The sequence below is a fragment of the Rosa rugosa genome, chromosome 2, assembly GCF_958449725.1.
Source record: "Rosa rugosa chromosome 2, drRosRugo1.1, whole genome shotgun sequence".
In the NCBI taxonomy this organism is placed as follows: domain Eukaryota; kingdom Viridiplantae; phylum Streptophyta; class Magnoliopsida; order Rosales; family Rosaceae; genus Rosa; species Rosa rugosa.
Window position 1 is genome coordinate 11,178,045 of NC_084821.1, and position 62,324 is coordinate 11,240,368.

At 44.4% G+C, this 62,324-nt stretch overlaps 3 protein-coding genes and 2 long non-coding RNA genes across 13 annotated transcripts; 3 read left to right on the forward strand and 2 right to left on the reverse strand.

Annotated features, from left to right (window-relative positions):
* Positions 1-29,560: 29,560 nt before the first annotated feature.
* LOC133733807 (PHD finger-like domain-containing protein 5A) lies at positions 29,561-31,483 on the forward strand. Its single transcript, XM_062161444.1, has 2 exons — positions 29,561-29,721; positions 30,904-31,483. The coding sequence occupies exon 2, from the start codon at positions 30,922-30,924 to the stop codon at positions 31,252-31,254; it is 333 nt and encodes a 110-aa protein (XP_062017428.1). The 5' UTR covers positions 29,561-29,721; positions 30,904-30,921; the 3' UTR covers positions 31,255-31,483.
* Positions 31,484-31,625: 142 nt separating this feature from the next.
* Positions 31,626-33,094, forward strand: LOC133733806 (GPI-anchored protein LLG1-like). The gene is made up of 3 exons (XM_062161443.1): positions 31,626-31,985; positions 32,136-32,195; positions 32,585-33,094. Exons 1-3 carry the CDS (start codon positions 31,880-31,882, stop codon positions 32,941-32,943), a joined length of 525 nt encoding a protein of 174 aa, XP_062017427.1. The 5' UTR covers positions 31,626-31,879; the 3' UTR covers positions 32,944-33,094.
* A 9,323-nt stretch (positions 33,095-42,417) lies between these two features.
* On the reverse strand, positions 42,418-47,380 carry LOC133733967 (uncharacterized). Of its 6 annotated transcripts, none has more exons than XR_009857993.1 (12): positions 47,087-47,380; positions 46,866-46,960; positions 46,325-46,457; positions 46,095-46,171; positions 45,611-45,703; positions 45,295-45,405; positions 44,377-44,431; positions 44,047-44,139; positions 43,526-43,584; positions 43,193-43,221; positions 42,780-42,852; positions 42,418-42,593 (listed from the first exon to the last, which is right to left on the reverse strand). It is a non-coding gene; the product is annotated as an uncharacterized LOC133733967 (long non-coding RNA). The 6 variants fall into 6 exon arrangements; XR_009857992.1 differs by having other exon boundaries at positions 43,193-43,225; XR_009857989.1 differs by having other exon boundaries at positions 43,193-43,225; positions 43,437-43,584.
* An 8,117-nt stretch (positions 47,381-55,497) lies between these two features.
* LOC133733934 (uncharacterized) lies at positions 55,498-57,733 on the reverse strand. 4 transcript variants are annotated; one of them, XR_009857979.1, is made up of 5 exons: positions 57,373-57,732; positions 57,178-57,266; positions 56,796-56,937; positions 56,273-56,483; positions 55,498-55,823 (listed from the first exon to the last, which is right to left on the reverse strand). It is a non-coding gene; the product is annotated as an uncharacterized LOC133733934 (long non-coding RNA). The 4 variants fall into 4 exon arrangements; XR_009857980.1 differs by having other exon boundaries at positions 56,273-56,330; positions 56,444-56,937; XR_009857977.1 differs by having other exon boundaries at positions 56,273-56,937; positions 57,373-57,733.
* A 2,388-nt stretch (positions 57,734-60,121) lies between these two features.
* On the forward strand, positions 60,122-60,577 carry LOC133731546 (protein PSY3). The gene is made up of 2 exons (XM_062158912.1): positions 60,122-60,210; positions 60,299-60,577. The coding sequence occupies exons 1-2, from the start codon at positions 60,123-60,125 to the stop codon at positions 60,460-60,462; spliced, it is 252 nt and encodes an 83-aa protein (XP_062014896.1). The 5' UTR covers position 60,122; the 3' UTR covers positions 60,463-60,577.
* The last annotated feature ends 1,747 nt before the right edge of the window (positions 60,578-62,324 follow it).

Here is a 62,324-nt window from a genome sequence, read left to right on the forward strand (position 1 = left end):
GTCCGCTGACGATCGCTGGCGTTGCCAGTTGCCCTCAGTGCTAGACTTGGTAACAATGGTTTGAATAATTCCTCGTTTCATTGATAGCTGATTGATCAGCGTACAAAAGTGGGGTAGTACCCGTCGGGTAGCTTCCCTTAGCTAAATATTAAACAAAAATTTAGGTAAGTCAAGATGCTCCTGGGTAGCGGTCTGACTATTTGTAATAATACCGAAGGTGTTCAGTATTCCAAGGGTGGGCCGATTTGACGCCATCCTTGTCCATTAAGTAGAAGGTGCCTGGGCTCACGACTTCCACAATGTTGTATGGGCCTTCCCAAGTTGGGCGGAGCTTTGTTGGTGGTGGAATGACTTCTTTCATTACTCAGTCCCCCAGTTGGAGGTTCCGGGCTTTGACTCTGGCGTTATAGAAACGCGATACCAGCCTTTTGTTTTGCAAGTTGCGCAAATGGGCCTTGAGTCTTTTTTCTTCTAGGAGGTCCCTGTCCAGGTTGATGCCGTCGCCGTTGGTGTCTGGGCAGTAGCCCTCGAACCTAGCGGTAGGCTGAGTTACTTCAATAGGTAGGACCGCCTCTGTGCCGAACATCATGCAGAAAGGAGTTTCGCCGGTGGCGGTAGTTGGAGTTGTCCGGATGGCCCATAGGACTTCTGGAAGCTTCTCCGCCCATAAACCATTGGCGCTGTCGAGCTTCTTTTTTAGCAGCTTCTTGATTATCTTGTTTGCTGCTTCGACCTGGCCGTTGGTTTGGGGATGGGCGACAGATGCAAAACTTAACTTGGTGCCCAAGTTGGCGGTGAACGATATGAGTTCCTTGTTGTTGAACTGTGTACCGTTGTCTGTAATGATTGTGTGTGGGACACCATAGCGGCAGTAGATGTTCTTCCAGAGGAAGCGAATGACCTTGGCGGTAGTAATTGCCGTTAGTGGCTCCGCCTCTATCCATTTGCTGTTGTAGTCGATGGCTACAATGATGTACTTGAATTGGCCCTTGGCGGTTTGGAATTTTCCCATCAAATCGAGGCCCCACGTGGAGTGAACCCAAGGGCCGATGATGACTGACAGAGGTTCCGCCGGTGCATGTGGGAGATCCGCGAACTGTTGGCATTTGTGGCAAGACCTCGAAATTTTCCGGGCGTCATCACCCAGTGTGGGCCAGAAGTAGCCCTGTCGCAATGTGCGGTTGGCCAATGATCTGGCACCTGAGTGGTTTCCACATTCTCCGCCGTGGATTTCCGCCAGGACGATCTTTCCCTCCTCTGGGGTTAGGCAGCGGAGGTTGGGGTAGGTGAACCCCTGACGGTACAGCTTGCCATTCTGAATGTTGTAGCGGGTTGCTCTCCGCTTGAGCTGTCTTGCCTGGATCTTATCCTCTGGCAATGTGCCGTTGCGCTTATATGCAATGATCTCGTCCATCCAGCTGGAGTTGACTTCAATGTTGAAGATCTCCGCCAGGGTCTTTGTGATGCTTGGCTTGTCAAGGTATTCTACCCTTGTGTCCGCTGGACTCTGATGTGGCTGGGCGGTTGCCAGTCTCGCCAGTGAATCAGCCTTGGCGTTCTTTTCCCTGGGGATTTGTGTGATGTTGTGAAATTTGAACTTTTTTAGCAACGTTTTGACGTACCCCAAATATGCCGCTAACTGCTGGTCCTTGGCTTGGAAGCTGTCGTTGACCTGGTTAACGACTAGCTGGGAGTCGCTGAATATGTTGACGCTGTCAGCCCCTGAGTCAATGGCGAGGAGTAGACCGGCGATGAGTGCCTCGTACTCCGCCATGTTGTTTGAAGCTTTGAAGTTGAATTTTAACGCATATTCCGCGTTCAGTCCCCCAGGTCCTGTTAAGATGATTCCGGCGCCGCTGGCCTTGGCGCTGGCGGAGCCGTCCACATGCAGGTTCCAATCTGACTGTGGGGGGCTACCTCCTCAACGGTCACCATTTCTGTTCCGGGCCTTGTCTCAACACCGGGCTCCGGCTGTCGCTCGGTTAGCTCAGCGATGAAGTCCGCCACTGCCTGGCCTTTCATGGCGGTTCTTGGCCTGTAATCTATGTCGAACTCGCTGAGCTCAATGGCCCACTTGCTGAGGCGCCCCGAGTGCTCAGGGTTCTGCATCACTTGCCGCAGCGGCTGATTGGTTAACACATGGATCGTGTGAGCCTGGAAGTATTGCCGGAGGCGTCTGGCAGCAACGATAAGTGCGAGGGCCAGTTGCTCCAAGGGAGGATATCTTGTTTCTGCTCCGTTCATGCCTCTGCCGGCGTAAAACACTAGAAGCTCATCTTGGCCTTCCCGCCGGACAATGGCGCAACTTACCGCCGATGCCGAAACCGCTAGGTAGATGAATAGTGTTTCTCCTTGCACAGGAACAGAAAGGAGAGGGACTGCCGCCAGGTATTCCTTTAAGCCCTGGAACGCCGCCTGGTACTCTGGGTTCCAGTTGATGACCTTCTTGTGCGTTGTTTTGAGGAGTTTGAAGAATGGGGCGCACTTATCAGTGAGTCGAGAGATGAACCGAGAAAGGGCGGTTAACTTGCCCTGGAGGCACTGGACGTGTACCTTATATTCAGGGTCTGCCAGGTCAAGGATGGCCTGGACCTTGTCTGGGTTAGCCTCGATGCCTCGCTCGGTGACGATGTAGCCCAGGAATTTGCTTGCGGTGACCGCAAAGAAACACTTCTCTGGGTTGAGGCGCATGCCGTAGGCCAAGAGAATGGTTACTATGACCTTGAGGTTTGCCACATGTCCGCTGGCCCTTACGCTCTTGACTAGCATGTCGTCCACGTAGACCTCGATGATTTTTCCCAGATGCTCAGCGAACATGGCGTTCATCAACCGCTGGTAAGTTGCACCGGCGTTCTTCAGACCGAAAGGCATGACATTGTAGCAGTAGAGGCCTTTGTCGGTGGTGAAGGTGGTGCATTCCTGGTCGCTGGGGTGCATCTTGATCTGATTGTATCCGGAGAAAGCGTCCATCATGCTGAGGAGCTCATGTCCGGCAGTTGCATCGACTAGCTGATCGATACGAGGTAGCGGGAAACTATCCTTTGGGCATGCCTTGTTGAGATTTTTGAAGTCGACACACATCCGCCACTTGCCGCTGGCCTTTTTGACCATTACCAGGTTTGAGATCCACTGGGGATAGATGACTTGGCGGATGAACCCAATGTCCTGGAGTTTGGCAACCTCCTCTCTGATTGCCCGGTATTTTTCCTCATCAAAGGCCCTTCGCTTCTGCTTGATGGGATAAAAGGAGGGTTTGATGGTCAGTTTATGAGTGATAATTTCAGGAGAGATACCTGGCATGTCCGCGTATGACCATGCAAAGACGGCGGCATTATCACGTAGGAACTGAGTGAGTTCTGCCTCCACCTCTGGGTTTAGATGGGCGCCTATGCGGACTGTCCGCTCAGGTTGTTCGTCCGAGAGGCAGACAACCTTTAGCGACGTGTCAGGGTCGACCGGCTCCTTCCGTACATACTTCTCCTCCTCATCCCTAGGATCCTCAAAGATGTTTGGTGGCGGTGCCTCACTACCCACTGTCAGAATTTCATGGCGGCGCGTCGACCGCGCTATAGTCGTTGAGTAACATTCTCGTGCCAGCTGTTGGCTTCCCCTGACACAGCCCGTGCCGTTGGGTGTGGGGAACTTCATGAGAAGCATGTACCCGGCAATGATGCACTTGAGCTTGTTAAGCGCTGGTCGACCAATGATGGCGTTGTACGAACTGAAGCAGTCGACAATAATGAATTCTGTATGTACCTCCGCCATGCAGGGGCTAGTGCCAATAACCAGCCGCATGTAATCTGACCCCAGCGGTTGTGTGACGTCACCGGAGAAGCTGAGCAGTGGCTCGTGATCCTGGAGTAGTTTTTTGTTCCGCTTGAGATGGTCGTAGCAACCATTGAAGATGACGTTGACAGCGGACCCGCTATCTACCAAAATTCTCCCCACCGAGAATTTGCCCAGAATGGCATCGACCAAGAATGGGTCGTCATGGGGTAAATGCACTCCGCGCTCTTCCTCCTCCGAAAAGGTAATAGGTTCCCAACCTGATTTTGGGAGCTTGGCGGATCTTTCGTAGCGGATGTTGCAGACTTCCTTTGGGTGATTAGCGCGTGCATAGCGCTTCCTTGCCCTGTGAGACATGCTGGTGATTGGAGCACCGCCATCGATGGTGTTGATGCGGCCCAAGGTCTCAACGTTGGCAATTACTGGTGGTGGTTGACGCACCTTGAACTGCTCCAACTTGCCGTCACGGTACAAGGTCTCGATGGCCGTTTTGAGAGCATTGCAGCTATTGGTATTGTGGCCGCTGTCCTCGTGGTATTTGCACCACTTGCCGGTGTTCCTGGGTTTGCCTGTTTTTGGGTATTTTGGAGGGGGTGGCGGTGGGATCTGATCCTTGCACTGATTGTAGATGTCTTCATATGAGGCAGTCAGGACCGTGAAAACTGCATACCTCTGCGAGGACTCCGCCTGCTTGTTGCCCTTATGGTAATGCTGGTCCTTCTGCCGCTTGCTCTGGTGGTGGCCCTGTTGCCACTCCTTTTTCTTGTCAGTTGATGGTGCTGAGGGGGTCTTGCTAGCGGTTTCCTGATGACTGGAAGATGGCTGTGTTGATTTTGGTGTTAGTGGTGGCGGTGGGGTTTCTCCGTATGTGATGAATTCCGCCTGGGCGTGAATGACCGCCTCACTCATGACGTGGTCATACGTCGCATTGGGATGATTGTAGTTGAGGTGATAGAGGAACGGTCCCTTGAGCAGTCCCTTCCTGAAAGCCGCTGACGCCATCGTTTTGTCTAGGTCACGGCACTGAGATGCTGCCGCCCGCCACCTTGTGACGAAGGCCTTCAGTGACTCGTCCTCCCCCTGCTTGACGCTGAACAGCTGACTTGTGTTGTGATGACCAGCGGATAATAAGATGAACCGGGAGAGGAAAGCATGGGATAGTGCATTGAATGAACTGACAGACCCCGGCGGACACTCAAAGAACCAGTTCATTGCCTCGCCATTCAATGTTTCGCTGAACAAGTGGCACAAGGTGGCGTCGTCGAACCCCTTGTTGTTGGTGACCTTCTTGAAGGTGTCCATGTGGACGAAGGGATCAGACATTCCACCGTAATGCGCCATCTTTGTGGTTTTTGCATATGCCTGTCTGACAGCCTGCAGAATGGCAGCGGTGAAGGGCCCGGGTCTGGAAGCGAAGAGCGGATTCTGAGTTGGCGCTGGGAATCCTGACTCCGCCCGGATCAACCTCTGCTCCAGCTGGTGCATTCTTTCCAATATCTGGGCGGTTGCATCGTTGGTGGAATCAGCCTGAACAACCCGCTGGGACAGCCTGCGCCTTGGCACAGGCGGAATATTCTCGGTCCTTGCCCTAGCCTCCGAGTGGTTGGTGTGCGGGAGTGATTCCGCCTCTTGTTCTAACATGGGTTGGGGTATGGGCGGTGGTCCCATTCCCAATAACTCGGGTGGGTTCAGCGGTACCTGCATCTGTATGACCGGCCCCAGTCCCAACGTTCCGGTGCCGGGTCGGCTATGCCTGGTGCTATGTGACTGCTCGCTCTGTGCTGGGCGGGCGGTGGCCTCCAGCGTCTTTTTTAATTCCTCGAAACGTGTCATGAGCGTAGCCACCTGCCGCTGGGCTTCAGCCTTTTCCTTGCGCTCCGCCTCACGTTCCTTGTTTGCCTTGTGAAGATCCGCCAGTGCTAGCTCGTACATAGTGACAAGATCTTGGCCCGGCGGGCGGCTGCTGCTCGGATTTGCCTCACCGCTGGGGTTGGCCGGGGTTGTGAATAGTGCGCGGTTAACGCCTACTGCTGGGTCGGGAGGTTGGGGGACGGCGGGATGGTCTGCCTGCTCTTCAGCGTTTCCCCCGCTACCGTTAGTCATGGTGATTGTGGTGGGATGGCCTTTTGTTCAAGGGTTCCCACAGACGGCGCCAATGTTAATGTCTAAAAGTTCGGCGGTAGCTGAACCTTTGTTAACGCTGATCCGGTGGGCGGATCGATACTTGTGACGTTCTCAAAGCCTCCGCTACCTGTCAAGTAAAATACAAAGGGCGTCAGAGGGAGACCGCGTTGGGCGGTCTTCAACTCTCCGATGCCTAAGTTAGTCAATGTATTTATGTTGACAAAGTAACAGTAGGTAAGTATTGAATGCGTAATTAATGAGGAGAGAGGAGAGGACCTTTTATAGGTGATGAAGAGGTTGATCTTCTCTTTGTTTTCGATGTGGGACTGATATGCTTCAGTTCCCAGTTTCAGAAGCTTCTGATGCTATCTTGGCGCGGCGCGTGGCGGCGCGTCGGCGGCGATCTGGAGGTGGTCCGACGTTGGGGCTGTAGCCCGCCTGGCGGTGTGTCTGCATGTCATTCCTTTGGTTGGAATTAATACCTTTGGCGGTAGAATGAGCGTAGCCCATTAGAGCTAATTATGCTTGCAAATGTACATGTATGTACACAGCGACTCGTCAACTCTATGTTTGAGGAGGTTATCGGTACTATCATGGAAGTTTACGTGGACGATATGCTGGTAAAAAGTTTAACTCCGGAGGACCACGTAACCAACTTGTCAATCGTCTTCACCATCATATTACGCAATGGTATGCGGCTTAACCCGCAGAAGTGCATCTTCGGGGTCGAGGTAGGAAAGTTTCTCGGGTACATCATTAGCCACAGGGGGATCGAGGCCAACCCGGAGAATGTGCAGGCTATATTAGACATGGTATCCCCAACCTACCGGAACGAGGTCCAATCTCTTACAGGCAAGGTGGCCGCCCTGTCAAGGTTCATCTCCAGGCTGACGGACAAGTGTACTCCTTTCTTCAAACTGCTAAAGACCCATCACGTCGAGGTAATAGCCTGGACAGCTGAGCACGAGACTGCTTTTATTGGCTTGAAGGCGTACTTATCAGCGGTACCTCTACTTTACAAACCTGTTCCAGGAGAAATGCTCTACATATATCTGGCGGCATCTTCAACGGCTGTAAGCTCAGCTCTGATTAGGAAGGACTCCGATTGCGAGTACCCGGTGTACTATGCTGGAAAGGGGTACACTGGTGCAGAATCCAGGTACCCGGACATTGAAAAAATAGCACTGGCCCTCCTGGTATCGGCCCGAAAGCTTAGGCATTACTTCCAAGCACATTCAATCACCGTTTTCACTAATCACCCGCTGAGGCAGGTTTTGCAGAAACCGGAGACATCGGGCAGGTTAATTAAATGGGCCATCGAGCTGGGAGAGTTCGATATCAAGTACCAACCCCGGACAGCTATCAAGGGACAGGCAGCGGCAGATTTTATTTCTGAGGCGATTCCCTCCCATAACCCTCCCCTGGAATCACCTGAACCACTAGCCCCGGATCCGCCTCCACCAAGCACTTGGCGATTATATGTTGATGGCGCATCCAACAAGAAAACAAGTGGAGCCGGTATCCTGCTAATTAGCCCGGACGATCAAGTCTACGAGTACGCTCTCAAATTTGCCTTCAAGGCATCCAACAACACCGCAGAGTACGAGGCACTCATAGCAGGTCTGCAGATCGCCCGGGAACTAGGGGTGCAGCACCTTAGTATTTTCAGTGATTCCCAGTTAGTCGTAAACCAGGTCAGCGGTAACTTCGAGGCAAAGGAGCCCCACATGTCCTCTTACCAGGCTCTGGCTCGGGCATTAGTTCAGAGGTTTACCTCCTACATTTTTACCCAGATACCGAGGGCAGAAAACGACAAGGCAGACGCCCTTGCTAAGCTTGCATCAACTTCTCCAAGTCCTACCTATGGGGCCACTAAGGGCGAAATACTCGAAAGACCTAGCACTTCCAAAGCGGTGTCAGAAATATTCGCGGTGGATCACACAGCTTCATGGATGGACCCAATTTTGAAATACATGGTCGACGGCCTAGCACCGGACGATAAGATCGAGGCCAGAAGACTACAGTTAAGGTCAGCTCGATACACGATCATGAATGGTAAATTATACCGGAGAGGCCACTGCTTCCCGAATCTGAAGTGTGTAACACCGGAGGAAGGTCACAAAATAATGAAGGACATACATGCTGGTGTATGCGGTAACCATGCCGGAGCCCGATCTCTTGCACACAAGACCCTAAGGGCAGGATATTTCTGGCCAACCATGTCGGCCCTAGCCCAAACAATATCCAGTTCTTGCCACAAGTGCCAAATGTATGCAAATATCCCAAGGGCACCGCCCATTGCCCTCTCCATCCTCCTTGCACCGTGGCCGTTCTGTCAGTGGGGTTTGGACTTGATTGGTAAACTTCCCACAGCAGTGGGTCAATTCAAATACGCCATCGTCGCTGTGGACTATCAAACAAAGTGGGTTGAAGCAGAACCTCTTGTCGCCATCACCACGGAAAAGGTAAAAAAATTTCTGTGGAAGAACATCTACTGCAGGTTTGGGGTCCCGGACACCATAATCACGGACAATGGTACCCAGTTTGACAATGATGAGTTGAGGGTTTACACAGAGAACCTGGGCACCAGGATTCTATATGCATCCCCGGCCCACCCCCAGACCAACGGTCAGGTCGAGGCTGTCAACAAGATCATCAAGAAGATACTGAAAAAGAAGCTCGACGATGCCAAGGGTCTTTGGGCTGCTAAACTCCCGGAGGTGTTGTGGGCTATCAGGACCACGGCAACAGAGGCCACCGGAGAGACCCCATTCTGCATGGCTTTCGGGACAGAAGCGGTACTCCCTATTGAAAAACAGGTCCAGAGTCCCCGGATCGAATACTTCGATGCGGGTACCAACTCGGAAGGCCTACAACTCGATGCCGATTTACTAGAGGAACGAAGGGATGTAGCACACATGCATAACTTGGCTAACAAGCGGAGGATAGCTCGCTACTATGATGCCAAGGTGCAATCCCGCACACTGAAGTTGGGGGACTGGGTCATGAAGCAGGTCTACCCAGAGCCCCGGGGACTGGATCCATCCTGGACAGGCCCTTACGAGATCATTGAAGAGGTAGGCCCCGCAACCTTTTTCATCCGGGACATGGACGGACTCGTATCCCGGCATCCATGGAATACCCAGCGCCTACGGTACTATTACAAGTAGCTCCCGGAGCATCTTGTCCTAGCTTTTGCTTTTTGGCCATACAGCTATGGCAAGCTACCCATCGGGTACTCATTCTGTATTAACCACCATGTGGTACTTGAATGGAAAAATGAATTATTCAGACCATTTCTAGCATTTTTTTTTTACCTACACCGGGCATTCCCGGACATAGCTATTGTCAATTACTCTATTCCGGTAATAAGTGATGCAAGTAAACGCTTAAAGCAAGGTATAAAATCCTAGAAATTTTAATCCCTTTCCAATTCCCATTCAAGTTCAAAAAAATTCCATTCACAAAAGGCCTGGACTACCAAGCACAGGAATTACGCCATTGTTCAAGAAAAGGATAATTTCTACAAAAAAATAAGTAATAATGGTAATTTCCACTACTGCTTGCCACCGGTACTCTGGGATCCACCAGCACCGGACTTGGTTGCCACCTCCTTCTCTTTCTTCTTCTCGAGAAGGCCCCGCCTGAATTTGGCTTCATCCAAGTACCCGGCCGCCACCCACTCCTTGAACTTCATGATAACAGCCTTGTCTTGGGCAGTAGCTAGCATCGCAATAAGCTCTTCGGAAGCCTTGTACTCCTCCACGGCCTCGTGCTTCTCCACGGGAAGACGCTCCTCCAAGTAGTCTGCCTTCTCCTTCCATGATGTGGCAGACTCTGCAGCATCCTTCTCAGAGTCCCGAGCATTTTTTACCTCATCCCGCGCCTCAGTGAGTTCACCCTCAAGCTCCGCGATCCGCTGCTTTGCCGCGTCCATCTCGGCAACCATTGGAGTCAAGGACTCAATCTTTTGCCTCAAGGAGTCCCGTTCCTTCTCCAGCTTGGCCTTCTCACCATGCAGATACTTCACCTGCCCGGAGAGATTGCTAACCTCCTCCTTCAGTTGAGTATCTTCCTCGCTGGCATCAACCGCGTACACATTGAAGAGTGCCTGCAAACACACCGGTTAAAATATATATACAATAAACATCGGTCGCAAGAGTAAAGCAAACCTATACCCGCATCATAGATTCCCGGGCGAGACGGCGATTCTCTTTGGGGGTATTGTCCTTGGCCCGCACCCGATCGAGGTCAATATCCTTCAGGTCACTAAGCATGGACCGCACGAATTTTTCATCAGCAACCCCGTACTCACTCAGCAGCTGCTTAATGGGCTTCTTAGGGATTACCGGAATGGCAGGAGACAGTAGGCTAAGTGAAAGCGACGCCTCGGGTACCGGAAGTTCTTTCTTCTGCCTCTTCGCACCGGATCCTTTAACATCCCGACCGGTATAGGTAACCTCCTGCTTATCACCTCGGTGCCGGTGCTTATGTGACCTCTTCTTCTCCCCTGGAAGCAGGGCCTCGTCGCTCCCAGTGGACCGAGAAGAAATGGACACGGCGAGCGGTACCTTCTCCCTTCCGGGATCAGCTATGGTGATAATGTCAGCGGCAGAAGGCTGCTCGACTTGAGTCGCGGGAGCATTGGGATCAGGTTCCCCATATCCCGCGTCAGTGATCTCCAGAAGGGTCTCTTCAATGGACCGACCCGTAGCCTTCGACCCTAGGTCGACCTCAATATGCAGGGCGTCTTCTCCCTGGCTCATCAGCATATCCATCAACTGGTTATCGTCCATTCTGTCCTCCTCTTTGCCTTTCCGGGGTTTCCTCTTCAGCGCTTTCACTGCAATCAGTTCCAAAGTTAGTAAAAAAAAAAAAAAAAACAAACCAAAAGAAAAAATCTCTTTCTTTTAAAGCCTCACCAGGGAGCCATCCTAGCCCTAGCCTATAAAGTATAGAATGCCGGATAAATCTATAAGAGCTCCTCTCTTTCTCATTCCAAACAGAGTATACCCGGGCTATCCTCTTCCTTTCCACCTCAGATAAAGTGTAGGCCTGGTCCCCGATTGCTTGGAAAGTACCGGTCAGATGCCACTTCTTATTTTTAATCTGCCACCGCCCACCAGCTAGAAACACTTTATTCCTCCACCTTTTGCTCATCGACGAGGGCATGTCGGTAACTAATGGTTCGTAATCCCTAGCGGCAAATGTCACCGTACCCGCACAGGACAGGATCCTGTGTACCGCGCGGAATTCATTTACGGAAGGCCACCCTTGTTGGCACAAGTCCCACATGGCCATCATACTATATATTTGGCGAATAGCATTCGGGGTCAACTGCCCCGGTGACAGGTTCAGCATCCGCAATAGATACTGTAGGCACCGGGGCAGCGGTAGCGATAACCTTGGTGGAACTGGTTCTCGTGCAGCGCCACCCACCCCGGGGCAGGATTCGCGGCCATCTCTCCATCCTTGAGAGGCCTAAGCTCTACTGCGTCCGGTATTCCCCACTTCAGTCGCATGGCGATGATCTCCTTCATCGTCATACTTCTCCCGGGTTCGTCGCATACGGTCCCGTCCGTAAGTGTATACCTAGGCTTCGGTATGCCCTCGGGGATTGCCACCGTGACTACGGGGGCCTCCGCAGATCCATCCTCGCTCTCACCCTCGTCGGACTCCTCACTGCTCTCCGAGAACACCCCCGTCGAGGACCCGGTATTCTCTGCTAATTGACCTACTGAAGCTAGGTACCGATCGATATCCACTTCAGCTTGCCTGGCAGACGACTGGTATGACGATCCCGTATCCCCACCCTTGGTTTCTGATTCCATCCTAACTACGATAACGGAAACCTCAAAACTCGCTATATCTGGAATCAGAAGCACAAGGGTTAACCTAACCAGATCTAAGACCACGTTGAAGCGCGGAATCACTCCCCACTTCAAGCAAAACCCAGAAATTCAAGCAAAACCCAGAAATTCAAAGCAAAACCCAGAAATTCAAAGCAAAACCCAGAAACACAAGCAAAATCGAAGAAACCCAAAACCCATGCAAAAAAAAAAAACAAAAAAAAAAACCAAACCACTTTCTCTTACCTCTTTTCCGGCAGTCGCTAATCTGGCCAAGGCTTTCGTCTTCACTCCTCACAGTGACAGCAACAGAAGCACAAGAGGAGAGAGGGCAAAACGCAAGTTCTCAGTTTTCAGAATTTCGGAAAAAGTGAGAAGGGAAACAGTCTGTTTCCCTCTTAAATTCAATCTCCAAAGCATCAGGGCCGTTGAAGCCGAAAAGCCCTCAACCACAGGATCACTACACGTGTCCCACGTCTCGAAAACCGTCAGTTGAGGGGACGGGCATTTATTGCACAACTCAGTCTGCCCCACATGGCTGACATGCACCGCCTACCCCATCGGGTACCAAGAGGTTCCAACTCTCTCTACCCCATCGGGTATCAGAGCCAAGTCCTCTCTCTACCTCATTAGGTACCGGAGGCACACATCTTCCTACCCCATCGGGTATCAGAGCCAAGTCCTCTCTCTACCTCATTAGGTACCGGAGGCACACATCTTCCTACCCCATCGGGTATCAGAGCCAGTTCCTCTCTCTACCCCATCGGGTACCGGAGGCTCACATTTTCCTACCCCATCGGGTATCAGTGCCAGTCCTCTCTCTACCTCATTAGGTACCGGAGGCACACATCTTCCTACCCCATCGGGTATCAGAGCCAAGTCCTCTCCCTACCCCATCGGGTATCAGAGCCAAGTCCTCTCCCTACCCCATCGGGTATCAGAGCCAAGTCCTCTCTCTACCTCATTAGGTACTGGAGGCACACATCTTCCTACCCCATCGGGTATCAGAGCCAGTTCCTCTCTCTACCCCATCGGGTACCGGAGGCACACATCTTCCTACCCCATCGGGTATCAGTGCCAGTCCTCTCTCTACCTCATTAGGTACCGGAGGCACACATCTTCCTACCCCATCGGGTATCAGAGCCAGTTCCTCTCTCTACCCCATCGGGTACCGGAGGCTCACATTTTCCTACCCCATCGGGTATCAGAGTCAAGCCCTCTCTACCCCATCAGGTATCGGAGCCAGTTCCTCTCTCTACCCCATCGGGTACCGGAGGCACACATCTTCCTACCCCATCGGGTATCAGAGCCAAGTCCTCTCTCTACCCCATCGGGTACCGGAGGCACACATCCTCTACCCCATCGGGTACCGGAAACTCAACCCTCATCCTATCACAGTGCGCAGATTAACTACCTACAGCGTAACCCGCTCAAGATGCCCCTTGAACGGGAACTTGGGGGACTCCCTATAGGCACACTAGTGCCAAACCTTGAAGACAAAATAATAATAAGTCCCCACCCAAGAAACATCTTGAACGGGAACTTGGGGGACTTGTACACACTAGGGAAGTCTCAACTAAGTTTGGCACTATCGGCTGGGCCCCATCGGTACCCCCAGGTACTATGCCATGGGCCGGGTTCACAACCCACCATGACGGGACTCATATGGGATACCAGCCCGGGCACCCAGGGCCCGGGACAGGCCAGCACAGCCCAACGATTTGCACAGCAGGGGGGCTGATATGGCATCAGAGGAGCAACCTGTGTCCCACATCGAAGATTGGGGAGACTCCTTTCCCATGCTCGAGTATAAAGGCATTAGCACAACCACCTTTTACGGGTAATAACTCATTTGTCCACTATTTACTTACTATACATCTATACTAGCTTCTCACTCAGGCATCGGAGAGGTGTAAACCGTCCGGTACGGTTTACCCCTCTAAGCGTGTGTTCTTGGTACAGGATTTAGGAGGTGCATCGGTACCCCAGAAGGTATAGCATTCTGTGTGAGGTACCCGGAGAAAGCCACCAGAAACAGTGGGTTATGGTGGTTAGCAGAGAGTTGGCGTTTAGGGATTTGCTAGATGGTTGAATCTGGGTTGAGTGTGTTTGTTCTTGTTTTGGCATTTTCTGGGTAAATTGTTCTTGATGTTCTTGGCTATAACTGATATAGGCATAGGCTAGATCTTGTTTGAGCTAACTGATTTGGGTTTTAGGGTTTGGGATGGCTAACGTCGTAGAGATTTCGAGCAGTGAGGATTCCGGGTCTGACGTGTCGTTCAACGTGGCGGATAGAATATTTATTGATTCGTTGCGTCCGTCTGCCCATGCAGGAACCTCACTGCCAGAACCCGCTAGAGGTTGAGCCGCTACAGACCATACCCTGGGAAGTAGCTATGGGTCGTGCCTCGCGTCCAGAGAGTTCTAGGGTAGGGGAAGCCGCCGCTGCCAAAAATAGGCTTGACGAGCGGTTGGCAAGTAACAGCGCTGCCAATGGCTCCGCTGGAGGGGGAGAGATGGCGGGGGAGGATGCTGAGTCAACGTGCGTCCTCAAGGACGGCACCCCTGTTGACGAGGCAGGAGGGCGGATGAATGTTGCTGCCGTCAATCGGGTGAAGCGGATGTTCCGGTTGCCAAGTTCGGAGAAGCTGCGTCCGCTGACGGTGGACGAGAAGGCATCGACTCTCCCAGAGGGGTTTGCCGCCGTGCACGAGGCGATATTACCCCAAGGAGTGACACTCCCGCTGGTGCCCAACCTTCAAATTTTGGTGTGCGAGTTTGGCCTTGCTTTTGGGCAAATTTGTCCCAATATGTGGCGGTTACTGCTGGCGCTGAACTCACTATGGCGGTTGTCCGGTTGTGAGGGACCAACTGTGGCGGAAGTGCTGCACTTCTCCGAGCTGGTGTATGTGAAGCGCCAAGGTTGCAGAGGGCAGGTGAATTTGAGCCGCCGCCAGGGAGTGCCCAAGCTGATCGAGAACCTAAGGGATTCCATGTCCTACTGGCGGGGTACCTTCTGTGTTGCCATGGCGGGGTGGGAATATTAGGCTGGGTCCAACGAGGAAGAGCCGACATTTAGGATTAAGTCGGAGTTTCAACGTATCCGAGGTTGTTTACCGGTCTCCGCTGAACATAGCTGGCGGTTTCTCTTATGCATAGCCTTGTACTTCTACTAACGATTACTGTTTGTTGTGCAGCGGGCATGCGCTATAACCTGACCCGTGAAGAAGAGTGTCGCGTGGCACGCATCAGAGGCTGTTGGCGGAATCGCAACTTGCTGGACTTTCGCCTGCTTACCGGTTGGGAGTTGTTGGTCGATCAACGACTGACTCGTGCCGTTGGTAAGAAATCTCCGCCAGATTGTACTTATGATCAGTGCCCCTCAGGCTGACCGGTTTGTTGTTTTTTTTTTTTTTTAGAAACTCCGCCAGGTAATAAAGCGAGTCGCGACGCTTTTGATAAGGCTATAGATCGTGCCGAGATCGACAACTTCTTGGAGACCATGTACGCCTCCGGGCTTGCTGGTCAGCAGACGGTTGTGAACCCGGAAACGCTGGCACTGAGCCCGTCCGAGGTTCCGGTGGTGCTACCTATGCCGCACCACTCCCACCTTGGTGGTGACGGTCTGCCAGTCGTCCAGGCGGGGGCTAATGTGGATGGCGGGAAAAAGGGGTCTGCTACCGCCGCTCCGCAGAAAGAGAGGGTGCCTGCCAATCGGCGGGGCCCACATAAGGAGAAAACGGTGCCGCCGGCGGAGACCGTCAGCGTTGCAAGGGGGGAGCCGCCGCTGAGGGGCTCGAGGCCCGCTGCTGGGAATACAAGGGTGCTCCAGCGAAGGCGCCGGGAGAATCACTCCCCTGGTGAGGAAGAGGGGGACGATGTGGAGACCATCGGGGTCCGCCAGCAGAAGAGGGCTCAACAAGCTCCGGCTAAGGCCCCCGTGGTCGAGGAGAGAGAGGCTCCTGCGAGCGACCTGGACTCGTTCGCCTCGTACGCAGAGTTCATGACCGACGGTGAGCGGGAATTTTTTTATCACCTCTGCGAACTACTGGGGTTTGGCGGCCTAGCAGGGATTTCGCGCCCAACGGCAATTGACCAGTCGCCCTTTAGCTCGGCCTTTGGTCACCTGTCAGTTGGGCTGCATGAAATGTTCGTGGTGGCGTCGAAGCAGCCCCGGGTTGAGCGGGAGCTCAGAGAGGAGGTCCAGGGTCTTCAAAGGGAGCTGGCGGAGGCCAGGGACAGGCTGGCGGAGGTGGAACGGCGCCTGACAAATGCGGATTGTGATGCCGCAGACGCCCGCGACAAGCTGGCGGTGGCCATCAAGCGGGACTTGGAGTGGAATGACCATGTCTCCAAGCTGGAGCAAGACATGTCCCTGCTGTAAGAGTGGGTGGCCGCCAAGGATAAGAAGATTGATATCCTGCAGCGGGAGTCCGCCGCCAGACAAGCCGAGGTGAAGAAGCTGGGGGGTGAGGTTGCCTGCCTGAGAGCTGAAGGGAACCGTGCAGCGGCGACCGCTGTTGAGGCATTCAAACAGTCGACGAAGTACAAAAAGGCCATGACTAAGTCGGCGAAGGCTGGGGCCCTGGCCAATGTGGAGATGCTGACACAGAAGGGTGCCATCGACTGGGTGAAGGCGTCCCAGCCCAATGCTCCGCCGGCCGAGAATGCCCTGCCGGCGAAAGGTGTTGTCCCCGCTCCAGCCGAAGGCGCTCGCTTGGGAAGCGGGGAGAGTGGCGCACGACCGACGGATGGCTCCCAGCGGACTCCTCCTCCTACCCAGTCGGAGGTGTCCCGTGCTGGTTTCCTGGCGGCTCATACTCGGGCGGATGGTACCATAGAGACTCCAAGTCCTACCGCCCGAGGGTCTGACCAAACAAGCCGCGCACACCCGCCGCCGCATGCTGAAGGTGAAGAAGCTGGGGCCAACCCCTGAAAGATGTTGAAACTCCTTCTTTTTATTGTAGCTGCTGAGGCGTAAATTTTTTTTTGTAATGAACATTTTTGGGTGGGGAGTCCCAGCCCTTTATATGGAATAAAGTTTTGATTTTTGGTGTTTGTCATGATATGCTTGTACCGCTAGGGTTTTGACTTAGAGTTTTCTTTTGCCAATCAATGAAACATTAAAGGAATTAAGATTGGTCCAAGTGCACAACGTAGCGGACGTGGTCCGCTGACGATTGCTTGCATTGCCAGTTGCCCTCTGTGCTAGACTTGGTAACAATGGTTTGAATAATTCCTCGTTTCATTGATAGCTAATTGATCACCGTTTACAAAAGTGGGGTAGTACCCGTTGGGTAGCTTCCCTTAGCTAAATATTGAACAAAAATTTAGCTAAGTCAAGGTGCTCCTGGGTAGCGACATGACTATTTGCAGTAATAACGAAGGTGTTCGGTATTCCAAGGGTGGGTCGTTGTGACGCCATCCTTGCCCATTAAGTAGAAAGTGCCTGGGCTAACGACTTCTACAATTTTGTATGGACCTTCCCAAGTTGGGCAGAGTTTTGTTGGCGGTGGAATAACTTCCTTCATTACCCAGTCCCCCAATTGGAGGTTCCGGGCTTTGACCGTGGCGTTGTAGAAATGCGATACCCGCTGCTTGTTTTGCAAGTTGTGCAAATGGGCCTTGTGTCGTTTTTCCTCCAGGAGGTCCTTGTCCAGGTTGATGTCGTCGCTGTTGGTCTCTGGGCAGTAGCCTTCGACCCTAGCGGTAGGTTGAGTTATCTCAACAGGTAGGACAGCCTCTGTTCCGAACATCATACAAAAAGGGGTTTCGCCAGTGGCGGAAGTTGGCGTTGTCCTGATGGCCCATAGAACTTCTGGAAGTTTCTCCGCCCACAAACCCTTGGCGTTGTCGAGCTTCTTTTTCAGTAGCTTCTTGATTATCTTGTTTGCTGCTTCGACCTGGCCGTTGGTTTGGGGGTGGGCGACAGAAGCAAAACTCATCTTGGTGCCAAGGTTGGCGGTGAAGGATATGAGTTCCTTGTTGTTGAACTGTGTGCCGTTGTCTATAATGATTGTATGTGGGACACCATAGCGGCAGTAGATGTTCTTCCAGAGGAAGTGAATTACCTTGGCAGTAGTTATTGCCGTCAGTGGCTCTGCCTCTATCCACTTGTTGTTGTAGTCGATAGCAACAATGATATATTTGAACTGGCCCTTGGCGGTTTGGAATTTTCCCATCAAGTCGAGGCCCCACGTAGAGTGGACCCATGGGCCGATGATGATTGACAGCGGCTCTGCCGGTGCATGTGGGAGATCAGCATACTGTTGGCATTTGTGGCAAGATCTCGATATCCGCCGGGCGTCATCACCGAGTGTGGGCCAAAAGTAGCCTTGTCGCATTGTGCGATTGGCCAAGGATCTGGCGCCCGAGTGGTTTCCGCATTCTCTGCCATGTATTACCGCTAGAACAACCTTTCCCTCCTCTGGGGTTAGACAGCGGAGGTTGGGATGGGTGAATCCCTGGCGGTAGAGCTTGCCATTCTGGATGTTGTAGCGGGTTGCTCTCCGCTTGAGTTGTCGCGCCTTGACTTTGTCCTCCGGCAATGTCCCGTTGTGCTTGTATTCGATAATCTCGTCCATCCAGCTGGGGTTGACTTCAATGTTGAAGATCTCCGCCAGGGTCTTTGTGATACTTGGCTTGTCAAGGCACTCTACTCTTGTGTCCACTGGACTCTGATGTGGCTGGGCGGTTACCAGTCTCGCCAGTGAATTAGCCTTGGCGTTCTTTTCCCTGGGGATTTGTGTGATGGTGTGAAATTTGAATTTTTTTAGCAGTGTCTTGACGTACCCCAAATATGCCGCTAACTGTTGGTCCTTGGCTTGGAAGCTGTCGTTGACCTGGTTAACGACTAATTGAGAGTCGCTGAAGATGTTGACGTTGTCAGCACCTGAGTCGATGGCGAGGAGTAGGCCGGCGATGAGTGCTTCGTACTCCGCCATATTGTTTGAAGCTTTGAAGTTGAATTTCAATGCGTACTCTGCGTTCAGTCCCCCGGGTCCTGTTAAGATGACTCCGGCGCCGCTGGCCTTGGCGCTGGCGGAGCCGTCCACATGCAGGTTCCAGTTTGAATGTAGGGGAGCTGACTCTTCAGCGGTTATCATTTCCGTTCCGGACTCTGTCTCCGCGCCGGGTTCTGGCTGACGCTCGGTGAGTTCAACAATGAAGTCCGCCACTGCCTGGCCCTTCATGGCGGTTCTTGGTTTGTAATCAATGTCGAACTCGCTGAGCTCAATGGCCCACTTGCTGAGGCGCCCCGAATGTTCAGGGTTCTGCATTACTTGCCTCAGCGGTTGATTGGTTAACACATGGATTGTGTGGGCCTGAAAGTATTGGCGGAGGCGCCTGGCGGCAACGATGAGTACGAGAGCTAGTTGCTCCAAGGGAGGATATCTTGTTTCTGCTCCGTTCATGCCTCTGCCGGCATAGAACACTAGGAGCTCGTCCTGGCCCTCCCGCCGGACAATGGCGCAGCTTACCGCTGATACTGATATTGCTAGGTATATGTATAGTGTCTCTCCTTGCACAGGGATAGAGAGGAGTGGGACTGCCGCTAGGTATTCCTTCAATCCTTGGAACGCGGCCTGACACTCTGGGTTCCAGTCGATGACTTTCTTGTGAGTCGTTTTGAGGAGTTTGAAAAATGGGGCACACCGATCAGTGAGTCTGGAGATGAATCGGGAAAGGGCGGTTAACTTGCCCTGGAGGCACTGGACGTGTACCTTATACTCAGGATCCGCCAGGTCAAGGATGGCTTGTACTTTGTCCGGGTTAGCGTTGATGCCTCGTTCGCTGACGATATAACCCAGAAACTTGCTGGCGGTAACGCCAAATAAACACTTTTCTGGGTTGAGGCGCATGCCATAGGCCAGGAGAATGGTTACTATGATCCTGAGGTTTGCCACATGTCCGCTGGCTTTTATGCTCTTGACCAACATGTCGTCCACGTAGACCTCGATTATTTTTCTGAGATGCTCCGCGAACATGGCGTTCATCAGTCGTTGATAAGTTGCCCTGGCATTCTTCAAACCGAAAGGCATAACATTGTAGCAGTAGAGGCCCTTGTCGGTGGTGAAGGTGGTGCACTCCTGGTCGCCGGGATGCATCTTGATCTGATTAGAGCCGGACAAAGTGTCCATCATGCTAAGGAGCTCATGCCCGGCGGTTGCATCAACCAATTGATCAATGCGGGGTAGCGGGAAACTATCCTTTGGGCATGCCTTGTTGAGATTTTTGAAGTCGACACACATCCGCCACTTTCCGCTGGGCTTTTTGACCATGACCAAGTTGGAAATCCACTGGGGATAGATGACCTGGCGGATGAACCCAATGCCCTGGAGCTTGGCAACCTCCTCTCCTATTGCCCGGTAGTTTTCCTCATCAAAGGCCCTCCGCTTCTGTTTGATGGGATAGAAGGATGGTTTGATGGTCAACTTGTGTGTGATGATTTCAGGAGAGATACCTGGCATGTCTGCGTATGACCATGCAAAGACGGTAGCATTCTCACGTAGGAATTGAGTGAGTTCCGCCGCCACCTCTGGGTCTAGTTGGGCGCCTATGCGGACTGTCCGCTCAGGGTGCTCGTCCGAGATGCAGACAACCTTCAACGACGTTTCCGGGTTGACCGGCTCCTTCTTTACATACTTCTTCTCCTCATCCCTAGGGTCCTCGAAGATATTTGGTGGCGGTGCGTGGTTACCCACCGTCAGAATTTCATGGCGGCGTGTTGACCGCACTATAGTCGTTGAATAGCATTCTCGTGCCAACTGCTGACTTCCCCTCACACAACCCGTGCCGTTGGGTGTGGGGAACTTCATGAGAAGCATGTATCCGGCAATGATGCATTTGAGCTTGTTGAGTGTCGGCCGTCCGATGATGGTGTTATACGAGCTGAAACAATCGACGACTATGAACTCTGTATGTACCTCAGCCATGCATGGACTAGTGCCAATAGTCAACCGCATGTAGTCGGAACCCAGCGGTTGAGTGACATCGCCGGAGAAGCTGAGCAGTGGCTCATGATCCTGGAGTAATTTCCTGTTCCACTTGAGGTGGTTGTAGCAACCGCTGAAGATGACGTTGACAGCGGACCCGCTATCCACAAGGATTCTCCCCACTAAAAATCTGCCAAGAATGGCGTCGACCAAGAATGGGTCGTCATGGGGTAGATGCACTCCACGTTCCTCCTCCTCCTCTGAGAAGGTAATAGGTTCCCAACCTGACTTTGGGAGTTTGGCGGATCTCTCGTAGTGGATGTTGCAGACTTCCTTTGGGTGATTAGCGCATGCATAGCGCTTCCTTGCCCTGTGAGACATGCTAGTGATTGGAGCGCCGCCGTCGATGGTGTTGATGCGGCCTAAGGTCTCAATGTTGGCGATCACAGGTGGTGGTTGGTGCACCTTGAACTGCTCCATCTTGCCATCACGGTACAAGGTCTCAATGGCCGTTTTGAGAGCATTGCAGCTGTTGGTATTGTGACCGTTGTCCTCGTGGTATTTACACCACTTGCCGATGTTTCTTGGTTTTCCCGTTTTTGGGTATCTTGGTGGGGTGGCGGTGGGATCTGAGCCTTGCACTGATTGTATATTTCCTCATACGAGGCCCTGTAAACACTGCATACCGCTGAGAGGACTCCGTTTGTTTGTTGCGGTTATCCCCATGGGATGGGCGGTTGCCCCTGTTGTAGTGTTGGTCCTTCTGCCGCTTGTTCTGATGGTGGCTATGCTGCCACTCCCTCTTCTTGTCAGTTGGCGGCGCCGCAGGGGTCTTATTAGCGGTTTCCTGATGACTGGAGGATGGTTGTGTTGACTTTGTTGGTGTTGCTGGTAGCGGTGGGGTTTCTCCATATGTGATGAATTCCGCCTGGGCGTGAATGACCGCCTCACTCATGACGTGGTCATATGCCGCATTTGGATGATTGTAGTTGAGGTGATAGAGAAATGGCCCCTTGAGGAGTCCCTGCTTGAAGGCCGCCGAAGCCATTGTTTTGTCTAGATCGAGGCACTCAGATGCTGCCGCCCGCCATATTTTGACAAATGCCTTTAGTGATTCGTCAGTCCCCTGTTTGACGCTGAACAGCTGACTTGTGTTGTGATGTCCGGCGGACAATAAGATGAACCGAGAGAGGAAGGCGTGTGATAGTGCATGGAATGAGTCAATGGATCCTGGCGGACACTCGAAGAACCAGTTCATTGCCTCACCATCCAACGTTTCGCTGAACAAGTGGCACAGGGTGGCGTCGTCAAATCCCTTGTTGTTGGTGACCTTCTTGAAGGTGTCCATATGGACGAAGGGGTCAGACATGCCGCTGTAATGTGACATATTTTGGGTTTTTGAGTATGCTGGTCTGATAGCCTGCAGAATCGCAGCGGTGAAGGGCCCTGGTCTGGACGCGAAAAGCGGATTTTGAGTTGGCGCTAGGGCGCCTGACTCTGCCCGGATTAATCTCTGCTCCAATTGTTGCATCCTTTCCAGTATCTGGGCGGTTGCATTGCCGGCGAAACCAACTTGGATATTCCGCTGGACCTGGCGCAGGCGGATTGCCTTCAGTCCTCGCCCTAGCTTCCGAGCGGTTGGTGTGTGGCTGTGATTATGCCTCCTGTTCCAACATTAGTTGGGGGATGGGTGGTGGTCCCATCCCTAATAGTTCAGGTGGGTCCAGCGGTACCTGCATCTGTATGACTGGACCTGGTACCAACGTGCCGGTGCCGGGCCGACTACACCTGGTGCTGCGTGATTGCTCGCTCTGCGCAGGATTGACGGTCGCCTCCAGCGTCCTCTTTAGTTCATCAAAACGTGACATCAGCGTAGCCACCTGCTTTTGGGCCTTGGCCTTCTCTCTATGCTCCTCTTCACGCTCTCTGTTTGCCTTGTGAAGGTCCGCCAGTGCCAGCTCGTACATAGTGGTGAGATCTTGGCCCGGTGGGCGGCTTCTGCTTGGATTCCCCTCACCGTCGGGGTTGGCCGGGGTGTTGAATAGTACGCGGTTAACGCCTATCGCTGGGTTGGAGTGTTGGGGAATGGCGGATTGGTCCGCCTGCTCTTCAGCGTTTCCCCCGCTACCGTTAGTCATGGTAATTGTGGTGGGATGACCTTTTGTTCAAGGGTTCCCACAGACGGCGCCAATGTTAATGCTCAAAGTCTGGCGGTAGCCAAACCTTCGTTTAACGTGGGTCCGGTGGGCGGACCGCTACTTTGTAGATATGGTGATCCTCGCTAGCTGTTAAACGAAAGACAGGGCGTCAGAGGGAGACCGCGTTGGGCGGTCTTCTCTTCTCCGATGCCTAAGTCAGTATATAGACAGCATAACAATAAATGAGTAGTAAATGCGTGATTAATGAGGAGAGAGGAGACAACCTTTTATAGGTGAGAAGAGGCTGATCTTCTCCTTGTTTTCGATGTGGGACTGATGTGCTTTAGTCCCAAGCTTCAGGAGCTTCTGATGCCATATTGGCACGGCGCGTGACGGCGCGTCGGCGGTGATCTGGGGGCGATCCGAAGCTCAGGCTGTAGCCCGCCTGGCTGTGTATCTGTGTGTTATTCCTTTGGCGGGAATTAGTACATCTGGCGGTACAATGAGTGTAGCTCATTATAGCTAATTATGCTTGCAAATGTACATGTATGTACAGTTTCTTTTATCAAATTGGTAATTACCTAGGGATTTGGTGTAGTTTACAAAGTCTATTGTACCAATGAATTGGCTATGGGCTTTTTTCGGTGCTTACTGGTCTCGTATACCATAATTGCATGCTTAATTAAGAAAGTAAGTTATTGATTTTTCATATGAATGCGATATGTTTCCTTAGTGGGCTTTAAGGGTGTGGATCCTCTCCTGAGCTAGTTTCTAATGGTCCACAATCATGTTCCTTCTAAACGTTTACTTCTCTGCCGATCTCTTTTTCGTTTTCTTCTATTTCAATTCTTTCATTGCCGGAGATTTCGGGTTGGCTGTTGAATTTGAATGTTGGTGTTTGTATATTGATTATACCAAACATGTACAAGATATGGACTATATATGGTAGCCAGACACAACAAATTAAAGACAACAACTCCACAATTCACTCCTAACTTTGAGCCATAAAACTAGGACATAAAGTAAGACAACCTCCTTAAAACAAGGAACCCCTAAACTAGGGAAAAGTATGGGAGAAAGTAACCTGTAACCCATAATTCAGCAGCTTCTTCTAATACTCCCCCTCAAGCTGGATCAAGGGAGTTCCTTGAGCCAAGCTTGGAAAGCAGACATTCAAACTGAGCGGAAGTGAGAATCTTGGTAAAAATGTCTGCCAGTTGATTGCATGATCGTGTGTACACTGTTTTAATAAGTTTAGACTGATCTCGGACAAAGTGACAATCAACTTCAATATGTTTGGTGCGTTCATGGAAGACTGGATTGGCTGCGATATGCATGGCAGCCTGGTTGCACAATGTAGAGATATGGGCGTAGTGCACACAATGCCTAAGTCACCCAACAATGTCTTTAACCATATGAGTTCACAAGCTGTGGATGCCATTGTACGATACTCAGCTTCGGCACTAGAACGAGCAACCACAGTTTGTTTCTTACTTTTCCAAGTAACTAGGTTGCCTCCAATGAAAGTACAGTACCCAGTTGTGGACTTTCGATCAATGGCATTTCCTGCCCAGTCTGAGTCTGAGTAGCCCACAAGGTTGAAGTGACCATTGTTCTTCATAACAATTCCTCGATCAACTGTGCCCTTTAAGTAGCGAAGAATCCTCTTGATAATTTGTAGATGATTAGTGGTAGGGGAGTGCATGAATTGACTAACCAAACTCACAGCATAAGTGAGGTATGGTCTTGTAATGGTGAAATAAATGAGCTTACCCACAAGGCGTTGATAAACACAAATATCTGAGAAAGGTTCTCCATCAACATCTATTTTAAGTCTACCACTAAGAGGAGTGCGTGCAGGCTTACTATCCTTCATTCATGCCTCATGAAGAAGATCAACAACATATTTGCGTTGATTTAAGAACATACCATTTGAGGAGTGATCCATTTCAATTCCAAGAATGTACTTCAATGGTCCAAGATCTTTGATGGCAAAGGTATTGTGCAAGGCTGACTTGAGAGACTTAATCGCATCCATATTGTCTCCAATGATGATTAAGTCATCCACATACACTAGAACAAACAACTTGCCAGATTTTCCATTTCAAACAAACAGGGAGGAGTCTGCATGACTTCGCTTGAAACTTGAGGCAAGAAGAACCGAACTCAGTTTGGAATACCAAGCTCGTGGGGATTGTTTCAAACCATACAAGGCCTTGTGAAGTTTGCACACCATTTCGGCTTCACTTTCACGTGGATGTCCAGGAGGTAATCTCATATACACATCTTCTTCCAGATCACCATGCAAAAAGGCATTCTTGACGTCCATTTGGTATAGAGACCAGCCACAATTCACAGCAACATATAACAAAACTCGTACTGTGTTCATTTTAGCAACCGGAGCAAAAGTCTCCTTATAATCAACACCAAAGTTTTGAGTGAAGCCACGAGCTATTAACCTTGCCTTATGTCGCTCAATTGAACCATCGGAGTTGAACTTGATTTTGTAAATCCATCTTGCCCCTACAATTTTCTGCCCTTTAGGAAGCTTGACTATACTCCAGGTTCTATTGTCATCAAGGGCTTTGAGTTCATCATGCATAGCTTTCTTCCAAACTGATGATTGATTTGCTTCTTCAAAGTTCCTTGGTTCGGTTTCTTTGGAAATCTTGATGAGGAATGCATTGTGAGGAGAGGAGGTACTGGTGGAGTGAGCAATTTGAGCAAGAGGATAACGTGGTGTGTAAGTCTCATATTCCTGAAGTCTTGTTGGTTGATGTCTCGCCCTTGGTGGGTTTCTTCGAGGTTGAGACGTGTTTGGTGCCACCTCTTGTTGATGATCTTGAGTGTTGGAGTCTACATGTGCCTCTTGAGTATCCACAAATGGTTGAACTGGTTGTTGTGAACTAGGAGTGTCTAGTGCCTCTTCAGTATCCACAAATTGTTGAACTGGTTATTGTGAACTAGGAGTGTCTACTGCAACTTCAGCAGGAATTGGTGTGGGAAACAACTCACAAATATGCTCCCCCTGAGGTTCATTATCAGATAACTGAAAGAAAGAGTCAGACTCATCAAAACAAACATCCCTTGAAACAAATATGTTTCTGGTCTTTGAATTGTAACACTTGTAGCCCTTTTGGGTAGATGAGTACCCTAGGAACACACATTTGGCAGCTCTGGGATCAAACTTATCCCGATGATTTGATTGAACATGTACAAAACACGTACAACCAAATACTCGAAGGTGTGCTATGTCAACTTTTCGACCTTTTAGAACTTCAAATGGAGATTTGAAATTTAACACACTGCTAGGCAATCTGTTTATAATGTAAGCTGCAGTTTGAATTCCTTGAGACCAAAATTTTTTTGGAACATTTGTTTGAAGCATTATGGCCCTAGCCTTCTCAAGTAAATCTCTATTTTTGCGTTCTGCAATGCCATTTTGTTGTGGTGTTCCAACACAACTGGTTTGATGAATAATCCCTTGAGCACTGAGATAATCAGTCATGATTTTGGATGTGTATTCAGTGCCATTGTCTGACCTTAGAATGCAAATTTTAGAGGAAAAATGATTTGTGACAAGGTTATGAAAATCTTGGAAACACTTGAAGACTTCACTCTTGAATTTCAAAAGATACACAAAATTGGTTCGAGTGAAATCATCAATAAAGGTGACATAAAACCTATAGCCATCAAATGATTCTAGGGATGTTGGTCCCCATACATCAGAATGTACAATCTCAAAAGGCTGAGTTGCTCTAGATTGAGAGATTTGAAAAGCCAATCTAGTAAACTTTGACATATGACATGTCTCACATTCATGGGAGACTTTACAAAAACTAGGGAACAACATTGACAAAACATGAAAGGATGGATGAGCTAGGCGTTTATGCCACAATTGTTGCTGTGTTGTAGATTTGGACTCTGTTAGAAAACACTTTGAAAAACTTGATGAAGTTGATATGTAGTACAAGCCATTTAGAAAGAACCCTTCACCAATCTTCTTCTTGGACACTCGATCCTGAAACACAACATTATAAGGAGAGAAAATAGCTAGACAATCCAACAAGTTTGTTAACCTTCCTACAGACAGGAGTTGGAATGGAAATGAGGGTACAAATAATGCAAATGACTCAACGCTATCTGAAAAAAAAGCTTTAATTTTCCTTTTCCTAAGATGGGAACATTGTTACCATTTGCAATTGAGACATGTGAAGATATTGACAAGGTTTCGAAATCATGTAATATGGAAGAATTGTTTGTCATGTGATCTGAGGCACCTGAATCCACTATCCAAAAATCATGATTCTTACTAACATCTAAAGCAGTGGAAATGGCACAAATAATACCTGGTATATCCTCTGAAGAAGCCATATTTGATTTTGCCAGAAAACCAGCAAACTTTCCAAGCATAGCAGTTGTGCTTCCATTTTCATTGCTCTCTAAACTGCCTTGCTTCTTTTGAAGATATGTAGCAAACTCATTTATGAGAGTTATTGGATTGGACGTGAAGTTAATCATATCTTCAGAAGTGTTGCTAAAGTTTGCCTTTGAATTAGAGATGTAAGAGCTTCTCTGAATGCTGCCTCTTTGATTCTTATGTTCCTCATTGAATGTAGGTTTCAGTTCTTGATGCAATATCCAACATCTCTCTCTTGTGTGGCCTATACCAGTTCGTTCAATGCTTTCACTTCAGATCTGGCCTCTTGCCCTTGTATGTTCTGTCGCTTGTGACACTTTTGTTTGCAGCAAATGCTCTAGCTTCTGACCCTCCAGCACTGGTGTCCACATTCATCACCTTTTTACGCACTTCTTCACGTTGAATGGAGTTGCATACTGTTGTGAACAAAGGAAGCTCAGGCTTATCAAAAGATGGCTTTTAAGATCTTCATATTCAGATCCCAGACTTGCAAGCAGTTGGAACACTTTATCTTCTTCAACTCTTTTCAGCAATATGGTGGCATCAGTGGTGTGAGGTCTATACATATCAAGTTCATTACACTTGGCTTTTAAGTTGCCAAGATGTTGAACAAATGAGAGATTACCTTGTTGAATCCCTGCAAGATCATTTTTGAGTTGGAACACTCTTGCTGCATTGTTTAGGTTGCCATACATGTCTTTGACAGCAACCCAAAGATGTCGAGATGACTCTGAATAGCTGAAGATTTCAGCAAGTTTTGGCTCCATTGAATTAAGAAGCCATGACATAACCAGTTGGTCTTTGGATAACCAACTTTCGTATTCAGATGATGAGGCATCTGGGATGTTGTTTTTGTCGCTAATGAAACTGAGCTTTGATCTTCCACCAAGAGCTAGAGTGATGGCTCTTGACCAAGGAAGGTAGTTGAACTCATTTAGAAGCACTGAGCACAGAGGCTGATTTGGATTCCCATCTGGGCTTTCTGTTTTTGCAATGAGAGAACCTTCCCCTTCTGTCATCTTAATGAGAATGATAAAGGAACACAAGAGTCTTGAAAGAACAATACAGATGCAGGTCCTATGAGGATTTCTGCTCTGATACCATGTTGAATTTGAATGTTGGTGTTTGTATATTGATTATACCAAACAAGTACAAGCTATGGACTATATATGGTAGCCGGACATAACAAATTAAAGACAACAACTCCACAATTCACTCCTAACTTTAAGCCATAAAACTAGGACATAAAGTAAGACAACCTCCTTAAAACAAGGAACCCCTAAACTAGGGAAAAGTATGGGAGAAAGTAACCCGTAACCCATAATTCAACAGCTTCTTCTAATATTGGCGTTGTAAGAAGATGAAGATGTAAGCTTGGGTTTCGTTAGAGACGGCTGGATTTCGTCGGAGGTGGTTTGGTTTCGTCAGGCTGCCATGACTGGGTTTCGAACTGTGATGAAGACGACAAGCACATGACGCTCCCTTTATTTCTGGCTCCTTCAACACCAACACCCAGAGGACCAGCTACGATGACGATGACTGAAACGTCTCAGTCGACCGCAGCACCAGCAACTCTCCCTTTCGCCGCCGTCTTTAACTCAGGGTCTTTCAATTATGTTAACCTCAATTTGTTTTCGTTTTCTGTTAATGTGTGAAAATCTCAGTGTGTTTCCTGTTAATATGTGAAAATCTCAACTGGGTTTGTGTAAATATTTGAGAATCTCGATTGGGTTTCTTTTAATTGTGTGAAAGCTAGCTCGATTGGTTATGTTAATTTTATGAAAGTTCAATTGAGTTTCTTATTTGAAATTCAACATGATTATTGGTCTTAGGTGTTCAACTTAGAGTGATTTAGTTGTTAAACCTCAATTGGGTTTTGTTAATTATGTGAGATCTCATCTGGGTTCTTGATCATTTGAATTTCTATAATTACAGAGTGTGGAAGACGATAAGAAAGAGAGGAGAAAGAACAAAGACCTAAATGGGTATTATTGTAAAATCAAACTCTAAAGGGTAATAGACCATTGGATGTGACATTAGGCACGTGTCATAATCTGTTTGAAAGCTTAGGTAGCTCAGGAGATGATCCTCTCCCTAAGTGATTACTTTAAATCCGCGTGACTAACGCAAAACTGCTGGCAGCGGGGATCGAATTTGGATTGGGGCTCAATTATAAATACGCTCATACCAACTGAACCAATACGATTAATACAATGATTTATTTTTTATATATAACAAAAAATTAAAAATTAAAAATTAAAAAAAAAAAAAAAAAAAAACTTGCATTGGAGGCCCAAATTGAAGTGCCGACTTTTCTTTTCTGGAAAGAACGGATATATTTATAACCAGCGTCTGTCTCTCTAAGTCGAATCTCGATTCTTCTGTAGTTGTCTTCTTTACAACAAAGAATAGCACAACTTCGTCCGTTGTTCTTCAAAGTTCGATTACGCCTCCTCTCTGCAACTCAGGTTAGTTCTCCGACCGCTTGTTCATAAGGTTAACTATACCCAGCATGTGTCTTTAATTCAATGTGCTTGATTTTGAATTTCTTAGTATTTGTAGTCGTATTATCTTCGTTTTTGGGGGTTTTGCTTAAGATTTTGGTTTTTTATTATTGATTTTGATGAGTATTAAGGTAATTGCTGTGTAATAATATAGGGGTTTTTATCTCCAAAATTTGTTGGTTCAGAATTTACTCGAACTGTGATTTTTAGGGTTTGGCTGTTGCACTGCTTTCAGTAGTTATTGATTTTTTTTTTTTTTAATTTTCTTATCAAGTTTTGCAATTGATGATAGTTGGAAATTCTGTGATGCAATAATTTCAACACTGTGGCATGTTAATTCAATGTGCTCTGTTTCTAGACGTTGGGTAATGTTCTCTTGCCTTCTAAGTTGTTAACTTGGCATCAATTCGAGCAATGGGCTCTTGATCGATGTTTAAAATTGAGAAACTCTTCATATTTCTCGCTCTTTTTGAACCTATTTAGATTGTTGTTGGGATTCTGCCAATGTAATTGCGTAGACTGAAATGCTCAAATACTTTGGTTGACTTAAGTGTCTAATGAGGCTAGTGTTTTTCAGTTTGTGTACTTAGTATCTTCAGCTTTAGGATGGATTCAGTATGGTTTGACTATATCGGAGAATCCTAGGGTTTAGGGGAATAGAGACCAGACTGGTATCTTTGGACAACAATCTAATACTTTCGGATCTTTTCTGAATGCATTAGACTGTTGTTCAGATTGTGCTAACTGTTTAGGAAGAAATATTGAGCACTCAGTCTCAATTTGGCCAAGTGGAGTGTCTATCAAGGCTGCAAATACTATGGAGTCTCTGCGCTTAATAGCATCAGCTTTGATGGTAGATTCAATGTGGTAGACGACACTGGAGAACTCCTATGCTCACCAAGAAAAGAGATCATCTAAGGGAGTATTGAGCAAGTCTTGCTTTAGCTGGACTAGAAGTTTATTTATTTATTTTGAAAAGATGGACTAGAAGTTCATTAGTAGCTTGAGTTTTAGGATTCAATAGTTGGAACATAAAACATCACCTTCCATATATCTTCCTTTCTGTATGTTTTTGTGTCTGACCTAGTCTGCTTTGTCTTATAGTAATTGAAGGTACAAATGCTAATACTTGTTACATCTATGCAGATTACAGCATAGTGAGCGATGGCCAAGCATCACCCCGATTTGATCATGTGCCGGAAGCAACCAGGGATTGCCATTGGGCGGCTCTGCGAGAAGTGTGATGGTAAGTGTGTCATATGCGACTCTTATGTGCGCCCTTGCACCCTTGTGAGGGTTTGTGATGAATGCAACTACGGATCATTTCAGGGTCGTTGTGTTATCTGTGGAGGAGTCGGGATTTCTGATGCTTACTATTGCAAAGAGTGTACGCAGCAGGAGAAAGACAGGGACGGATGCCCAAAGATTGTCAATTTAGGAAGTGCGAAAACAGATCTCTTTTATGAACGGAAGAAATACGGTTTTAAGAAGAGATGATGAAGGGATTATGGCTGTTGAAGTTGGGGCAGAGCTGAATACATTTGCTTTTGAAAGAATTGTATCGGATTGAATCACATTTGAGCCATCCTTTTTTGTAGTTTTTGTGGAAAAGTGTACGACTTTTAGAGACCTGCCGTGGTTAGCATTATTATGTATGTTAGATAAATCAGAAGAATTGTGGCTGTTAAACCTATTATAATTGAGACTTGCATGATTATAGGCCAAACCTCATTGATGCCTCATAGGCTCATATCATTGTCCTTCTTAATTTGTCTCGGTCAGTTAAGGAACAAAACTTTATTCTCAAAAAAAAAGAAAAAAGAAAAAAGAAACTATTATTGTGATCGTTTCACATGTCAATATGTAACAGACTTAACAAAACGTACAGATTGATGATGAAGAGCTATCTTGGCTCTGCTCCTTCCATTTCCCTTTGTTTCTCTCTCGTCCTACTAAGAAAAACAAACAAAAACAGGTAGACGAGCAAATTTAGAGGCGCTGGGTGACCCTAACTCTACTCCAGGAGGATAAACGCAGAGATCGATCCACAGACCACGTCGTCGGCACACAGGTTTGGTGTTCGATCTCTGAAGAAATCCCCAATCGAAACAAGAACAAAGAAATGACTGCTTGTTCATATCGATCATCATGTCATTATCTCATTTTCTTCTTCTTCCTAATCCTCTTGGGCTTGGCTTCAACCTCCTCCTCCGCCACCTTCATTTCCTGTAATTATATATTTCAACCCCTTTTTTAAATTTAATTAAATATCTCCAATTCATCATCACTCTTGGTTTAACTAATTAATCTCAAATTTTCATGATGATTTGGTTATCATTTGTTATTATATTTACTTGGAAATTTGTAAAATTTTGCAGATGATATATTTGAGCCTCCTCGTGGATCCTTTGGACGTTCCCTTCTTCAAACCAAAAAAAGTAAAGATCATTTCTGTTTTCACTCTCTTGGCTCCATTTGCCATTTTATTTATCACATAAAGCATACTCATCCACCAATTCATTGTGTTCAAAACGTCTTTGTGTGTATGATTGAATCAGCTGGATCTAATTATTTCTTCTTCTCCTTTGATATACTGGCTGAAGCCATAATCGTGATGCATTCAAATCGATCTAGTCTTTATAATATTTTTGCTTTTGAATGTATGTGGTTATCTCTTGCAGACTAGTATCTGCATAAATAAACCAACCAATATATATGGACGAATTAAATCATCCTACGCACATACAATTACCATGTTGTAGCTAGGGCATTGCTTTGCTCAGAGATTTCGATCAAGTATCAAAACTCACATACTATATATGTGCAGATTGCCCTGTGAACTTTGAGAATCAGAACTACACAATCCTTACAAGCACGTGCAAGGGACCAAATTACCCACCCAAAATCTGTTGTGAAGCTTTCAAGAAATTTGCCTGCCCTTTTGCAGATCAGATTAGTGACGAAAAAAGTGATTGCGCTGCAACCATGTTTAGCTACATAAACATCTACGGGAAATACCCTCCTGGCCTGTTTTCATCTCAATGTCGTGAAGATAATAAAATTGGTCTTAAATGTGCTGATGCTGAGCCACCAAAACCCAGCGCAGCTTCCACGGTGATGGCCGCATCAGCTACTCACTTAGCACTGACCGCTGCCTTCCTATTATTATCTTTACATTTCTTTTGAGCTACTGCTGCTGCTGCTCATTGACGTACAAGATCAATTAACTACTTGTAACCCAATCTGATTCAATCATTTCCTGTTTTATTCCACCAATTTGTATACTAATTCAATTACTTTACTCTTAACTAATAGTATAACTTTGTTACATCCTTCATCCTTGCTAGACCGCAGACACGCATTTCTACATCAAGAATCAAACAGTTTTTTCTTTCATCCAATATTCGATCATATGCATAACATGCTTTCTGTTGTGTCCCTTGTAGTTTTCAGTCACCAAGTTTATAACAGATTTCGCTATCATGCTACATTGTAATGCAAACTGGTCTCTGCACCCTAGCAACAATTCACAAATTAACCCCCAATTAACCATCACTACCAACCACCGTCACCAAATCAAACAAAATCATACAACCAAATACAAAAACGAACCTTATGCCATATGCATATTGAACATAAACACCGGAAGAACACGGCCAAATGGCCACCGAAAGGGCTTGGGTCCTAACTCTACAAGGTAGGCCTACACATATACTAGTCTCACATTCCCAACTTTGATAAGCCACATCTACGCCCACATGAGAAGGGAAATGGTGACAAGCCCAAACTTAACACTATATATACATGTCTCTCTCCTCATTCAAGGTAAGCCACTACTCTCTCTATTCCTACCTTATCACTATTCTTATAAATATTTGACTTAGGCGTCGGAGAGTCGTAGACTGGGATAACCTTTGACCTTTGTTTGTTTTGCCAAGTGACGGAATCCGGTGATAGTCTTCTCTCTCGTGATTCTTGGTTCGAGCTCCCTCGGAAACTATACAGAAACAAACCTCGTCCTTCAACATGCATGTGGAGCAGCGTGGTCTTCCCGGCATTGTCAAGGCAAACGCACTTTAACATCTTTATATAATAACATGAACAGAGTATTGATTCTGGTGTTGACACATATTTTGGTCTTTGCACATATCCTGGACAAGAGCTGCGCCACCGCATAGATACAGGTTTTTCTTGATATATATCATTTTTCAACTATTAGAAAAAAGTTAGCAGAAGGATTATTTCACATTTTTGTTTCATAACAGCAGCATTCACATATTTGTACTCTTGCGCATGCAACTTTATGGTATATATAATCCCCTTTATCCATGGGCATTATGAATCTGCATTACCTTTTGGGTTGGTCCTTATGTTATTGTTTTAGGGTGAATCACGGATAGAATCTTGGCCTCCTTCAGCCACAGTCGAACAAGAACGTTTTTGGGACGAGATCGGAGAAGAAGAGTACCGAATCAAAATCGCAGCGATCAAATCGGGGACCTGATTGGGGATTTGTCGGTTTTGTGTGCCAGTAGAGCGAGCGAGCGTCACAACTGGAAATCTGAGAAGAGAAGAAGAATGTGATCAATTTTTCAATCTAGTAGTGCGCGATGAGGGGGAGCTTGATGCACCGTCGTGTTTAGCCAGACAAAGACAACCAAAAAATCCACTTTACATGGAGAAAAAAGCTAAACAATAAGTCAAATAGAACAAGGTTGAGAATGAATTTTGGGCTAAATACAAATTACTACCCTGTGGTTTAGGTCCAAAATCAATTCAGTCCATGAACTTCTAATTTCATCAAAAACACCCCTGCACTTTCAATTTTGATCTAATAGGTCCAATTTGTTAGTTTTCCAACAATTGAATTATTGAACTTGATAACGTGGCTCATATATGGCCTATGTTTTATGATGTGGTGTCGAGGTGGTCTGCATAGTCAATTTAGGAGTGAGTCCTACTATTAAAAATAAATAGTTTTTCAACAAATAATCCAACTATAACTTGAACCCATAACAGAATATTAACGAATTGGACCTATTAGATCAAAATTGAAAGTGCAGGGGTGTTTTTGATGAAATTAGAAGTCCAGGGACTGAATTGATTTTGGACCTAAACCACAGGGTACTAACTAGTATTTAGCCCATGAATTTTCTGATAATTTATTCATCTCACAACGGAGGTATATAAAGAGGATTACAGGAATACAATTGACTTGCGTCTCTATTCTCTACCATACATCGAATAGGTAAGTACTAACTACCCTCTAATTACAATATATTCCATTCTTAATGTTACACCATGACTCACGCTAACACTCCCCCTCAAGTTGGCGCATACACATCAACCATGCCCAACTTGCTTAGTGAGTCATAAAACACATTCCTAGAAACTCCTTTGGTAAGTATATCTGTAAGTTGCTCTTTAGTTGGAACAAAAGGAAAGCTAATAAGTTTGGCATCTAGCTTCTCCTTTATAAAGTGACGATCAACCTCCACATGCTTAGTACGATCATGCTGTACTGGATTATGTGATATGTCAATAACTGCCTTGCTGTCACAATACAACTGCATAGTACTTTTGAGCTTGAAACCCAAATCACGTAACAGATTTCTCAGCCATAGCAATTCACACACTCTGTGAGCCATACCTCTATACTCAGCCTCAGCACTAGATCGTGCCACAACTTTCTGTTTCTTACTCTTCAATGTAGCCAAATTACCTCCTACAAAGGTGAAGTAACCCGATGTCGACCTCCTGTCTGTAATATTTCCAGCCCAATCTGCATCAGTGAAGCCACAAACCTCAAGAACGTTATTGTGTTTAGAAAACAACACTCCCCTTCCTGGAGCTGACTTCAAGTACTTCAAAATTCGCATAACAGCATCCATGTGACTCTCACTCGGGTTATGCATGAACTGACTCACCACACTCACTGGATATGCAACATCTGGTCTAGTATGAGCTAAATAAATCAAGCGCCCAACTAACCTTTGATAGCGAGCTCGATCAGTAGGTACCTGATCTGGATACTCAGCTAAATAATGGTTCTGCTCAATAGGAGTATCAATAGGTCTGCAATCCAACAAACCTGTCTCTATCAGCAAGTCAAGAACGTACTTCCTCTGGCACAGGTAGATCCCTTCTCTCCCCCTGGCTACCTCAATTCCTAAGAAATACTTAAGTTCACCCAAGTCCTTCATCTCAAACTCAGAGGCTAGTTGTCCCTGTAGTCTATCCATCTCAACAGTGTCATTGCCAGTGATTACCATATCATCCACATAAATAATAAAAGCTGTTACCTTCCCTTGTTGATGCTTGAGGAACAAGGTATGGTCTGAGTTGCTCTGTCTGTAACCAACCTTCCGCATGAACTGTGAAAATCTTCCAAACCAAGCACGAGGTGACTGTTTGAGACCATATAGAGATTTTCTCAATTTCCATACAAAATCACCCGAAGAAGCAACTACATACCCAGGTGGAAGGCTCATGTACACCTCTTCAACTAACTCTCCATGAAGGAACGCATTCTTGACATCAAACTGTCGGAGCGGCCAATTTAAACTAGCAGCAAACGAGAGCAAAACCAGAATAGTGTTCATCTTGGCAACCGGAGCAAACGTTTCATCGTAGTCTATACCATATGTCTGAGTAAACCCCTTTGCTACAAGGCGTGCTTTGTACCGATTCACTGATCCATCTGCATTATGCTTCACTGTAAACACCCAACGACAACCTACACCCTTCTTGCCTTGTGGTGGAGGCACAAGTTGCCAAGTATTGTTCTTCTGCAACGCCTCCATTGCCTTCCTCCACTTTGGATCCCCCAACGCATCCTGCACTTTGTTAGGTACTGACACAGCAGATATTTGATTAACAAATGATTCATATGACTTAGACAACCTCCTAGTGGACATATAATTGGCTACTGGGTATTTTGATTTGGCAGTAAGAGTAGGTTCATATCTTTTGGCTGATTGACCTCGAGTTGTCCTATTTGGTAACACATATTGCGCAACATTAGACTCACTACTACTAGTACTAGGCGGTGGATATACCTCAAATGAGTGATCTTCAGTACCAGAGAGCTGTGGGTCAGGGGTAGAAGAGATGGCAGGAGGGGCAGTTGTGTCTTCAGCTTCACTTGAAGTGATTGAAACTGGTGCCTGGATGTCTGGAGCTTCTGCGTCTGGAGGTGACGGGTTGATGGTCTCAATCGGATCAGTCAAAAAACCTTCTGCTTGTGTGACTTCTTCTTCCCCTCCTATTGATTCCTCTCCCTCTCCAAGATACAGCTCTTCAAAATATGAACAACTCTCCCCCTGAAGTGTTGTATCTGAAGAGGAAAAATAGCTCATGTCCTCAAAGAAAGTAACATCCATAGTGACATAGTACTTTCTGGTAGGTGGATAATAGCACTTATACCCTTTCTGATAACCTCCGTAGCCCAAAAACACACACTTAAGCGCCCGGGCATCCAACTTAGACCTCTGGTTTTTAGGAATATGGACAAAAACAACACAACCAAAGACACGAGCTGGAAGATTATGAAATGAAGGTAAGGAGACATGAGATGCAAGAACCTCAAATGGAATTTTTCCTTGAAGGGCACTAGATGGAAGACGATTGATAAGATGATAGGAAGCATGTACAGCATCACCCCAAAGATACTTAGGCATATGAGCACTAAAGAGAAGTAAACGAGCCATATCAAGTAACTGACAGTTTTTCCTTTCGGACACTCCATTTTGCTCTGGTGTTTGTGGACATGTGGTTTGGTGAACAATCCCATGGGTTTTAAAAAACTCTTGGAAAACATGATTAACATATTCTCCCCCATTATCAGAACGGAGGATTTTAATGGTGCTATTGTGTTTGAACAAGAGTACGAAAAGTTTGAAAAGCTGGAAAGACTTCATCTTTGGTTTTAAGAAGAGCAACCCATGACAATCTCGTACAATCATCAATAAACAACACAAAATATCTCATACCCGATACAGTGGGCTCTCTAGAAGGTCCCCAAACATCAGAATGAATCAACTCAAAAGGAATAATACTTTTATTAGAAACACTAGGAGGATAAGTAGCACGATGACTTTTGGCCAAAACACATGTTTCACAATGTAAAGCAGACTCAGCCACACCAATAAACAGAGTAGGCATGGTTTTTCTCATAAGACTAAAAGATGGATGCCCTAAACGGCGATACCACAACCAAATTTCACTTAGCTTATCAGAATTCGAAGTCAAAGCGGTGCGGGACTGTGCTCCTGGTTTCTCCCCTACGTATGTCTGATCCAAGTGGAACAACCTGCCCCTTAGATACCCCCGACCGATTATCTCCCTGGTGAGAAGATCATGAAAAATCACATACATAGGATAAAAGGTTACGGAGCATTTAGACTCAGTGTTCAATTGTGGAACAGATATCAAGTGATGAGAAAAGTCAGGCACATATAACACATTATGCAGTTAAAGTAGGAGTAATACGCACTGACCCTGACCCTAACACAGGAAAAGCCTCACCATTGGCATTAGTTACATAGGACACAGGTGGGGAAGACAATTCAGTAAAATATGATTTGTCATAAGTCATATGATCGGAGGCACCAGAATCAATAATCCATGTATCAGAACCAACAAAGTTAGAAACCTTTAAAGCCATACCAATCTTACCATGACCAGCTATAGAGACTATAGGGGCAGCCCCACCTGCTGTATGATGATCCTGTCGGCCACACCATAGAAGTCTGGTTCTTAGATCAACTAAACCGCAGCTGCCTTTGCCTTAGGACGATAACCTTTCTTTTTGGGGTACCCATTCAACTTCCAACAAGTCTCTCGAACATGTCCAAGGTCGTTGCAATAAGAGCATTGAGGACGAGGGCGGTTGGTGAAGCCTGGTGGAGGACCTTGTTGATGCAGGGGAACTGAACTCTGCTGCTGTACACACTAGGGAAGTCTCAACTAAGTTTGGCACTATCGGCTGGGCCCCATCGGTACCCCCAGGTACTATGCCATGGGCCGGGTTCACAACCCACCATGGCGGGACTCATATGGGATACCAGCCCGGGCACCCAGGGCCTGGGACAGGCCAGCACAGCCCAACGATTTGCACAGCAGGGGGGCTGATATGGCATCAGAGGAGCAACCTGTGTCCCACATCGAAGATTGGGGAGACTCCTTTCCCATGCTCGAGTATAAAGGCATTAGCACAACCACCTTTTACGGGTAATAACTCCTTTGTCCACTATTTACTTACTATACATCTATATTAGCTTCTCACTCAGGCATCGGAGAGGTGTAAACCGTCCGGTACGGTTTACCCCTCTAAGCGTGTGTTCTTGGTACAGGATTTAGGAGGTGCATCGGTACCCCAGACGGTATAGCATTCTGTGTGAGGTACCCGGAGAAAGCCACCAGAAACAGCTGCTGAAGGAAAGGTGTTGGTGACTTGGCCTGAATGGCTAGGCTAGACAATTCAACTTGTGCATGTTTGACACTTTCCTGCTGAGACTCATCCTTACGGATGTATGTGAAAGCTGTGTTTAGACTAGGAGGGTCTTTCATTCTGAGCAATTCTCCCTTGGCACTGCTATGCTTTTCATCAAGCCCTCTCAAGAATACATGAACTCGTTCAAGCTCCTTCTCCTTCTGGTACCACACAAGATCTTCCTGGTTCTTGATCTTGCAAGGACGCTTCTGATCAATTTCAGCCCATACATTCTTCATCTTGGTGAAATACACAGCTACTGGTTGCCCATTCTGTTGCATATTAGCAACTTTGCACATCAATTCATGAACCTGTATAAAATCAGACTCATTGGTATACATATCCCCCAATGTCTTCCATATTGTTTCAGCAGTCTCATACTCTTCCACCAACTATAACACATCTTCAGTCATGGCTTTGAACAAGAGAGCCATCACAAATCCATCATCATCCTCCCACTTAGCATAGGCATCCGCATCTCCCTCACTAGGAGCTTTGGTTGTTCCATTCACATGCCCCATCTTGTGTATGCCACGAAGATGGACAGACATAATCTTCTTCCATGTTCGAAAATTGGTACCATTGAGTTTTGGACCACCAAAAGAACCACCGTCTGAACTTCGGACAGAAACCTCAATCTTTTGGACCTCATTGATCTTAGAACTCTGACCTTCACTATCATCACCACCCATTGCAACAATACAGTAGTAAAATCACACAATCACAGAATACGTAGTGGAATGAAAGAGACAGAAGACTCCAAAAAATAATATAACGTGCAGATTTTTTTTTTTTTTGAAACCTGTTGCAGGGTTGACCTGCTGCACAGGTTGACTTGTTGCTTGGGCGATCTGGTAATCAAGGGTGACTTCGGTCTTGAACAGAGGAAGCTGACGCCGGTCGGAAAAAAGGAGCCGACGCCGGTCTGGTATGTGATCAAGGGACGACGCCTGGAACAAGAAGCGACGCCGAAGACTGAAGGAGCGATCGATCGGACTGAATGAACGATCGGATGCGCATAGGACAGAAACAGGCGCGGCAAGAGACTGCGGTCTCTAGGCAAGCGATTGCGGTCTCTGGACAGAAACGGACACGAAGTCGATCTGGGCAGTGGGGTAGAGGAGAGCGATGTCGGCCTGGTTGAGCGATAAAGAGACGTGGACCCGGTTTGACTTGATCTGGAGAAGACAAAGGTTGGTCTCTAAAAAGAGACAAATACTAGTCTTGGATAAAAGGTAAAGAACGACAAAAACAACCCTAACAAAGGGGTTTGGTTCTGTATCAATTCCTCGGATTGAGGAAAAATTGAACAACTAAGGAGACAAAGTCCTTTTGGATCTTTGCTCTGATACCAAGTCAAATAGAACAAGGTTAAGAATGAATTTTCTAATAATTTATTCATCTCACAGCGGAGGTATATAAAGAGGATTACAGGAATACAATTGACTTACGTCTCTATTCTCGACCATACATCGAATAGGTAAGAACTAACTACCCTCTAATTACAATATATTCCATTCCTAATGTTACACCATGACTCACGCTAACACAATATTCAAATGACCCACGTTTATTAGAGTAATTGCAACTCAGTTCCCGACTAATATCCCTAAATTTGGATTAAATTCGTATTTGTTCTTCTGTGAGATCTGATTGCTGAAGATTTGAGAGGTATATGCAGCAGCCATGAGTGATTAGAACTAACAAGAGATTAATGTGGGGAGCCATAAAAGGGTTAAACAAGAAAGCAAACTTTGATTTTGCCTTCATAAAGTTTCCTTGCTAAGAATTTAAGGTTTAGAGGTTGATCCAGAAAACATTCATGGTGACCTGCTTTTGGTCTGGGGTGTTGGTATTTTTTTTTTTTCGAGAAGAATGTTGAAGGATATTCAATTAATGTGTGCCTTACCAAACTAGGATTACTTTCTATAGTTGTAATAGAAGAGAATGTTCTAGATTCCTAGTTCTAATTAGAATAGGATTCTTTGTACTCAAAGATTATGTACTTGTATCCTCTATATATAGAGGCTCCTATTATCAATAAAAGTTACAACTATTCTCCCAATTCTCTCTACAGTTCTCTTTTCCTTAAACACGTTATCAGCACGAGCCCTAACCCTGAAATCAGAAGCCAAAATTTTTCTGCAAAGCATCCTGCTGCTCAACATCAAACCCTAGAACCCCAAAACCTGTACACACCACCCTTGGCCGTGCACCACCTCCATCGCCGCAAGTCCTCCTCCTCCTACACACCCATGTGCCATCATCTTCGAATTCAAGATCAAGACCAAGAAGAAGAACAAGAAAAGAAATCCAAGTAAGTATTTAAGATTAAAGTTCCTGCTTTCGATCTTTAATTTCTTCTTCTTTTTCTTCGGGGACTTGCACCCTCCCTTCTTCTACATCCCACCTTTCTATAACGTGAGTTCGATTCTATAAAAGCGTAATCATGGGGATTCACGCTATATGGACTAAGAGCGTTCGTGAAGCATCGAAATATTACGGACTAAGAGCGTTCGTAAGTTACGAACTAAGAGTGTCCGTGCGCGTCAAAATTTGACCATTCAAACATCATTGTTTCGGTCTAATCCAAATATTCTTGGAAATCGATTTCTTGGTAGCATTAAGGCTCAGAAATCTTATATATATTAGTTTTCGTGGAAGCATTGACTCCGAAACTAATCCGTTCTTGCTTTCCTTTTTAGGATGTCAAACTTGAACAAGCTTGATTTTACTCCATTGAATTCTACGAGCATGGGATATTTCATGTGGCACTACTACAAAAAATGCATTTAAGGACGTTCGAAAAACGTCCTTAAAAACTTTAGATGACACGCAAAAAAAACGTCATCTATCAAGGAGTCATTGTAAGTGTCTTTTAAGGACGTTGGAAAAACGTCCTAAAATGTCTACTAGGACACGTAAAAAGTGTCCTTGTATCTCTAGAAAAATGTCATCTAATGTCTTCTAGGACGTTTTTTAAACGTCCTTAAAACTCGAACAAGCGTCCTCTAATATCTATTAGGACGTTCAAAATATGTCCTCTAATGTTTACTATGACACTAGATAAGTGTCTTTAAATCTAAAAAAGATGTCCTTGTATGTATTATAGGACATCTAAAAAGTGTCAACATAGATGGAAAAAAAACGTCCTTAAAACTTCCATATGAAACAAAAAATATATATATTGAAAACCAATGATCTATGAATGCCATTACTAACCAAAATTATATATTATTGATCAAAGTATTGTTTGAATGAAACCAAATACAAAATTCCTAAAAGTTCCTATCTACATCAATTTCCTCATGGCTAGCTGCACTGCATGCAAGTCATATTTGAACTGCAAAAACGATTAAAGAGGAGTATTACAAAATTTGTCAATGTTAGGACTTAGAAGTAATGCTAAAAAGAACATAACATTCACAACTAATTCATACGCATGAAATACTGTGTTAAAGAGTACATGTCCTAAACATTTTCTAACTACTAATAATGAATACTCGGAACAAAAATGGTAAGAACTAACCTCACAAAATCTTCAAGAGCAGCATAGTGATAAAGATTATAAATAATCAACAAATTTCAAGAGACCTATTAACCTGTAACAAGAAAACTGCAGATTTAGTCACCCAACAAAAAAGGAAATACATTATTTCAACTTCAGAGTCTGATTTTTTTTTTTTCAGGCACCTATAATTGTTTTACCATTTCAACTTCAAAACCATGACATTCAAACATAAAAAGATTACCCTAAGTATATAAATTACACTTAACATGTTGGAACAAAGCCTACAGCTTAGAAAAGCGCTTGACCTTGACACCAAAGGGACAGGGTTGAGAGAGAAAATTACTTTCCAGTACAAAAGAACCAAACAACATTGGTAATCATAATCTTGTACAAGTGCCAATAGATCTAGGATACACTAGACAAAAACTTACCTGCTAAAAACAACATCATCATCCATTAGCTACCTGATGAAAAAGACAGAAGGCTAAGTATTTAAAATACATCATATCAAAGAACAAAGTCTATATGAAAGATGCAAGCTAATATTCAAAGGCCAATAATATATGCTCATTAAGTATTCAACATATGGGAAAATAGGTAGATAAAAAAGTTGGACAAAATTGATAAAATGCAAAAAGTACACAAGTCAAATTGGAAACAACTAAGCTTTCCTACCTAAAATTAGAAGAAAGAAAAAATGGAGAAGATTGAAAAGATAAAGAGCTTGGCCCTTATGGCCAAAAGACTTGCATTAAGGAAATTACGGATATCTGCGAAGATAAACAGCTCCACCATTTTATCCAAAAAGCTTCTTTAAGCAGACCTGCACATAGGGGAAAAAAGTATACTAAACTTGGAGAAAATTTTCAAGAAGAGAAATGGGAATGAATAATATTTTTCATGCTCAACAAACAAACGTATATATGTTGCCTATAGATAAGAGTTAAACAAGAATGTTTAATTTAGTATACAAAACCAAAACATGAAGTTGATGACAGCTACCAAGGTACCAATTGCAATTAAACATGTATATTTAAATTAGAAAGTTGCATGAGCAGCAATACCTCTAAGAGTTGCAGAAATGATATGATTTTACTAACTGAAACTCTATGAACCTTGTGCTCAGAAAAAAATGAATAAAAGGATCAATTAAGACCTATACTTTAGGTGAAACTAGTAACTAGCTTAAGTGAATATTCTAAACATAAAGTCCAAAACTGTAACAGCGCAGAAAAATACGCGAATGAAAGTTTGGCCTTATTCCCATGACTCACTCCCTTCTCACCTTCTATCATATACATTTGATCCCTCTGTTGCCAAGGCCGAATCCATCTCTCCACCAAGTACTACTCTTCTTGATTCTCTCTGCAGCCCTCAACTGAACACAGTAAGTCCAAATTGACCACCTTTAAATTAAAAACACCAAGTACCAAAGGGGAAAACATAAACTAAACCAAAGAGAGATACATCAGTAATTCCACTGTGAATTCAATTATAACAGATTGTATCAATCATCAGATCCAAACCCCTAAAGAAAAATTAAATCCTCTTATGTTTTCAACATTATGTTGTAGCCATCAAATACACACCCTGAAAGAACATATTTAACAAATACCTGTACAGAATCAAGAATTTTCTCAAGTTACTGCTCCATTTGCTCTAGCTAAAACCTGCCACGGAAACGACAGAAAACAAGTTTAGCAGATGTAGGTGTCTCAATTCATTCACATCACCGACCGTGAACTTTTTCTTAACCAAAAACTTAAATCCCGAATTCAAAATCTGCAAACTCATTTAAAATAATATCTAAAATTTTTTAAGCACCAAAGCTCTCAGATCTGGTTGGATCCCAGATTAGTTTCTCTAGAAGATTCTTATGCCCATTCAAACCACTTCGCAGTTAGAACCAAAATAAAGCAAAACCGATATTGCAGATATCAATCAAACAAAATTAGTCACAAATCCAAAAAAGAAAATATAACCCTAGAAAAAAAAAAAAAAAAAAAAACAAGTCAGTAGTGACTTCACACAGATCTAAAGATTGCCAGAAAAGGAGAAAAAGAAAAAAGAAATCCTAGAAAGAGAAACGGCGGAGGGCGAGGGACAAGATCTTACCAGAAACAAACAGGGGATTTGGCAGCATGTGTGTGCAGAAGAGAAGGTTTTATGCATACACAGAGATGACAAGGGGTTCGATGTTGAATGGTTGCTGATCTAGGATTCGGCGGTGATTTCATGAATTCTCACTCGATCGAGAGAGAGAACTGGAGAAGACAAAGTGGAGAGCAGAATGGGCTCTTCTGTTTTCTTTGTTTATTTTGTTCACGTCTCAAAAGGAGAGAAGGCTTCTAAACATTTCTCATTATAGCTAAGGGCCGTGCTATTCAAAATTTTAAGCGTCCTTATTGGGTTACAAGGACGTTGGTTAAAAAATGCGTCATTGTTTAGTTTGGGCCGGTGTCTACGAAACCCATTTCTATAGTAGTGCAACTCACAAAAATTAAAGAGCCAAATTTGGAATAAGTAAACTTACAAGTGTTAAGGCAGCAGTTATTTCCAACAAAACAACATTATTTGCAGTCTCGATCCATAGCGTCATCTAAATTTACCGAGTCTTCTTTGAGTAGCATGCAAGTGACAAGACCTGAATGTGGAAATAAGTAAGATAATAAGCTACTTAATGGTTGCAATAAAAAACTGGTATAAAACTTAAGACTTAAAAGTTGTACCAGGGCATATAAGTGTCTCAATTTTTATCATAGAAATTTAGACAAAAGAACCAACTAATATTGGTAATCATAAACTTGTACAAGTGCCAATAGGTCTAGGATACACTAGACAAAATTTACCTGATCTCCTTGGCCCATCTTCTTTTTGTGTCTTTAGATTTCAATCAAGTTTTGGATCTTTCATTCCCTTGAGAGAATTCTGTTCAGGAGTTTCTTATCCAAGATGCAATCCAAAAATACAAAATCATTTATCAGCCATTTTATTGAGGTCTCAATGAAAAACAAACATAAGTAACCTCACTCTCAAACAAAACTAGAAAAGAAAAGAAAAATTGAACATGTAAATCAATTCTTCACGGAACTGAACTTGGCTAAATCAATTCTCTAATGTGTAACACTTAAATTGTATCTATCAAGGCAGCATATGTTTTGCATTTAATTACCACCTAAAGATTTTTATTTTTTTTTTTATTTTTTTTTTGTGGAGAAAACCTAAAGAAACTTGCTTATTCTTAGAGTTAACAGTCCTTACAGTAATCCAGATTATCATAGAGCTCTGATCTAAAGTTAAAAACTTTGTAAGGTATAAATGATCATGCAGTACCTCTGAACTTCACCAAATTCTGTAGGCTGTAATTGATTCCTAAAGGACTCCTCCATTGAAAGCCCCCCACATGTACACTGCCAGTTCAAAGAAAAAAATTCATATAGGACAGAACTTATCTATAGTTCATAAATCATGTTTCAGTTGGAGGACTTAAGAACCTACATCAAAGATAAAAACACAATAAATAATAGAGTTAAGAGTAAATTATTAGAGACAGATAGAAGTACCTCGAGTCCAAATTACATTCCATGAGATAAGCCTTTGTCACAACAGCAATACTTATGCTGTTGTTATCATCACCACTTGTGCTATTGCTATCATCACCATGTTTGATAACAATTGCAGCAGTACCAATGAAACCTAATATCACACACTAGAGAGAATAAAACCAAAAGCAAAGAACAAAGAAGGAGAAAGAGGAAACTTACAAACAACAGCAGTTAGCAATTCATCATAAGTAAAACTGACGAAAAATAAAACAGAAGCATATTGCAGCAACAAAGATTGCACATTTATAGCCAAAAAAAAAAAATAGAATAAACAAAAATGTCAAGAATTTTACACCAAAATCCACACAACATTGCAGCAAACTTATTTCTCCCGAAATCCATGCAATATTTACAATTACAGAAGTATAAGTATATCCTCTGACAGAACAAACATTGACCCTATAAGAAATAAAAATAAATGCATACATATATCCTGATACCCAGTAGTCATAGACATTATATTACATGTTCACATCAGCAAGAACATAATAATAGATACCTTGCTTGTCATAAGGAGCCAGATCTGACCCAGGGATTCTACTATATGGAGGGTTTGGTGGCAATGAATATCTCTCTTCTTTTTCTTCCCTGCACCTGCCAATGCAAATACAACTGATAAGTGCAAAGACTCAAGATTTTCTACGAGAAAAATCCTAAACTATCAACAAGAATAGTTTGTACACAAAAATCTCTAAAACCAATTCAAAACATAAACTCTACCTGAATTTTGATCTTTGATTGACTAAGGATTCCACTCCTCAGCTATTCTATGACTCTGGATTTTGGATGGCAGGGAAGAAAATTAGGGTTTTACCGAGTGATGAGGAATAGTGATGGTCGATGCACCGAGATGAGAAAGAGTAGTGAATTGCTTACTGATAGGACGAAATTAAGTGAAAATTTGATAATGAAATTGAGGGAAGGTGAAGGAGAAGGGTTTGCATCTGAGAGGGAACGCGAAAAAGGCTAAAGCAATTTGGGGGAAAGTGTCCAACTAAAGCGTAGGTCTGTATAGAGTGGATCGAATACCTTTTATATTTTTTGTGGTCAACTATTAAGGTTTTAGGGTATTCTGTGGTTCGAACCCCAAACCTCTGAGGCTGTTTAGACGCGTTGGCTTTTGTGCAACATCTCCTGTTTTTGCTTTTGGAGTGCTGCCGTGTTGTTGACGTCGTAACATGGGTACAAGGACATCGAGTAAAAAAAAACGTCCTTAAAAAAATTAGTGGGTGTCCCCAATATGGTTTTCTGTAGTAGTGTGGGCTCATAATGTTGAGCTCCACCTAATTTCCCTTGATTTATTGTCTACAATCTAAGAGCCCTGTTCTAAAGGAACCGCTCAAGACTCTCAAACTGAGATAGATAATTCCAGGGCACTTACCCTGATGAAGCGCCACATAGAGATGGCACTCTAGTTTGAGTACATGAATGAGGATAGCACTAGAAACCTTTGGGTAGCGCTTCGTGAACGTTTTAGTTAACATTCACGATCTTTCGAACTTAGAAGCACGATGGAATAATCTCTGCTTCTCTAACTTTGAAATAGTTATGGAATATTGTTCGGAAGCACAATTGATTGAGAAAACCCTAACTACCTTCCCCGTCATTGAATTAAGATTCTCTTAATTCTATCAAATCTTAATCAACGAAGGACGGATCACAAATCTCCATAAGCTAATTGGAGTTATGGTTTGTGTTGAAAGGCACAACCACGAATTTGCGAATATAGAATTTGGTAGGCCTCAAGATGGCTACCATGAGCACCGTTCAATGGCTAGAAGAAGTCGCCATGGACAATATGATCCATATGATCAACCTGCTCAAGAAGGTAATCTCCAAAACTGGTGAATACATGACCAAAGGAGTCATGACGTTGAGGGTATAAGGGTTGGACACCATGGCGCCACTTTTGGCCATGGTGATGCTATTCCAACGCCATTGGTCCTAGGGACCATATGTATTGTGTCAATACACCTCAATCAAGAGAGCATCATCTTCATGGTATTTTATGGAGTATCTGATCAACGGTGATCATGACATCGAGTTAAAGGAGACTTTAAATCTGGCGATGAAGATAAAATGCCGCAGATTTTTCGTATAGTCTTTTATTTTCCAAGAATTATGTAATGGCAATTATGCCTTAAATTAATAAATGAGAATTGTCTTAACTCTTTCTCACTAGACTCACCCAATTAAGAATGATGTCTAGTAAACTAGTTGAGATTAGTAGTACTTAAGTGAGTTTTGCTCCACCGACATCTCTTCTTACTTTCCTGGTCATGTTTAATTGGAGTTACCGAAAGAATTGAGTAATTACAATTTGTCTAAATTTGATTTTTACTTTGGATTAGATTTTGGTCCAGAAACTTTGATGTAATCATTGGCTATTATTATTAATAAAGTATCAATTCTTTAATTCGAACTTTATTATTCTAAAGATATAAGAGCCACTGGTTTTTATGTGGAGACACATAGTAAGAATGGACATAAGTTCATTTGCATTACTTCTAATGACTACGGACGAAAATGAGTATTAGAGAAGCTTATGTGTCGCTCTAGTAGGTTATATGTAACCACTATTCAAGTAATTAAGTCCAATGACATTATAAGAGATGACCTTTGGGACACCAACACATATAGGCTTTGACATGACCGTTTGGGACACCCAGGTCATGATGATCTGTAATACTAAAGACTTAACACGGACATCCCTTCTTCAGAATGAAGAGAAGTAAGAATCAAAAGTCGATTCAAAGAGAGCATTGCACCGCTGTCGCGCCTTGGGGTGCCGCCGCCATGCACCCGGCTAGCCAACGCCAGCGCCGTGATTTCCCCGCGGCAAAATCATGGCTTTGACGCCATGTATGGAGACTTGGCTCATCTCTCTACTTCTTAAAGTCAATTATGACATTGTGGCTCAACCAAAACCTTCATTGGTTGATTATAAGGCCAATCTTTCGTTTTGTAAAGCCTGTTTTTTAAGATCGAGACCATCCTATGCAAAGGACACTAAAGAAATATATTTCCATTCGTACATAGAATCCAAGGGGATTCTGTGGATCAATTCAACCAACTTGCGGACTGCTTAGATGTTTTATGCTGTTGGTTGATGTGCGGACATGCTAGTCACGTGTCGCGCTATCGTCCACTTGTAATGCTGCTTATGATAAACTCCTGGCCTAGATCATATGGCTACGGGCTCACTACCCGGATCATCCCATTCAGTCAATTCGACTTGATAATGCTAGAGAGTTTACATAAAAAAAAATTCAATGACTATTGCATATCATTGGGAATTGATATTAGGGATCATATTCCCATGTACACACCCCAATGGTCTCACGGAAAAGCCACCATTAAACTACTACGATGGTAGCCCGGACATTGGTAATGCGCACCAATATTTCCGTTTGGGGTTATGCAATATCGCATGCAGCTATGCTAATTCGTCTACGACCCATAACCAGTGTTCTAAAACTCGGCCGCCTAGGCGCTGGGCGGCAGCAGACCGAGGCGAGTAACGGCAAATCGGAAGCCTTAGGCGGATAGAATTTGGGTGGCCGCCTAGGCGGCCTGGGCGTCCGCCTGGGCGTTCTGGAGTTGTTGGACAATTCAACTTCAGTTCTACCTCTCTCTCTCTCTTACCTCTATTTAATTAAATAAATAGTTAATTAAATAAATATACAATCAAGTCAAGGTATATTCCAGCTTGCTAACTACAACAACTTAACAAGCTAAACACACATCCCACACATCCCAGACAAATCCGAGCTCCACCATAACTCCATAGGTCATTGCACACACAACCATTGATTACAAAGTTCCAATACCAGCCACAGATTTCAATCCACACAACAAGAACCAAACTACCACACAAGAATTCGAATTATACCTTCGGAAGTCAGAAATCCCTTGAATCAACCCAAGCTTAGTTTCCCCAAGCTCACTGCCAAAACTAGAATGGTGATGAACTGATGATTCGTCGGGCTACAGCCTGGAAGGCTTCACAATACCTCGCCTAGACCACAGGTGGCCTAAACGGTGGCCGGAATCACCAGAAATTGTAGAGGTCGTCTGAGAAGTCTCGGAGCTTTCAGTCGTCTAGTCTCCTTCTCCGTTCAGTGCATGTACAATCCAAGGATAGGAGGTTTCTGGCGACAGCGAGACGAAGAAGATACCGGTGGTCCGCCGCTGTGCCGTGGCCGGAAGGAGTGGCGCCGGTCGGGTCGTGCTTCGGGTCTGAGAGCACCGAGCTCTCGGGCTCTCTCTCTCTCGAGCTTATTCTCTCCCTCTCTCTTTGATCTGATCAACAACTTTGATCTGATAACCAGCTATAAATAAATTGGTCCATTTAACAATGGACGGCCCAGATCAAGCAGTGAGGGGATCCATGTCACATCGCTCCACCAAATTTCCATTTAATTTATTTTTTATTTGAGGAAGATAAATATTTAGTTTATTACTCTTTAAGTCTTTATAAGTTTATATTTTTTTAATTATATAAATAAAAGTTATAAAAATAAAATTAAAATTAAAAAATTACAAAACCGCCTAGGCGCTCCTCCCTAGCCCACCGCCCGACTAGCGCCTAGCGATTTTCGAACCTTGCCCATAACCACTCAACCTTTATTTGCGTTACAGTTAGTAACTGGGTGCGGGTCTAATATCTAGTATTTATGCATATTTGAGTGTGCGGTTTAAGTGCCAATCACACCGCCACAACGCATCAAAATGGGTCATTGCAACAAATGCATATTTGTGTTGGATATAAATCTCCAACTATAAGTCCGCTATGTAGAACACCTGACAGGCGATCTCTTTACCGCTAGATTTGTGGATTGTCACTTTGATGAGACAGTCTTCCCGTCGTTAGGGAGAGATTAGAACGTCAACGTTCAACAAGAATGACAGGAATTGTCGTGATCTGTCCCCACTATGTCTCATCTTGATCCCCTAAAAGTGACGAGATCACATATACCTGCTGCAAACATGCCTGCAAGGATTGATGTCCCCACAAAAGGACACGGTGCCACCCAGAGGAGATGGGTACGGTACCACCACCATGGATGGTGGTATGGTGACACCACAAGGTGGCATAGTGGCATCATAGGCCATGTGTTCCGCTAGAGAGTGTAGGAGACCCATATGTTTGATGGATTCTCGCCCTAGGAAGAGAGCGAGTTTGGCACAACTTGATCCATTGATCATTAATATTCAAAATCCGTCTCATGAGAATATTATGGATTGTGGTTATGTCCAAGAGACATCGTTGGGGGACGCCTCAATGTTAGAACCAATTTCTGAGAATATAAAGATCTCTACAAACTACACTAGTGTACATGAGGACGTGGGATTATTGAGATCAATGACATCGGACCTTACTCCGTTGAAGAATGCCAATGTAGAGAAAATTGGCCTAAATGGAAAGATGTTGTCCAGGTTGAATTGGATTCACCAACGAAGAGGAAGGATTTCGGGCCTGAGATGCCAACACCTTCTAACATAAAACTTGTTGACATTAATAGGTCTTCGTTAGATAGCGTGATGAGAAAAAGATATGGTAATCTCACCTTATTGCGCAAAGCTTCTCACAAAACGCCCTGGAATCGACTACGAGAAGACATATTCTCTCGTAATGGATGTCATTGCAGTCCACTACCTTGTCAGTTTGGTAGTTTCTAAATAACTTAACATGCAGCTTACGAATGTGGTCACTACGTATCTTCAGGGGGATCTAGATACGGAATATAATGAAGGTTCTTATGGACTTCATTTACCTAAATCAAGTGGCTCTAGACCATGGAGCGCGTTTGCAATGAGTTTGAAACGCTCACTAATTAAAGTGACTACTTGATTGGGAAGGGATATGATGTACTATGCCCACGCGTTTTCATGATAAGTTCCGGATTTGCAATTGTCATGATTTATGTTTATGAACATAATTTGAACCTTTGAGAGTTAAGGGAAACGCTGAACACCTGAAATCCGAGTTTGAGATGAAGGACCTTAGGAGAACATGGTTTTGTCTAGATTTAGAACTTGTATACCGTGTCAATGAATGCTTTGGCATTTTGATAAAGTCAAGATGCACTCCCATGTCCGTCCGTAGTCTTGACCTTAAGAGGGATAATTTTTGTCCCAGGGATGATGACGAAGACGTGTTAATTGGTAGAAGTGCCTTACCTAAGTGCAATAGGCGCATTATTATACTTAACACAATACAAGACCAGACACCTCATTTGTTATGAACTTATTGGCTAGATGTAGCCCTGCGCCAACGCGATGCCATTAAAATGGTGTAAAGACAATCTTTTGATACTTAAATAGTACGATAGATATGGGCTTGTTTTATCCCTACAGAGAGAAAAAGAATGACGAAAGAATGGGATCGGACCCCATTAGGCATAATGCCGCCGTCCCCACTGCCATGACCGGCGAGATGGCCGGCGCCGGTACCACTAAGAGTGGCCGGCGCGCGTCACCCTCTTCCCCTCCGTCAAAATGATGGTGATGTTTTGCTGATGCAGGGTATCTCTCTTACCCTTACAAATGTCCCTCCCAAACAGGTTATGTCTTTACCATAGGAAGCACCGCGATATCTTGGAGGTCTACAAAGCAGACATTTGTCGCTACTTCCTCGAATCATGCAGAGATTATTGCTCTACATGGAGCCGTGCGTGAATGCATATGGCTAAGGTCTGTAACTAGGCATATTTGAGGAATTTGTGGTTTGAAGTCTACCACAGATGAACCTACATGCATATATAAGGATAATGCAGCTTGTATCGAACAAATGAAGTTAGGTTTCATCAACGGCGACAACACCAAGCATATATCGCTTAAGTTATTTCATTATCAGCAATAACATACACTTCTAAAGATTGAAGTGACTCAAATCTGATTAGAGGATAATGTAGCGGACTTCTTTACTAAGTCATTTCCTAAATCCACTTTCAAGAAACATGTAAAGAGTATCGAATTAAGAAAGTTATCCGAACTCCCATGATTGTAGCAATCAGGGAGAGATGTCGACATCAGGGGGAGGTATGATATCTACATGTTTGATCTCGAAGAGTGAAAGGCGTGTTGTACTCTTTTTCTCCTCCTCGAGGTTGTTTTTTATTACTCGAGCAAGGTTTTTAACGAGGCAACATTTGAAGCGCCATGGTGTCACGATGACATCACGTTTGGACCGCACAAGGGGGAGTGTTGAAGGATATTCAATTAATTAATGTGTGCCTTACCAAACTAGGATTACTTTCTATAGTTGTAATAGGAGAGAATGTTCTAGATTCCTAGTTCTAATTAGAATAGGATTCCTTGTACTCAAAGATTATGTACTTGTATCCTCTATATATAGAGGCTCCTATTATCAATAAAAGTTACAACTATTCTCCCAATTCTCTCTACAGTTCTCTTTTCCTTAAACAAAGAAAGAAATTTTCATTAATAAACTACCAAATTACAAAGCAATGGAATGACTGGTTGTGGCCTCAAGACCATGACACACATTTCTACAAACATTAATAGTTACGGGTCTGTCACTATGAATGACATCCATGAACCAAATAGGTTCAACCCTGAACCAACCTTTTCGCCCATAACCTCGGGCTACAATGAAAGTAAACCAATCCCGAATGTAACGATACAACCTTGCCACCAACATTAAGACGAACCACTTTACCCTCTTCCACACCGTGTCCAAAAAAACAACCAGACCACGTACAAGGACAATGCACCATCATGTTGACAACCAGAAGGCACCGAAATTAGATCACATAGTTCCTGGGAACAACACCATAATAATGGCACAACGACAAGACCAAGACACCAATACCCTAGCTCAAATGAGTAGGGACTTATTATACCTAGCCAAAAACTAAAAAATAAAGACCTAATAAAATAAAACATTAAAACATTACTTTGTCACGATTTGCAATCCTCTCCACCGATGTCTACTCTAGCCTTCCGGTGAAAACTGCAATGTAAAGAGGAACCATGATGCCAAAAACCTGGATCCTAGTATACAAGAATTTTGACCTAGGATAACCCGACCATCTCTGTTGTTGATGTAACCACCTAAGGAGAACATCATCGAGAAACCCCTGACCAACGCCAACTATCACCCACATAAACTCAATTGGCCACATAAACTCACCCAATTGCATGTCCCCAGAACATGATTTCTTCCAACAATTAAGCCCACCTACCAAAGCTCCATGAATCCAAGAACACACCAGGACCACCAACCCCCTCGTTGTATCCCAAGTTTCCAATGTACCCAAACACAATCATAATCCACATCAACCAAAAGACGATCGAGTCATCAAACCCCAGCATACTAGTTACCAAATTCCTCCAATGGTACCATCTCCCAACCAATCGTTGTCGGACAGTTACCAGCACCACTCGATCCATGGCGTGAAACCATGATCTAGCCACTAGCCACTAGCCACTAGCCACCAGTCCTTCAAAGACCACTAGGAATTTACGCAGTGCAACGTCGCCGCCATCTGAGAAGAAAAATGAAAATTGTGCAGCACCCACGATCAAAGAAGAACCAAACCAAATAGATGAAACAACGCATGTCCGGCTGCGCCTACCTTACGCCAACGCGACAAGACGCCGATGCCAACGCGGTAGGGCCGCTGGACAAGTAGCCGCCTAACCTTAGTAAAACTCAAACCCTAGAACGCCTTCTCAAAGTCACTCCCTGAGGTGTCGGTATTCGGTAAGAAGAGAGATGAATAAAACCCACATGGTGCACATCGCAGGTTCTGATAAGTAGAACCACTACAACAATTATAAGCAAGAGCCACTTACCATGTGTGTGGCTTTATACAGAAAACGACAAGCAGAAGACACATATATTCGTGTCCAATGCCCAAAGCAACGCTGCAGCCACAGTTAAGACTATCAGTGCGCTGTGGAGCCGTTGCCATCCTTCAAATGTGCCACACTACCAGTCTTTCGTGGGTATTATCAATTATGACAATGGGGGACCCACAATTAAGTGTGCCAAAAGAAATCCATTTTAACAATATTTTATTGGGTTCAATACCCACCATTGCAAACCGTGACTATCTCTATTTGCAATTAAAAAAAATTATTAAAATAAAAAGACCACTAAATCAATCATCCCAAAATATTTAATTATAAATTTCCTGAAACCATTCAATTACAACTTTAGATTTCTCAACACATGAAAGAAACAAGAGCATTTCACTAATAATTATGGTACCAAGGATCAAACTGTAAAACATGTAAGATCAATTGCCAACTTCTAGCAACCACATAATAATGCATACAGAACCTAAGAATATTTTGTATACCAGCTTTGCCTCATTTATGCTGCAACCTTATGTGCAATTGTCTTAATAGCGCCTTCTTGATATCCTGGAACAGCTACACTTGCTGAGCCAAATTTAGCAGCAAGTCCCAACGAGCATTTTCACATCTGTAGGATCAATCATACGCAATCAGTTGCTAAAAATAACAAGCATGGCAAACCACTAGCACCACAGTGCAAAGCATGAGTTTTAGTTTATAATTTGAGGTTAACATATTTAACTCCATAACTCCACAACTCCATATATATAGCATTTATGTTATCAGTTCTGGTGTTTCCCTGACTTCAGATATTCATCAGGCGTTTGCACACCACGATCAATATCATCACAGTTCAAATAGCATCTGAATTGATAAGATAGCAGTGAAAAAACACTTCAAACACAAAAATAGATTGATGTAGGTTGAAACCCAAGTCACCAAAAAAGAATTGACTAAACACATAATCTCAGTAGATAACTAGATACACATAATAGTTTGCTTGTAACCATGCATTGCATCTATGAAGGTTAATCAAACCACATAGAAGTTTAAAGAAAATTGTCAACAAGTATTTACCTCATAGTTTGAATCACAATAACTTCAGCAGCTCGTACTTAAGTATGAAAGCAAATTACTGAAACAATAGAGGGAAAACAATAATGAATTATACCTAAACTACACTACCATAAAAAAGCAGAAAATAGAGTATTCCACTATTCCAAGAGTGAAGTTAGTGAAATGAAAAACCTGGGTTGAAGAGTTCTTCTAACAAAAGTCATAGCACCACCTGACAAAAAAAATTTCAAGTTTGATTTCAGAAGAACTGTAAAATATAATGAAAGTTGGTCAATTGAATAAAGGAGCATATCAATAGTTTGAGAACAGATGTTGTATAGGAACTAAAAATGATTTCAAGAGTTGTATGCATGTCCAAGTAAGGCACAAAAAAATCTAATAGATTCAAGAGAAGATGAATGACATAATTAAGAGTACTATAAGGCAGTGAAAATTATCCACAAGAATTACAGAGAATTCATGTTCAACTTAAAATGGAACTTAAGAGATTGGTGAAACAATACCCATTTCTGAAATTTCATACCTGATAATCAAACAGATAATCAATCAAGATTCTTAAGAGTTTCAATTGCCACTGCAACTGTACTCGAGTCCACAGTACATGAACAACATATTAGAATTTTAATTTCAATTAAAGCAACCTCAATCTCCACTAGTATTGCAACCTGGAAGCAATTAATTGATCAAAGAGATGTCAAAAGGAAAAAAAAAAAAAAAAGATCAAACATTGATCGAATAGAATAACAAGCACAACTTAAAACCCCAAAGTTCAAGTTTAATGATTCAATTCAGATGTCAAACAATAAGTGTAAATTAAAGCCCGGGCAGAATAAAGTTCCATACTTGAAGCACCTGAGATCAATTTCTGGGAATTATAATAAGGGAAAAAAGGAAGAAAGATTTACATATATATAGAGAGAACTGAATTGGTGACCCAATTGTGAGAAGCCGCAGAGAAAGAGTTGCGGATCGACGGCTGCAGAGGAGAGTCAACCTACAAGGTGCCAAGCAAACGAGGCCAAGCTTGCATTATGCCATTATCTTTCAATTTATATTAACAAATATAATTACTTGTAATCAGAGAACAGATTCAAACTGACCCATAAAAATCTCAAACAAATCCTCAGTGGCATCAGATTTGGAGGAGACGGAGATGTGTCGGTGACTGATGTACCATCAGATTTGCAGAAATGGATTGAGATACCTCAGTGGGTAGATCTTAGCTGGCTTTTTTTTTTGGCAAGAGGTAGATCATAGCTTGGTGGATAGATCTAAGAGGGAAGATTGCGAGGGTTTTACTCTCGGATTGAAAACAATACCGACAGAGAAAGAGAGTGATGAATCGAAATTCGTCATTAACACTTGTGATTTTGAACAAGGGAGAGTCATGTTTGTTTCTCTCTCCGGTTTGGCTCGATAAACAAAGGGATACCAATTTCTTATTGCGTTGGTCCAAGAAAGTCAGCATTAATACTACATGTAGATATCAAGTTTTAGGGTAGGAAGAACGCGCCTCACGCGCGGAGAAAAAACCAGAGGGAGATCGAGAGTGCTCTCTCCCGGCCGAACGCCGCCGGCGCCCCTGCCGCTGCGTTCCGGTCCGGGAGAGGATGTTCCCATGGGCTTGCGGCGTTGTTCTTGGGCGGAGGCCTGGCTCAGGGATGGAGGAAGGCGCGATGATGGCTGCATCTGGATCTGGGGAGTGGCTGAGGAGTGAGTCTGGGCCAGCGTTGGATCGTGGTCGGATTGCGGAGGCGTCTGACGCTGATCGGAAGGTGTGGCGGGATCTACGGTTTGCTGTTGCGGATCGGTGGATTGTTGGTGCTCTGTTGTTGCTTGTTTTCGGATCCTTTCGTAGATCCATGGGTTTTGGGTGTTTGGATCTACGGAGTTGTGCGAGAATAGGCTGGCGGGGGAGCGCTGGTGCTGGGGATCCGACGCTGGTGGTGGAGAGGCAGGAGTGGTGTGGATGCGACGGTCCAGATGCGGTGGCTGTCAGGGATCTTCGGCGTGGTGTGATTTGCCGGCGGGACACGATTTGCCGGCTACTTCTGGCGTCTCGGCTAAGTTTGGCGTGCAGGCTCCGGCGGCATCCTTGGTGGATTGCGGTTCTGTCTTGGTGGATCGCGGCGCTGGATTTTTGTGGTCGGTGGTGGTTGGGCCGGGTCTTTGTGTTTGGGCCTCGCGGTTTGCTTGGGTTTTTGTGTTTAGTTTTTTCTGTTGTTTTTGTTTGTTTGAGTTGTTTAGTTTTCTGCAGTTGTTCTGTTGTTGCTTTGTCGGAAATAAGCTCCAACCGTGTTCTGGTTGGAGCCAGTGGCCTGTGTGCCAGTCTTTGCACCTTGTGTGCCAGTTTTGCTCTAGGTAGGCGGCGAGTTCCTTGCCCTTGCAAATGGTCGCTGCCTCCTAGTAGCAAAGTGAAACTATGTGTCACTGGAAGTTGTTTCCAGTGGCATCATGATAGGAAAGCTGTGCTTATGGTAGTTATGCTTTGCTGCATTCGAGTTGCAGATCAAGTTATCTTTCCGTTGTGTCACCGCTGCATTTATGCAGTTAAAGCAAATAGAGTCGCCAGTAGAGCGCTCTTTGCTAGTTGGTGCGTTGTTGAGTACAAGCATTTAGTAGAGTCTCAGGATAGTATTTCAGGTTGTTCTACTTATTGTAATCAGGGGTTTAGGCTCAATGTCCCCCCCTTGTATTCGACAGTTTCTCTAATCATGGCTACTAAGGCTTGAGGGCTGCCGCACCGCCCTTTTCTCAAAAAAAAAAAAAAAAAAGAAAGTCAGCATTATGAAAAATCAAAATGAAAAAGAAATGTTTCAAGTAGGGCCACAAGAGCTTATAAAACTATAAACTATTCCATACCCACGATTACAAATTATTTAGTGGAGTGAAGGGACACAGAAAAATTTCGATATAGGGCCATGCCAAAAATTAGCCCCATCTCCACCGTCATTTCTATCTGTGGCAAAACAAATGTGGCCTTTGCCCGTGTTTGTAGTAGTGAACCCACAACATATACACACCATTTCAACATTGGTGCCAAATTTTACCAATAAGAAATGGTCAAGTCCCACTATCAATCTGTAAATAGAGGGGTCGGTCGAAAATGATAAACTACACGAGGCTTGTCACCATTGCATAAAATGTGTCAATAAAAATAGTATCATTTGCTCACTTTTGTGGTCATGTGGATTGACATCTCTTTCGATTAAAAAAAAGATAATTGACGTATAAGAATTAATAAATTCTAATTTTCAATATTCCATATTTTTTTCCTTCAAAGGAAGGCTGTTTAATGGATTGTTGAGAATTTGACTACTAAACCCTTCTTGTTTGGTATATAAGATATTTTTGACTATTTTATCTTCACTATATTTGGTTTGCTTTATTTTGAGTTTTGTCCTTGTAAGGAATAATATATGTTTATTGGGTTTTGATTTTTTTTTTTTTAAGTTAAAAACATAAATGAGCAAATCTCAGTCAAAATGTAAAAGCTGAAGGACATAAGAGGAGAACTGACTACACCATATACTATTTTCAGATAATTTCTAATCTAGATGAGCGAAATGGTCAGCAACCAAATCTACCTCTCTGTAAATATGAGTTAAGGAAATATTGGCGAAATAAGTAGAAAGATGATTGATATCCACAAAAAGCGTCAAGACTCTCCAAGACACCTTATAGATACTTCTTTTTTTTATGACCCTTGCATGTAGATACGTTTCATCATCATAATTAGTAATAAAGAGTCACAATCAACCCCCTATGGGAATAATTTAACCACCCGTTTTGCTTAATATATAAGTTAAGATGTTGTTTTGGAACGCAGGGAAAAAGAATGAATATGAATATGGGCTTTGGAGGAAGTCGAGTGTGCATGTTTCTCTTGCTTGTCTATGCCTTAAGCTCTTCTGCCAGGAACTTGATTCCATTTCCAGGTATATACACACACAATTAATTATCTATGTTCTTGGTATTATCTATTTTTTGTTTTATATATGTTTTTGTCTGGTTATATTATTGTAGATCGTGAGATGGTAGTGATCAAGAGCACGGAGGGCATATCCATGGGACTAGACGACTATCCTGACCCAGGTCCTAATCCTCGACATGATCCGCCCCCTTCTCATCCCGCTCCCCCTAATGGCAAATCCGGCAAAGTTGACGGTGACAAGGATGATGGTGCATGACATCGAAAGGGCATTAACATACAGAGAGTTACCTACATATTAATACAAGTCTATCTTCATTTCAAATAATGATAAAATAATGTGAGATTTTCCGACATACTAAAGAAAACTCTCGTGTGAATTACATGCGATATAGAAGGCACTCGTTAATTCTGTAACTTGTGTCTCATTTACATCGATCTATGGATCTATGAAGTGTGGCTATATCATATAATTAGACGAGAGTTATATATATCATTTGCATTTTTGTGGATCCAATTTAATTTTTGACTTTTCTAATTAACTTGTTAGTGTTCATCCAAAAAAAAAAATTGTTAGTGTAACAATTATTAGTTATCTTCCATTAATTTCATATTAAATTTATGTACAAACAATTATTTTGCACCACAACCCTGACTATATGAATATGTATTTTTTATAATATATTTTCATAATTTGTAAGAACCCAACAAATTTCGAATTCATATACATGTGTTTATGCAAGAGATTTGATATATATATATATATATAGCCGTTCTGGATAGGATCTGTGTGTATATATATACACACACACAGATCCTATCCAGAGCGGAGCTCCGCTTTGAAATTAACGTGTGAAGTTCGAGTTTTGGGTCACTTTTCGGTCGCATATCCACATCTCGACCGTTCAGTTTTTAGGTACTAGTGTATAGATCATCTCTGCAAATTTTCAGCCAAAATGATTATCGTTAAGGCATTAATTACTCCCTTAAAGCTAGTACGGTTCAGGTTGACAGATTCAGTCCGTCCATTGGTTTAATTACTCCCTTAACGATCATCAATTTGGCTGAAAAATTGCAGAGATGATCTATACAATAGTACCTAAAAACTGAACGGTCGAGATGTGGATATGAGACCGAAAAGTGACCCAAAACTCGAACTTCACACGTTAATTTTAAAGCAGAGCTCCGCTCTAGATAGGATCTGTATATATATATATATACATACAGAAACGTTCAGAAGAGGACGCCTGTGGAATTGGAAAATTGCGGATGAGACACGTGTCAGCCACTGGTTGGTATAAACAAAAATCCAACAAGTTATCTTCTCGGAACGCACCGCCTCCTCTTTTCCTTGATGAATCGTCGTTAGCTCTGTCTTCAGTTCGATCTTACTATATGACTCCAAGAACAACGATCGATTTTAATCCCAATTCAGCGAAGAAAAGGGTTCTATGTTCAGCGAACGATAGTGAACTCAGTAAAGGTATGGGTTTGACTTGGTTTGTTTTAGGAAGTGAAAATTGGTCACTGGGTTAATTCGTTTCTGGTTCGGATGGAGTATAGGAAGGTTGAGAATGAGATTGGGTCGCTGAAATCATCATTTTGTTTGGAGATTTTTGATGAGTTTGCATCGCAAGATGGGAGAAGAGGAATTGGAGGAAGAATAGGAGTTTTTTTTCTTTTCCTGGTGGTATGTGTCATTGGTGAGGATCTGGAACTATAAAATCTTAAAAGTTCATGGTTTCTGAACAATCTGAATATAGGCTATGATTTAAATTGGAGAGTCTGAAAGTAACTAACAGTTCGATTTCGTCATTTTGGATGCGCGAATGCTGACATGCGAGCATTGGAGACACATTGGTAGGTTTGAGATTGCTGTAGAAGATGGAGTTGGATTTGCAGAAGCCGCTTCTGGAATCGACGGTGGTCGGAGTCGAAATTTCAATTGATCAGGTGGTGGCTTCTAACAATCAAATAGATGGCTGACACGTGTCTTGTCCGCAAATTTAGTTTTTCACGGACGTCCTCTTCTGAACGTTTCTGTATATATATATATATATATCAGCCCTTCTTGGCTGTGGATATCCGTACCTAAGCAAAAGGTGCGGATTTCCAGTTTTT

Coding starts and splice junctions, on each gene's coding strand:
- LOC133733807 (XM_062161444.1), top strand. CDS start 30,922: ATGGCCAAGCATCACCCCGATTTGATCATGTGCCGGAAGCAACCAGGG.
- LOC133733806 (XM_062161443.1), top strand. CDS start 31,880: ATGACTGCTTGTTCATATCGATCATCATGTCATTATCTCATTTTCTTC. Junction 31,986..32,135: donor CTCCGCCACCTTCATTTCCT/GTAATTATATAT, acceptor AAAATTTTGCAG/ATGATATATTTGAGCCTCCT. Junction 32,196..32,584: donor CCTTCTTCAAACCAAAAAAA/GTAAAGATCATT, acceptor ATATATGTGCAG/ATTGCCCTGTGAACTTTGAG.
- LOC133731546 (XM_062158912.1), top strand. CDS start 60,123: ATGGGCTTTGGAGGAAGTCGAGTGTGCATGTTTCTCTTGCTTGTCTAT. Junction 60,211..60,298: donor GAACTTGATTCCATTTCCAG/GTATATACACAC, acceptor ATATTATTGTAG/ATCGTGAGATGGTAGTGATC.